The sequence below is a fragment of the Leptosomus discolor genome, chromosome 4 (assembly GCF_034619465.1).
Source record: "Leptosomus discolor isolate bLepDis1 chromosome 4, bLepDis1.hap2, whole genome shotgun sequence".
Taxonomy (NCBI): Eukaryota; Metazoa; Chordata; class Aves; order Leptosomiformes; family Leptosomidae; genus Leptosomus; species Leptosomus discolor.
In genome coordinates this window covers 25,811,541-25,883,629 of record NC_141394.1, presented here as the reverse complement: position 1 = coordinate 25,883,629, position 72,089 = coordinate 25,811,541, and the positions used below count along the sequence as shown (strand labels likewise).

General features: G+C 38.9%; 1 protein-coding gene across 1 annotated transcript; it reads right to left on the bottom strand.

Annotated features, from left to right (window-relative positions):
• Window positions 1–25,384: 25,384 nt before the first annotated feature.
• Window positions 25,385–71,300, bottom strand: PAPSS1 (3'-phosphoadenosine 5'-phosphosulfate synthase 1). The gene is made up of 12 exons (XM_086463973.1): window positions 71,241–71,300; window positions 64,180–64,294; window positions 60,385–60,620; window positions 58,940–59,078; window positions 56,698–56,816; window positions 48,491–48,604; window positions 46,416–46,527; window positions 43,229–43,434; window positions 40,822–40,957; window positions 38,863–39,131; window positions 34,902–35,131; window positions 25,385–25,570 (listed from the first exon to the last, which is right to left on the bottom strand). Exons 1-12 carry the CDS (start codon window positions 71,298–71,300, stop codon window positions 25,432–25,434), a joined length of 1,875 nt encoding a protein of 624 aa, XP_086320099.1. The 3' UTR covers window positions 25,385–25,431.
• Window positions 71,301–72,089: the final 789 nt, after the last annotated feature.

Genomic DNA, 72,089 nt, shown 5'->3' with positions numbered 1-72,089 from the left:
CTCTGACATTAAGTCTGGCACTGAAGTCTGCCTTTAGTCACAGAAATCCCAATCTCTGCACTGTGAGGTGAGTCCATGCTTTTCATAACAAAAACGGAGAATTTTGAAAAGGTACATACAACTGTATGTACCACTACTGCAATAAGTGTTACATCTGAATATCTACTGACATTTTCATTATATTCTTACCCCACGACTGAAGTGTTACTCAGCTGTGCTGTTCCTGTGCCAAGAAACACCTTCTTCAGCCAAATTCAATCTTCAATTATCCAGCTAAAAGAGAATTATACTCACCATGATCAAAATAGAATAAGGCAATCAAAAAGCATTACTGCTGCTCAACATTCTTGCTTGCCTAAAACGTGAGACAATTGGTGGGAGGTGCATTTTGATAAGGCAAACACAGCATATTTGAAGGTAAGAAAATTAACGGATGAGGAGCTAGAGCTGGAAGGAATACTTACAAAACTGTGTCAAAGAGAAAAAGGCAGATGAACAACATCTGAACAATGTCAAGACCTACAATGAAGAATTCTATACCTGTTTTAAGGTACAGAGGCTCTGCTTCTACAGTTTGAAATTTATCCGGATGCATTACTCATCCATTGCTGTTCAATCTTAGTTAAAGTAGTCAAAGTTTTTTGATTTCCTTTAGTTTTATCAATTCACCTATGTCAATATACATGAGGCAGGTATTGAGCCATAGATTGTTACAGAATAATTATTGTTACATAGTTTATTATACTATATAATCCTTACTGTAAGCAACGAGAATGGACAATATTTATAACACAGGATGAATTTCTTTATTCTGAAGCTGATTTTGTCCTTCTGAATTTAAGGAATTATGAAGTTTTTACTCTGAATCCATCTCCCTCTACCTACAAAAAAGAGCGAGTAGTACATTTTCTTTGTTAATTTTTTTTTTAAAAGTGTTTCTGAGTCTTTGAAATAAATATTTTTCAAATGAGTCAGATAAATTCACATTAAAAACCAAATTAATTTTGTTCATGGTATTTTCTTAATTGTTTTTCTATGTGAATACTTTCCAGGTTCCACCCAACATCAGGATCTGGCAAAGATATTGAAATAAAGCCAGGAAGGACACTTTCATGCTCTTTCCAGCTCCCATCAAGCTTCTGGCATGCAACTTGTTCAGCCATCTGTGGGACGAGAAGAAGAAAGTGGCAGTGAAAAGAGCATATCCATGACAGCAATTAGTCAACCAGCCCAATGAGGAGACCACTGACAGTCAAAGCAACAGAAATAAGTGGAAAAGAAAAACGCATCCTAACCCAGTGCAATCATCCTAGGATGTGATCTTTCTGATCTCGCCTATTGTTCTATAACATGAACAGGCACAAGACTTAAGCCTTTGGCTGTTTTGCGCAAAAATGTGTCCATAAATAACATTTTGAAGACACATTAGCAAAGATTTGTCTTGGATATCTTCATAAAGCTGATTCTGCATGATGTTGAGTGCTTTAGACAACCTTGAGTTCATCGGAAATCAAAAATACCCAGTGCTGCTTGGGATCAGATGCTCTTAAAGAATGCAACAAGAAGAGCCGAGAATTTGGTTGAAAACAGGTAGTAGCCTGACACTGCTGCTATGTAACAGCTCATTAGTGGCTTCTGACTGCTCCAAGGAAAGTTGGTAGATATTTATTTGGAATGGACACATCTGGAAACAATAGAATCATAAAAAAGACCAAGAGAAAAATTAAATAATAAAACTGTATACAGTTCTTCAAAACAGTTGTCTCTGGTACAAAGTACACTTGATGTTTGCTTTCCTGTAAAAATAAGAATATAGATGCAAGGACTTACTTCTGTTCTTTCCCTTCCTGAATACAATGAGTTTATAGTGGAAAACAAGTAGCAAAATATTCATTACTTCTTGACTTGCAGGTGCAGAAATCCAGTTGTCCAACAACCAAAGTAAATCCTCCTCAAATTCAGGCTCCTGCCCACAAAACAAGATGGTAGTTTAATGTCCATTTTCCCTCTTCAGGGGAACCATACAGTGCCCTCTTGCAAGCCCTTCTTTACAGAAAAATCTAATACCAAAAGAAATTGGATTTATACCTAAACCCTCTGTGACAGACAAGATGATATATATTTCATTGCTCCTGTAAGAAATTAGGTGGGCAACTTGGAGAGGGGTGTAAAAGCCTGTGCTTGGCAGACACAAGGCAAGATTAATGGACGAAGGCCAGAGGGATTACAAGATGCAGCAGACCAGAGTTGCAGCAGGAAGCTTCACATAGGGGACAGAGCCACTGAACTGACAATTGTAACGACAAGCCTGCAAAAATAGTGGCCAGGAGAATTGAGGGGGGAGTGGGAGCAGGGGAACTCTTTAAATCTGTCATGCCTCTCCCTATCAATCAGTTTTAATTTACTTTACTCAAAAAGTTAATTACTCTTTTTTATTGCAGTAAAACCTAGCCTTGAGCTTAAAAGCATTTCAGTCCATTTTATGGAAATCATAGGAGGTCTAAGGCATGCTAATACTGAGCAGTCTTCGGCCTCAAAGCCTTTTCTTACAGTTTGCAAGGATAACTTTCTTCCTTAAAGTAAGAGAAAGACCACAGCGAGAAAACAAATTGAGAAGACTGTATTTTTCCTTAGTTTTTCCTGAACTTCACCTTTCCTTTTCTTTTCTATTTTTTCACTTTTTTTTCCACCTGAAGGTACAGGTTAATGAAGAGATGGTAACACCCATGGAACAGATGTTCTACAACTGAGGAAGGTGATACAGTACAAAGATAAATAATTTTGTTGTCTTATAAGTTGAGGGGGGGGAAACATACATCTAGCTTCGTTCGAACAATAAAAGCAAGTCTTTTTATTCCCAAGCATAACCCTCAAAGTGACCAGATTTTCTTCCACGGGTCAGTTTTAACATCACAACAAGCAATTTTCATCAGAGCAGCAAGATTCTTTTTTTTTTTTCCCTAAATAAAAACTTCTATTCTTCCCTTTTCTCCCCCAGGGTTCATAGAATAATTTAGGTTAGAAGGGACCTCTGGAGTTCATCTGATTCAACCCTCTGTTCAAAGCAGGTTACTTAGGACCTTGTCCAGTTGACTTTTGAATAGCCCCAAGGATGGAGATTTTTCTAACATTTGACTATCCTTGCTGTGAATATCTTTTTTTTTCTAATAACTAAAAATTTCATTTGTTGCCCCTTGTGTCCATTGCCTTTTATTTTTTGCTATGTACCTCAAAGGAGTGTCTGTCTTAGTCTTCTCTAAACCCTCCCATTAGATAGCTGTAGACAGACACAAGATCTCCCTTCAGCCTTCTCAAAGGCTAAACAAAGCCAGCACTCTCAACCTCCTCTTGTGCTTCATGCACTCCAGTACTCTGATAATCCTGGTGACCCTCCCCTGGGCTTGCTCCAGTATGTCAAAGCATGGCCACACTTGTCTCCTGTCTTCCTTGTCTCCGAGGAATCCCAGGTCCTTTTTGGCATAGTTGTCACTTAACCATGAAGCAAAAAAAGGAGTTAACACTCATAACTTTAAGTAGGCACTCTGGTGAAAGATCCTAGTGTTTTACTTTACCATGGCCTTAGACCTCTACCAGTTCTTTTCCTGAAGAGCTTTGATTTGGTCTTAAATTGTGAAAAGATGATTGGGCAAAGATTCAGAGAGTCTTGCAAATGCCCTTAGAATATAAAAACTACAATTATAGCACTCTTGCATGTATTTGGGCTATTCTACCATAACCTCAATTGATGAATAATGAATCAGGTATCTGTACTTCTCAGTCTAATGTCACATCTTAATAATCTAATTTTTATGGAAAAAGTAATTGACTCAATGTGAGTAATAAATAACAGCAATAATTTCATTTGCTTCATTTACAAATAACTTTGGGCTGAAACCAAACTATTTAAACTGTTGTTTAAAAAAGGTTAGCTAACCAATATTTATTATAGCCAAGGGACTCTAAGCTTACATAATACCAAGACACAGGAGGAATCTATAAAGAAACTCTTTTGAAAGAAAGGCCTTCTGGGGAAAGGATTATGCTGTCCTCATCAAAAAAAAAAAAAAGAAAAAAAGAAAAAAGAGAAAGACGCTATCATTCGTTAAAAGATTTAAGCGGCCTTTACCACATATTTTTTAAACATTTTAATTGTATGAAATTCCTGTACCAATGAAGACTACATACTTCGTTTGCTTATTTAATTTTTCATGTCATAGAACAAATGAGTTCTTCCAGAGTTAATTAACAAAACTATGTTATTTGTAGTAAAACTAATGGATCCAGGTGGTGTTCATGTAAACCTCTGACCTCCTCCCACAACTATATCTAGCATTATTTTTCAAGATTAATCAAATCACCTCATCAGACCTTGTTCTCAGGGTAAATGACAGTACATTTTTCTTTTAATCATGGGAAGAGAGTAGAGGAATTCAAAAGTTTATAAATCTGAATACAGGACAACAAATGTGCTCAGCATTTGTTGTTCTTTACAGGATGCCTTATTACCATTATATTTTTTTATCTTGCAACGTTTTTTTATTCTATGATACTGAAAGGCTGGAAGGTCTTTAGCAGACTGCTTCCCAGTTAACTCTTAATATACAGTGCTCATTTCATGTGCAACGTATGCCAGCAATAAAACAGCCATTGAGATCTCTATCGTTCTTATCATTCTCAACAATTTGATGTAATAACAGCACACTTTGCACTGTAAGATTTCAACAGATTATCTTGAGGTGTCAATTTAAAACCATGAATAGGTATAATATCCCACAGACTCTGAATGGACCTTCCAGTATATCAAATACAGAGAAGAGGAATTCTAACTCCAGACTTTACATAGATTTTATTTTTTCAGATTTTTTAATGTAGAGATCTTTAGATGTATCCTAATACCCTGCTTTTCTAAGTACATTCTGTATTTCTAAGAATATTCTGTAGCAAAATAGGTTTGTTTTTCAGAATTAACAGCACATCTAAACAACTATAGTATTCTATACTGCACAGTTGATAACCATTTGTGTGCAAGACTACTATATAATAGGCAATGATGTGATACATACATCCTTTTGATGTGAATATCAATGTGATTTTATACACATTTCATATTTAGCCAGCTACTGACAACTGGTCAAATGGCAACCCTATGATTACGAGTGGGTGCGCTTGTATGCCTGAATGCAAATACGTACAAAAACCTTGAAACCATCTGAAAAATGGCCACCTTCAAACTTGGGTGTTTTTGGAGCATATTGCCCCTCATGTTTCCCCTTTGGGCCTATTAGTAGCACTAATAATGACATCTAAATTCATACTTCAGAAGTCTCAAGATTTTGATAAAGGGCTGTAACTGAGGATTTATTCCAAGTTCAGTGTTAGGTTAGCCATGGAAATACTTCAATTCCCTGTAAACAGTGCTTGCAGTGCCAAAAAACTTTTTGTTTCCATCAAACAGGAAAGGTATTCTGACCATGGCAGGGACAGGAGTTATTTTATTCCCCATCCCTGTCTACTTGCACCTACTTTATACTGTTACCACTCTGTGTAACAAACAATAACATCGTACTGGCATAATAGAGTACATAGGGCCCAGGATTTTTATATAAAAGTTGTTTACTTCCTACACATTCTCCTACCACCAGATAACAAAGTTACCTTGGTATGGGCTGGACACTGTGGTTACAGCAAGCCTACTACTCCAAAAGAACCACAGAAGTGCACACTCCCTTGGGTTACTCCTTTGGAAAGAGAAGTAACTTACCAATAGGCAGCAGAAGTAAGAACTTGCACACACAAGCAATGTCCAGGGGGCAGCTTGCTCTCTGGGTGTTAACACCAGTGCTTTCCACCACCAGTTTGTGAGTTTGCACCATTGACCTCTGTGAGTGAATCAGCACTTTCCTCTCAAAGACACTTTGTGTAACTACAAGTTGTCATGTGGCAGTTCCACTTAAAAGCATTAGTAAGAAGAATATGTTAAAAGGGAGAGTCGTGCTACTTGATATAAAACACTCAAGAATTTTTTTTTTTTTCAACCACAATGAATAATAATTTGCTGTTTATGAGCAACAATTTTCCAAAAATGAAGAGTTCCAACCCTCTCCCAGCAACAAAAACACAGAAATCAGTGCTGGCAGCTGGCATGCTAAATTTCAGCTGGGTAAAATTAGAAATGCCTCACATGTGGGAGCTTAGGAACTGAATTTGCCTAGCAAAAATGCAATAATTCTGTGTAGAAACACTTCTGTTCTAAGAGGTTTTAAAGTCCCTCACTACCACAGATGTTTATTTCCATCTTTATGAACTACAATGAACTATATTTTGTTCAAGGCTTGTATTACAAGAAAGATTAATTGTCCTAAAATATTATTTTTCTTTGTGATTACATCTTCTGTTAGGATTAGCTAAACATCTAAACTAAAAGTACCTTTCACTTTGCCGAAATCAAGGTATGCCTCTCATAGGTATTCTTGTTCATCTGACATTCACAGCCAATGGTTGCTGACACTGGTCACTGTAAATCACCAAAAAATGCAGGTGATCAGCTTTCAAACAAAGCCAAACGGTGTATTAGGACTATCCATACACACACATTCCATACTTGACACACAGAAATGCATAATGGGTAATACTGGTCAATAATATACATATTTTCAAACTTTTAATAAGCCACTACCAACAATGATGGGTAAACAAGATTTTAAACTTAACAATAGTGAGCAGTATTGTCTTTTGAAAGAAGTTAAAAGAGCTAAAAAACAGTTCAGCAGTTTTAATCATGAAACGAGTTCCTACTAGAATTGCCTGCCTGCCTGCTATTTATGATTTCCATATTCCAAGAGTTTTTCTGTAATAAAGCCACAAAACCACCAGGCATTTACCCCTATTGGCTTTTCTGGAGTTCATAGATCCACCAAGCAGCACAATCAGGAAATACGTTGTTCCTCTTTTGACAACATTAGCCTGCTTATGTTCATCTCAGCCTTAAAAGGAAGAAGAATTTGGTCACAGCTAAATGCTTCTGCAAGTCACATTCCTTTGTCACTGCAGTCAGAGTGACATATGCAATCTGGGAACTTCTCATTCAGGAGATATTATAGTACAGATTAATATATTCTGTAGAGGGACTTTCCTGTGTTTCAACTGTATACCTTTGTATAGGTCCTCCTCTTACCTACAGTATTTCACCTGGATACTCCTACATCATGCTCAGTTTTGTCTATAACATCTTCCAAAGGCACGTGGCCTCTTTATGAAACAAGAGAATAAGAAACCATCACATCTCTAGGTAACTTGTTCCAACTGGTAATCATGATTATGACAAACTACATCCTTATTTCTTGTTTGAATTTCCTTGACCAGTTTTGAGACACTGTTGCTGTGTCTCTCTCTAGATCAAGGATCTCTGTCCCTCCCCAACTTTAATCTAACTTTGGCATTTCTTAGCTTATTTTTGAATTAATTGAATGAATGATGGAGCATTTCAAATGTCTTCCTGTAAAATATCTTCCATTTACTTTTCTTTTTTTTTAATTTTACAGATTTACTTTTATCTTACTCTGATTTCTTGGTATTCTTCCCTCCTGTGCTAACCTAAGATAGGATCTGATGCCAATCTTCCCAGTTCTGTAGAACAACAGAATCACAGAATGGTAGGGGTTGGAAGGGACCTCTGGAGATCACCCAGTCCAACACCCCTGCTAAAGCAGGTTCACCTACAGTAGGTTACACAGGGTCGCATCCAGGTGGGTTTTAAGTATCTCCAGAGAAGGAGACTTTACAACCTCTCTGGGCAGCCTGTTCCAGTGCTCTGTCACCCTCAAAGCAAAGAAGTTTTTCCTCATGTTGAGGCGGAACTTCCTGTGCTCCACTTTGTGCCTGTTGCCCCTTGTGCTATCGCTGGGCACCACCGAAAAGAGCCTGGCCCCATCCTCTTGACACCCACCCTATAGATATTTATAAGTGTTGATAAGGTCCCCTTTCAGTCTTCTTGTCTCCAAGCTAAACAGACCCAGGTCTCTCAGCCTTTCCTTACAAGAGAGATGCTTTCCTTTTTTCCCTTAATCATCTTTGTGGCCCTCCGCTGGACTCTCTCCAGTAGTTCCCTGTCCCTCTTGAAGTGGAGGGCCCAGAACTGGACACAGTACTCCAGGTGTGGCCTCACCAGGGCAGAGTAGAGAGGGAGGAGAACCACCCTCATCCTGCTGGCCACACTCTTCTTAATGCACCCCAGGATACCATTGGCCTTCTTGGCCACAAGGGCACGTTGCTGGCTCATGGATAACTTGCTGTTCACCAGAACTCACAGGTCCTTCTCCACAGAGCTGCTCTCCAGTAGGTTGACCCCCAGCCTGTACTGGTGCATGGGGTTATTCCTCCCCAGGTGCAGGCCCCTACACTTGCCCTTGTTGCACCTCATTAGGTTCCTCCCCGCCCAGCTCTCCAGCCTGTCCAGATCTCGCTGAAGGGCAGCACAGTGTGTCAGCCACTCCTCCCAGGTTTGTGCCATCAGTAAACTTGCTGAGGGTGCACTCTCTCCCTTCATCCAGGTCATTGATGAATATGTTGAACAAGACCAGACCCAGTGCCAATCCCTGGGGAACATCACTAGCTACAGGCCTCCAACTGGACTCAGCACCACTGATCACAGCCCTCTCAGCCCTGCCCTTCAGCCAGTTCTCAACCCACCTCACTGTCCCCTCATCTATCCCACACTTCCTAAGCTTACCTACGAGGATGTGATGGGAAAGAAAGCCTTGCTGAAGTTGAGGTAGACAACACCCACTGCTCTCCCCTTATCTACCCAGCCAGTCATGCCATCATAGAAGGCTATCAGGTTGGTAAAAAGCATGATTTCTACTTGGTGAATCCATGCTGACTACTCCTGATAATCTTTTCCTCCACATGCTTAGAGATGCCATCCAGAATGAGCTGCTTTATCACCTTTCCAGGGATGGAGGTGAGGCTCGCCTGTAGTTTCCTGGGTCCTCCTTCTTGCCCATATCCCTTCCTACTCCTGCTCCTGTTCCCTGTTTATAAAAATTAAGAACAGCAGTAGCCATTATAGTTTTACTGCAAACAAAGTTTCAAATTTTTCTCACTACAATGCCATAACCCCTTTTAGTGTTTGACCCTATAGAATTTGCATGCTATATTGACCGACTATTTAAACCACTGCCCTTATGAGAAATAAATGATTCACTGATTCACATTTAAAAAAAAAAAAAAAACAACCAACCAAACAAAAAACACCACACAAAACAACAGAAAAAAACATAAGATGATCCTCAGTGAAGGTTTAAAGAAAGCTTGCTGCTCATTCACTGAGTTCGGTAATTCATAATTATGAAGCACCAAGGGCTCTTAAAGAGACATTTTTTGAAACACAAGAATCTTGCATTTTGTCATTGCTCTGTGTAGAAGGAAGGTCAGCTTCATTTTTTTAGAGGGCAAAAATCTAAAGCAGGTGTATGAAATAAATTACTAGAGCTCATAGTTTTGTATTGCAGTAAGACCACCTTCCAAGGTTCACCTTGTAAGTTATATTTCATTTATTCAGAGAGACAAAAATCAGATCACCTTTTCCAAAGCACTCCATGAAGCTACAAATATCTTGATACTATGATCAACTACAGCAATGGTGTTTAAAAAAGAAACCAAAACTGCCACTCCATCTCCAATTCCCTTCCCTGTAATTTTTAGCAATAGGAACAGAATTAGTATCTTCTAATCTGTTCCGTATTCCATTGCCTTGAGCAGTACAGGTGCCCAAAATGCAGATGAAACTTAGAGTTCATACATCCTTTCAGAGGTCATGTGTTTTGGGGTTGTTCCTTTTTTCTTCTTTCTAGTAATCTACAAGACTCCTGGCTATAAATTGTTCCTTCTAGTAACCACATGCCATGATTTTGCTGGCTATTTTTATTCATTAATACCAGCTGCTTCACAGTGCCTGAAGGTAACAGGAAAAATATGTATATGTGTTTTAACCATATGGTAAAAACTGATGAAGGTCTTTTATGTAGGATAATCCATACATCCAGGGTAAAATTCACTCTCCTGCGAAGACCAGGCTAAAAGGCCTGTTCTCCACTTGAACCTTCAAGGACCCACATCAAGTTTCTGAGCCAAATCCAAATGTGTACGTTTGCACTGCTCCCATGAAGTCAGCAGAGCAACATGCGTTTCCATTAGTGTGGATTTTTTGATCAAGTGGTAAGCAAGTCTTTATTAGCCTTCTGTACAGGGACAGATTTTACCATTGCACTTAAAGCTAGAAAAGCATAAGCTCCCTTCTAACAACCGTTAGTCATGCTACACTTTGGTTCCAAAAGTGTTCTGTTGTCATCATTGCTAAACAAATAAGGTTTTCTCTGAGGTTATCTAGCTCCAAAATTTAACATATAGAGAAAATTAAAATGGGGATGAGATAGCTGCAAAAATAATGTATACAAATGATGTGTTCTTATTGTCTAAAGTATCAAATGAAATCAAGGACATTAAGTACCAGCATGTAATCAAGTGCAGAAGGCTTTACTTTGGCAAATACTAAATTTGTGCACAATAACAAGTTTCATACCTCTTAGCCACAATAGTCCCAAACACAGGATCATAGGACACATCAGAACAAAATATAAGAAGATCAAAATAGAGAGGGAAATTAGGTTGACAGAAGAGTAACAACAAAAGAAGGTGGAAAAGAGTCACGGACGGATTTAGCCAGGGGTGCTATTAGGATCCCAAGCTAAACTAATTCCAGGAAACTATCTTGATATCTTTTTCCAGAGGTTACAGACTATTCTATGTGACCCTTTTCTTTCCAGTATGATCTGTCAGTTCAGTTAATTGATTATTTTTAATTCATGACATTTTTGTTACATAGCAATAGAACAGGCTTTTTTTTTTTTTGTATGCACAAATGCATAAAATTGTAAATTTTCTTTTGTATCAGTCTTGCATTTTCTCCTTTACTACTTCTTTCAGGTATGAAAAATTTTCTCATTAATACAGCCAGCATATTCTCTGGCATAAGAGAAAAGGACAATCAAGTCCTATGAAATCTTGAGTGCTCGTTTGTGCTGCAACTTTATTAAAAAAATGGACACGGAGAAAAATACCCTTGTATCATCAGGGACATAATGTCTTCAAGATTTGCCATTGGCTTAAACAGAAAAAAATTCCTAAGCGTGAGACTAAGTCATACTTACTTGGAAAGTTAATTCTCACAGAACTCCTCAGTGTTACAGAGTAGAATTAATCTCTTAAAATAACACCAAACTGAATTTTACCAAGTGATTAAACGAAAGCTAACAGTGCACTTTTTCTTTACTAAACTCTCCACGAATATCAAGCTAACTCAAACCATTATTTTTCTATTTTATGTATTACAAAAGAAAAAAAAAAAAAAAAAAGTAAGAGCTTTGCTTGAATCTGAAATGGCCTTTATGAAATCCTGGACAGTAAAAAAATCTAATAGCAGTGAAATTCTCTTTACCTTTGGTTTAACAGGAAAACTTTTCTCAGTGATATTAACTATTCTTTCTCTGCCATTCTACATTACCATTAAGTTAAAACAAAGTATTGCAAAACCACACTGAGTGTGCTTCTCTGAGCAGGGAGGACACCATCTTGAATTCTAAGAAGCTTCTCTTATGTGTTATATGTTGGCTTTGTTCCCTAATGACAATATTAGGAGGTCTAGGAGGTTTGTCTAGGTAACTTTGACAACTGAAGAAAGCAACTTGAAAGTGTTTAAAATAATATTCTGTATACTCCCTTAATCTCCAAGAAACATTCCACCACTGAAAAAAATACTGTTTGCTCTTCCTCACTGCTTTTCATACTACTGACTTTCAATACGCAATGCCTGTTTGTACAGCATATATCTTTTTCCCAACTGTCAACAGAGAAAGAATGACAGGATCTGAAAAATCATGCTGTATTATTTCTGCCAGAGGCCATGCATCTGTCCTCTGCACAAAATAACCAGACTAACCAGCCACTTGGCTGATTATGCAATATGGCATCCAGCTCATTCTTCCATATCTGTATTACCCAGCAATCCCAACAAGCATAATCATGTGGCTTTGTCACTGAAGAAAACAGATGAAACTCAATAGAAACATATGTTGTGGTTAAGATACTTTCTCTCTTTTCACATATCTCTATTATGTCTATACATGTATATACAAACACTTACAAATACCTTAGTATCTCTTGAATGTGAACAACATTGAAGAAAACCAGGTATGCCTACCAATTGTCTCTGCATTATCAAAAAAATCTTTATATTACAGGCAGAGTTTTTTTAAAAAAGCTCTCGTGTTTCTTATTATGTGATTCCTACTAAGCACAGCACTAGAACTCCACAGAACGAATTCTGCAAGCCAGAAAGGATCAGTAACAAACTCACCCCTTGATCATAAAAGTTCGGATAAAACTCATCTAGCAACACAATTTCACTGTACTGAGTACACCTTCCTCACCCATCAGGCAACTTGTCCCGTGGAAACAGGCTAGCATTTCTAGTGCACAATCCCAATAAATAAGAAAATCATCACAACATCAAAAATGAATGCAAATTTAGTTTGGGGAAAAAAAAAATTGCTTCTAAAGACGGCTGAAGATTTATGTCTGTTTGTAATGTTAATTAAACTGGTTCAGCCACAAGTAAAAGAGTTTGGTTTATGGATGATAAGGATAAGTATAATTTACTATCAGTCCAGAGAAACCAAAAACCCAAAAGTTATAGAAGTTAGATTTGGCAAGCTCTTCTGAAAAGCAATGAAAAGCCCTATCAAATAGCAGAAAGATTCATCTAGTCTAATTTTATGCCACTCACACTCTGATGAATAAGAATTCCTTAAGATTACACAGAATCCTGTAAAACTACATACCCCAGAGACAAAAATGCAAATATTTTTGGTTAGGACTCACAGTGAAGGAAAAAATAATTATTTAATTATTTTCTTTATGACATGGGTGTTATAAATCCTAAGTGCAGGATTCCATCAGATGGAAATTAAACAAAAAACAACAAACCACACATCAGCGGCCAGATATCTCTTTCTTAAGAAGAAATGGAGAGCAGAAAGGACCAGTTTCAAAAGTCTACTCAGATAAATATACAACCCACAACTGCCTGCATAAAAGAAAGTTTAAATAAGTCCGTAATTAAATCCTACTCAGTTCCTGCTTTTTTATTTGGGCAAAAGATCAGAGCAAATGCAAATAAGCGTGTCACATATGAACTGCAGGTCTGGCTGGTATTTAATTCTGAGGAACACCAATACGGTCCTGCTTGTTCAGCAGAACTTTGCAAAAAGACGACTTTTATTGTTCTACACCTATTTACAGTTATGTTCAATTTTACCAAATACGACAGAAAGGGAAAAAGAAATCCCTCAGCAACTGCTGAAGTTTGACAATATTCCAATCTTCCAATTAAGTCATTCTAATATACAAGACAGCAAGGCCTGTTTAGTGGTGTCAGGAAAAGATCAAATACTGACTTCTGCAGTGAAACCGCAATGCCCTTTTTGTGCACTTACAAAATTACTTTTCCAGGGACAAGATTCACCTCTGAACATAAGAAGGCATCTGCCAGCACTGGTTGCCACAGAAAGAAGGTCCAAGTGGCTTCAAAGTTTACCAAGGAAGAAGATGCTAAGCCAGCTGTTCCATAGCAGCCTGTTCTCACAGAAGTCTACATAGCATTTTGCACTGCACCCATTAAATTAATCCCAGAGCATGAGCAGCAAGGGCAGATCTGCTGTTGTCCCCCCAGGAATGACATCTTCTAACTAGTGCAAGGTCAACAGGCCCACAGAGAGGCTGTGACAGAGCTCACAGACATGCTCATATGTAGTAACCATCAACCGGCAGATTCAGCTTTATATTTTCAGGCTGGGTTGAAAACACTCATGGTACCAGAAACAAGGTAAAAATCTAAAACATCGAGAACCTTACCACCTTCCAAGTGCACTTTTCTATCCTGCTACAATTTTAAAATGCTATTGATTAAAACAAATTTAGCAGCTCTTGGATAATTGAAAGTCAGTTTAAAAACAAGAAACAGTGATACTCAGTTCTTTGAAGAAGCTTAACCTTGCAGCTTTTATGCAATCAGCTCTTTAGTAAAGAATGCTGCTCAAGACCAATATTAGTGAAAACACTAAATTCCTCTGGCATTTTGTCTGTGCTGATTTGAAGTTTTAATGTTACCCCAACCCCGCCCTTCCACTCATGGCAGGATTGGTATGTTTCTGCTTGGAGAACAGCAGGCTTCTCTTTTGCATTTTGTTTCAAATGAAGTCTGTAACAAATATACCTTTTTGATTATTTCCCCGTTAGTGCCTCAGTACCATGGATGGTGTTAGAACAGTTCTGTGAACATTTTGCAAGTGAAGCACTACCAGATGAGCTTAATTGTGTCATACTGCAAACAAGGAAGCTTTCCTCACTACCATGATTATTTATCATTTTACCTTGAAATACTGCAGAATCACAGCTTTTATATCAGATTAGTAGTAAACAAGGTTTAGTCTTTGATCCATATTGCTCATCACGGAAGTATTAGAGAAAACAAAATATAGAACAATGGAGAGACGAGGTCAAAAGATGAAGTATTTATTATTAAAGAGACATTAAGAAAAAAGGTAATTCAGAGCTCCACACTTTCTTAATTTCAGTTCAGAATTTCAGTTGCTTCCATGTTGCTTAAGCTTGTACTGTTTTTCCCCATTTTTGAGAAGAAACCATTCCAATTATTGTATTAACAAAGCGATATATCATGGCAAGAAAAAAAAAAAAACTCCTATAAATAATCGCAGTGCTCTGCTTCCAGATCCGGCACAAATTCTTTCAGCAGGCTTCACACTTACATTGCCACTTGGTGTTCCATAGATAGAAGAATATAGAAGTAGAGATAGAAGCATATGAAAGTAGAGCAGTCACAAGCAATTGCAACTATCTTTACCATCTCTCTGGCTACATCAGAAGAACAGTTCCTGCCCAACTGTCCTAGGTTACAGTGTAAGATGTGCCCCCAAAAAAGTATTCTATTACCATCTTCAGGAGCTGTTGAGACCAGGTGGGGCGGTGCTCCCTGCCTCCCCCCTCTGGACTATCTCCTGTTAATGGGCACAACAATGCCTTATCGCCTGACCCATAGACAACTCGCTCCTGGACTATCTCCTGTTAATGGCCCATCAAGGAACTGTCTCACGACTCCCCATCCCATTGTGAGATGCTCCGCCCGGGGGGAAGGAGCCAAGCAGTCCATGCCAAATAAAAACGGAGATTTTGAACACTCTAGCAGCCTTCTTCCACTGGATTCCCAGAGGAGTTTTTTCCCCGCACTGGAGTTCCAGAGGACAAGAGCTACCTACCTACCACTGGACCTTCGGAGGAAGACCAGACCCCTTTACCTGATCACTGCTTCAACAGCACTACATCCATCACTTCAGGAGGACTGCAGCCAGCATCTTATCGGACTGCTACTGCCACCCTAACAGGGTGTCAGGTTGTATTCCTGACTCTGTCAGTGTAAACCAGTGGGTTGTTTGTTTTTCCCTGCCTTGTGTTATATATATATATATATATATGTTAGTAAAGAACTGTTATTCCTATTCCCCATATCTTTGCCTGAAGGCCCGTTAATTTCAAAATTATAATAATATGGAGGGAAGGGGGTTGCATTTTCCATTTCAAGGGAGGCTCCTGCCTTCCTCAGCAGACACCTGTCTTTCAAACCAAGACACCAACATTGAAAAATCTCAGGATTTCTGGAGCTGCAGCTGTTCCAGCCTTCACAGCTCCAGTTTAAGAAGCAAAGGCTTACTGGGTTTGGTTGGGAGGGAGTTGACTTTCTTTACAGCAGCCCATATGGCACTGCATTTTGAATTTGTGATTATAACAGTATTGGTAACACACTGATGCTTTGGCTATTGCTGGACAATTGCACAATATTAAGGTTTTCTGTTTCTCAGCAAGTAGGTCATTGACTGTAAGCTTTGACATGAAAACCAGCAGCAGAAGCATAGAAAGATGGTGAACTAGGATGCTTTGGTTCATACTACAGTAACTGTTGCTTTCAGCTCCACAGATATGAGGGGGGAGCAAAAACCAAAAACACCCACACCCCCAAAACTACAACCACAAAAACATGCTCTAGAGATAATAAAAATAGCAAAGCTCACTGAAAATCACGCTCAGGAAACCCAAAAAAATGTGTCTGTGAAAGAGATCCAGCATCTGCCACAGTGAAATAGCAGCTGAGAACCAACTCCTGAAGTCCCACAAAGACAGCTAGAGTCCAGGCAAACCCAAATATGAAAGGTCGAGGCCATCAGGCCCAAGTCAAATCAATCCCAAAGCAGCCAAGGTGAAGACAGAAACCACATGGCAGACAACGCTTGCTTTTCTAATGAGAAAAGCATGTGGAAGAACATTATTACTCTACATGATTTCTTCTTACACCAACAAGGTTCCAGATTTTGTGTACGCAAGACTGTTCTAGATGAACATTCCACCAGATAAAGAAGTGGTATTTGCCTTGGCTCCAACTCCATATCTAATGTACAAGAGATCCAGTCCCAAAGTTCAGGGTCTCAGTCCCTCTTCTGTTCCACTTCTTCAACTGGAGGGCAAGAGTCCTCTTCTTTCCTTCAGATGTTTGCCTCCTAAACCTTCGTTGTTTTGGAGCTGTTGTCTTAGCTTTCACTGAGTTCTTACCTGCATTTGTGGTAATGTACAAACCCAGAGAGCCAATATATACCAGCAACTTTCTTGTATGTGGTGGATGTAAAATGCAGTTTGGCCTACATGCAAACACACTAACCCCTCAAATACCACCTCCTCCATTTAGAATCTGCTTACATCCTTTCCTTTTGTTCTTATTCTTGTTTCTTTGAATGCTTCTGTACTTTTTAATTTCATATAAGCAAAATTCATGAAAACTTATTAACTGTTATTCTAGAGCAATGGTTTTAAACTTGTGAGCTGCACTTCCTCAGTGTGTGGAAGTGTCTCAGAGCACAAGGTGCCTTTCCAGAGCCTCAGAAAAGCTCACAGACTACCATTAAACAAACCTCAGAAGATAACTGAACAATAGCAAGACTGCAGGCTGACTAATGCTTACTAAACCAACCAACAAACCCTACACACCTTTAGTAGTCTGCAAACCAAAAAAAGAGATTGTAGGTCCCTGTTATACTGGCCCTGACCAAAATCAGAAACTCCATTGTCACAGAACATTCTCCAGCCCCTTCTCTCATAGTTTTCACGGCTGACTGACGAAACCATAAACTGCATGAGTTCCCTTGTAAACTGCGATGCTTCCCTCAGCTCATCCAAGTCGAAAAAACTTTCAGCCTGAAACAATAACAGAGCATTTTATGAGGAAAGGAAGAAAAAGATACAAGAGTGGAATGTACTATGAGCACTTATTTTATTAAAATTGCACATGGAGATTGAGCAGACATTGAAAATCCCACAGAAACCATGAAATGCATAACAAATTCATACTGCATAAAAACCTCTTCAGTGCTGGAATTCTTCACATCAGTGGTAGTCTCCCTGGGGATATACACAGGCACAAATCTCTGGGTCTTAGTGAGCATGCCTTCTTTTATTTGCACTGATCATTTTGTAAGCCATTGGCTAAAAAAAGCTCCTAGTTTACATTTTTGTCTTTATTTGGCTAGTCAAGATAAGACTATTTCTTTGGAAACCCCCATTGTGTCACACTTAAAACAGTGACTTACCTCTTTTCTGTCAAAATAAAAGGCCATGTGTATTCCAACATACAGTCACAGACTTAAAGAGAGGAGAGTTAGCACACACTCTGCAGGCTCTCAATACAACCAGATTCAGCTCTCCACATGCAGCCAGATCTTTCTTCAGGTTCGTAATGATGAACATCAATGATATCCAGAGTCAAGGTCACAAAATCAATGTGGAAAGGCATCTACTTCCTTAGCATTAGTTTCAAGATGTACAGACATAGGTAGATAATAATCAAACCAAGAATGGGTAAAGAGGTTGAATTTACTTTCAATGGTTACACAGTTACACAGAAAAATCTGAAATGAGTTGTTGCGAGTTACATACAGGTGAAAAAAAGTCAATCAAGTATGTCTAAATTAAAAGATGAGTTTGTTTGTTTGAAACTGTCTAGTGTAGGATTGGTCTAGATTGACTGATTTTCAGTTCATTCCCAATATTCAGCAGATCCTCACATTGAAGATAATGCAACTGTTTGAATAAGAGAGAGAAAACATATTGGCCTGCCATCAAGACACATCTTTAAGTATGGAAATGGAAAGATCCGGACATTTATGTTTCATTTTTCAAGTACATTAAAAATGTGAAAACGAAGCGCTTTTTTTCCCCCCAGAAAACAGCCAACTGAAGAATGTTCATTTCTTTCTGCACATCTTTTAGAATACACTGCTTTGAATTTGCATTTATATCCCAACTATGATTATAGAAAAGGCTCAATATTCTTTTGAAAGAATTACATATTACAAGATGCGGTCTTTTATTGTTAGTGCTTGACTGAAGCTATCGTGGAACTCTCCACCATCAACTCACCAGCTTTAAATACACTTTTCTCCAGCACATGGAGTATTTGACAAGAAATCCTCACAACAGGAATGAAGAACATCCCTGAACCAAAAGCTTGTGAAGGACGGAAGGAAGGACGGACGGAAGGAAGGACGGACGGAAGGAAGGACGGACAGAAGGACGGACACCAGCTAGAGTTGTTTTAATAATTGATGAAAATACCGTACCCAATCTCTATGTAAGATTGACCTTTATAAAACTTTTTTCTTTATACAGAGTGAAAAATGACTAAACTACTATAAGTAAAAGAGCCAAGAATGTTTACAAAGTAAAACTTTAAAACTTTAATGTTCTTTGCAAAGCCATTTCATTGTGGAGCTCAGGAGTGTGCATGGATTTAAAAATACTCACAGCAGACCAGTAAAAACTATGAAGAATCACTGCCATTCTGAGTGTCTCTACCAAGTAAGGCAAACAGACTTTCAGTTTGCAGAAAGAAGCAGTATTTTTCCTTGAAGAAACAATGAACAAAGGAGTTATAAATAACTGCCTTTAATGAAGAAGTGTCAATAATACTTAGCATTTCACACTGTACTTCCGATGTTGACTCTGATGGTGTGTTTATTGCTCTGATGTCACATAGGATGATAGGAAATTTTTGCTCATACAATTATAACACCAGATCTTTCAGACCATATCCTAGTTTAAATATAAACTATAATAGGGCTAAACGTTTTCCTAGTGGAAATTTATGCTTAAACATGATCTCGTCTCATGATTTTCTTCATTCTCTGGAAACAATTGAATCAAATGATCAAAATATTGTTTTTCACAGGTGGTAGAGGAACTATAAACAAGGCAGAACTCAATGACACATGAGCAATCCTGCAAACAACTTTCTGTGGACTATTTGGCTGCAGTTTTCCATTCTACAGCAGGCAACACATTTGAACCTGATGTTTAAGGGTCAAGGAGTCTCTTCTGCTTCCACTTAAGCTTTTGAGAATGCTGTTGATGAAATCAAATTAATACAAAAGTCTACATGTTTTCTCTTTCTCTGAGGAGCACTCCTGAAATCAGAGCAGTGTTTGCATGTTAGATGAGTGGGTTTGTACTTCCTAAAAAATGTCATGCTTTGTAATAAATAAAATGCACCAACAATGATCAGAGAATATTAAGACATGGATACTGGTATCTCTTTATTTGTCTCACTACAAACTTTACTATCAACCGTTAAAGAAATAATTGATTTAGCCCACTAAAATTCAGATCATCTGACTGGAAAGCCTGGAGATCTGTAGGTGCTCAGCAAAAACTGAAAACTTACAGCTTAGTCTGCAAGTCTTTTACTTGCAATCATAACTGCTGTTATGAGATAAAAATAAGTAGATATGGCCAAAATGTTTGTATTCTTCTCATACAATGCAATTTAGAGTGGTGAGTGTAGGACATCATAGACAGAACAGACTTGCCTGCGGAGGATAAAAACAAGTTTTGGGCATTATTTCCACCCCACTGAAGTTTATACTGGAACCCGGATTTTTTTTTTTTTTTCTCTTTTTATACATAGACAGGTAGCATTGACTACAATCATACTTCAAAGCATTGTGTAGACGGATTTTAACATGAAGGTCGGGTGACACTCCTTATATTGAATCCAAGGCTCCTTGAGTTTTATGGCATATAAAATCTCTGTATTCTCTGTTTTAAGTTGAAGCCATTTACTGTCTAAGAATTCCAGATGTGGCTTTAAAGCAGTGTTTTCTAGCTTTCAGTGTAGTTGCCTCCCCCCCTCAACTTCAAAATGATATCAAGATGAGGTTTCTAGGGCAAACAGCTCTGGAAATGTTGAAGGCATGATTCTGGCTCATGCACATATATACCCTCCCATAAAGAAGGAAAAAGTGATTTTAATAAAGACTAAATAATGAAAAGGGATACAGGTAAAAAAAAAAATCCTAATACCACAAAAGCAGACACATAGCTTGCAGGAGACACAAAGAAAACCCTTGAATGGACACTTCAAAGGCCTAGTAAAAATACAGCTATATTCATAATCAAAATTTTTTTGTGGAATGAGAAAGCTAACTTAAAAGAGGCCCTGCTATACCAACCCCCAGGCTTTCTTCAAGGTAAAACAACACAACTGAGTAGAAATCTCAGCACAGTCTTCCTTTAAATCACATGTTTACCTGACACCTGTTTGGCTGCTGGCAAGGAACTCTCATATCCCACAAACTGGCCATTGAATGCTTTAAATTTACCCTTCGCAATCTAGCTTCTCTGCTCTATCCTGTAAAAAAACTCTAAACATGAATAAAATGGAACTAGTGTCACTCTCCTCTTTAACAGCATGTAAACCAGGAGTTTTGGTAAGCAAGTTTGAGATCAATTCAAAAAGCACAAGACACTAATTCTGAGCTATCAGTTGCTTTCATTCTAGCATTTAATTCAGCCAACACACTGCAGGCTGAAGTCCCTATTATTTTACAGGTGGTGGTGAAGGATTCTGTATCAGGCTTGAAGAGTAGAATACCATTCCTACATATTTCTTACCACTGTTCAAGCACCACAGTAAATCCTGTTCTTATAGATGGATACCCAGTCATGCATGCAAAGTTAAATGAAGATTCAGTTTCCATCTTATTTTTTTCCTGTGGATTCTCCTATACTAAATGAAGGAATAGTTTTCCTTTCCCTGTCTTTGGGGATGGCACCATAGATGAAGTAGACTCATCTTCTGACTCATGAGGAAGCAGAGATGAGAGCTTTTTTCTGTGTTCCTACAGTGCCTAGCACACAAGCTTAAAGGTTCATGACCAGAGATACAAGAGATGCGTATGTGTAAATACTGGAAGTGACACACACACACACACTTGGTTCTGAAGCTGTGTTTACAGGGAAAGGGAGTAATATGTTGATTAGTACCTTTAATCCATCAGGAAGGGAAAAGGATCTGTTAGCATTTGGTCAGGATGCTCAAAGTAACAAGTTACTTTTATTCTTTTTGTAGCATGGAAAGGCAGTAAGTTTAACCCTATGTGACCCACCTGTGGAATTTTTTGAAATTAAGGAAATATGAAACGCAAGGGAGGTCCAAACTCAAGCCAGTTACAGTACTGGCTACACAGCTCATGGTCCCTATTCTGTTTCTACCACCACAAGACATCCTCTCATTTCCTCCCTCTCCTGACTTCTACTGAATTATTCCAGTTGCAGAAGCTTGGTTAGCTCCAAACTGCATCTAAAAAAAAAACCAAAAAACAAAAAACAAAAACAAAACTTGTGACCTAGTCTACATTTTCCATTTCACATCTCTAATGTATTATTGTTAGTGCTCAGATCCCCTATTGAAAGAAAAAAAATCAGACAGAAGTCAGCATCCTCAGCATGCATCTACTATTTTTTCATCAGAATCTGTAGATCCTTAATTGAAAAGTTACCCTGAATATAAATGTTCATCAAAAACAGGCATACAGGAGCTCATACTGGAAAACAGAATTCTCACCCATGAGGTTCTTTATTAAAAAAACTTGCCTTTTTCTCAAGTTGCTTATAGGTACTGCAGGAACCAAAGTCAGCTGGAAATAATCATTTCACCTAGGAGAGGTAGTAATTTTGTACCTTTTTTTTAATCCCAAGGATTAGGGTTTGGTAATCTCCACATACCTTGTTAATCCTTGTATTTTAGAAAGCTGGGCCCAGATTGTCCTTGTATCAGCCATATGGATCAAGGGTGTTACTGCTTTCATTCATCATATACCAAATACATCAGAATGATCAGCTAAAGTGAATAATCATCCTGAGACTGTACAAAAAGCACAGGATAATAGCCATAAATTATCCTGTGCAAGAGTAGCAGGTAAAGAACCATTTATAAGATAGATCAACACAAAGGCAGAAGGTGGGAAGCAGGGTAAACACTTTTTGAACACTTTTGAGAGTGAACAGAGTAAAACTCCTCTTGATTGTTAAAGCAAAACAACCTTTAGGAAAAGGACATATTTGGAAGTTTGATTTTGCTGTTCTTCCTAAGAAAAGAACACACCTATGTAACTGCTTAGATTCATGATTCATATACATATCAGTATTTTTCCAGTAAAAAGAGAGTTGGTTTAGGAACTGAAGAAATTAGACAATGGAGCTTTTTATTTTCCCAGCTGGAAAGTTAGGTCCTGCTTATCCTCACATCCATCACATGGATTCAAGAATGTTATTACTTTTGTATGGCATGTTCCTGAGATCATTGCTCTGGTGTCTGAGCAGGTGTGGGAAGACAGGCATTAGGTGCAACAACCATTACCTCATTAGTCCTGTTACCTCCCCCTTGGAAGACACCCAACTGTTATCTCAGAAAAGCCTCAAATGCCATAGCCACCCTTAATGAAGTTGAACCTACTGTTAAAAACAGAATGTTAGGACTGGCCAACTGACAATGCTACCCACTGAGATAAGGCAGAGAAAAGCTAAAGAGATACACACACACTGCCAAAAGTATAATTTCTGGGGTAGCCCTCTCCTGTAAGTACTGTTTCCTTTAATAAGGCAGCTGCAGACAAGAGGGAAAAGTTGAACTGCACAGTGAAAACTTATATGATACAGCAAAATATCGTTGTACAGAGAAAGTCCTGCCCACAAATTGACCAGATGCTTCTATTCTTAATCAGCATTATACTGGGAATGCCGTGGCTGTTGCCTTAAAGTTAGAATAAACCTGAAAGCTTCTTTAATACAGAGCCTTGCAAGGAATGCTTTCCAGAAGCACTATAACAATAGGGCCTCAGCATCAAACCAGGCAAGTATGAAGAATAGATCTGCTTGTTATCACTGTATTAATTTGCTTGAAGGCATTCCGGCTTCTAAATTAACTTTACAGAATGATTCACATTCATGCTCATCACTCCCACTTATTTTCCAGACTTCCTATAGCACACAACATTTAAAAAATATTAACTTCTGTAGACTTTCACCTATGTTTGCTATTCTGCCAAAGTATTTTCATTATCTTTCATTATAGTTAGCAGAAGAATCAAACCTGACAGCAAAGAGTCCAAACTCCAGCTTCCACCAGCAAATCCCATTTTAGCAGCTGATAACTCTTATTTACCTTCATAGTGAAACTTGAAGTTTTGCATGAACAGCTGCACACAGATGAACTGACTTTCTTCTGGATTTCACACATCCTACATACTGATACAATCTAAAAAGAAATCCAAGTTTGAAGAAAATCCGTTCAGCAATTCTGAAGAAATAAGCTTTACACTATCAAAACACAGTCTCAGGTAATTCTTGTGGTTCCCCAATAACCATGCCTCTTGGCTTTTCCCAATTCTACCTTACTTTTCTATCAGATGTACGAATCCCATTAAAAGATACTTCCTACATCTCTTCAAAGAGACAGAAGAAGAAAAGAGAAGGAAGTAATTCTCAAAGTATGTGTCTTAAATACTACTGTGAATAAATAAAGATTGCAAGTAGCATTCATCCCGTTCATTACACAGGTTCCCTCATCACAACCTTCCCCCCCATCCAAAACAATCTAGATGAACATATGCTTCATCCAGGCTCAGTAGCAGTCCAGTATCAACATTCTAAAACCAATTTTGAGCTGGTTCCTCCTATACACACTGTTGAACAACAGAAAAGTAAGGTTCTGTGAGAAGGATATGAGATAGTTTCTAGATAAAAGGCTAAGAGAGGTTATGACTGTTTCACTGATTACCTGCAAATGCTTGAAAAGATCCAAATAGGTCAATGTTACTTTACACTTAAGTAAGTGTTTTACTTTTCATTCTTTATGTTCTCCTTCAGTAGTTAATGTTTTACATACTGAATTAACCAGCTTCTAGATTCTACAAAAATCCTGAAGAAGAACATATGCTTTGTCTTTCAAGCAAGCAAAGCTGAACCAAGAGAAGACTACTCTAGAAACCTTGAAAAACAGCCAGAAAATTAACCTCAGGACTAAGCATTTGTACCACAGGAAATGGCAAGATCTAAGGATTTCTTTTTGTTTTCTTGCAATAATTAAACATGAATTCAAGGTTGGTCTGCCATACTTTTTTTAAAGTTGTAGTAGGCTGAACAATTATATCTGGGACCAAAAACTGGCAAGTTATATCAAATGAAATGAAACATTCCCTATGACACCTATGGCAACAAGCACATATTAAAAAATAAAATGGACTAGTTACCAATTGAAAGCGAAAACTAGGTATTTTCTTTTATTCATTACTTGGCCATCTTTACAGGTCCACAGCAGAAGAGAATCACCAGACAACTCAATGAACTCCAAAACGAAACAAAGAAAGCAAAAAAGTTTAATTATGCTACATAAAAATCTCAGCTTTTTCATTACATATAGTGAGAAATTAATGTCAAGTGCTTCTGGAGATGAGATGAGAAAGACGAGGACACTTTTACGGATGTTTTAAAACTTCTTTACTTTTTTGATTTATAGATAATATAACCATAGTTAAGGGTCTAACTATTACATTTTCTCCTACAAATTACTAAAATCAGACACTACCCAGCAGTTTAAATAACATATGACAAAAAGCTGCATCTATTTAACAGCTGCAGAACTCATAGGACAGAGGCAGTAAAATATAAAAAAAGACAAGAGTTAAAAATCCTACTGCAAGAATATTAACTGTAAAAAAAGAGAAGACATTAAAACCAGCAGCTAGTTAGGTGCCAGAACATAATAGAACCCATAAGGACAGGCAAAGAATGATGCTAAGTTAGGGAAAAAGAGTCTCTTTTCAGAGAACTTCCTGACAGACACCACAACAAAGCAACTGTGTGGTCCCCTTCTCGTAAATAAATCAGGCGTCAAAGATTGATCTGCAGTTAATAAGAGGCCTAAGCCTTCTCCAAGGATTTGTAGTATTCTGTCAGCACAGTCCAAGCCTTAGGAGCCATGAAGCCTTCTGGCGGGTTTTGTCCTTCTCGAGCCAGCTTGCGCATGCGGGTCCCCGATATAAATTCAAAGTCTTCATGGCTGAGAGAGTAGGAGGCAAGGGGGCAAGGGAGAAGAGGAGCAAAGGGAGGGGAAAAAAAGAATAACATGTTTTAAAAGCAGGTAAAGTTGTTCATATCCCTTCTGCTTTCTTGATACTTTATAAATGTCTTCTTGGGAGTATAATGCTGTATAGCAACTCTCATTTCCAGACATTTGGCCAGCAATGCAAGTAAATCTCTAAAATACACACTCTCTAAAATATTCAGCTTAGGTAACTTCTGAGGTTTAGCAGCATGGTTCAACTGATCTCCTGTGGACTGAATCGAGTCTGTGCTTCCATCTAGCCTGGCTCGCTCTCTATGAGGAAACAGGGAACTGCTGTTGAGAGAGAACCATCTCTTCCACCTACTGTCTCAGCCCTCTGCCAAGCAACGGCACCCATACTATTTTCACCTCGCCTACAATGGCAGCAGACCAGCCCTATGCGCTGGTTGAAGCTTCCAGTGCTGGTTGGAGAAGGTCATTTCCATGCCACTAGAGAATGTGAAAACAACAACATTGCATGAAATCTTAGTGAAGGACAGTTTGCAGAATAGAGAAAGTAAAAGCCTCAGAGTCTAGATGCAAGCTCCACAGCTGGGCCTTGCAAGCCACTGAGCATGAATATACAAATATATGCATATCATTTATGTGGCACATACAGTTCAAAATAAAGAAAAAAGCAGGGGGGATAATAAAAATACCTTCCCCTAAGGATGTTTTTCCCTAAAAAACAGAATTCAGTTGGACAAATCCACAAATGAACCCGGATCAGGACTGTTTATCATTGTTAATATGACAATCTAAATTACCTTCTCAGGTATGTGGTCATAAGCAGCAAAAGCTCCGCAAGTTAAACACTTACTCCTCACAGGACTGAAACAGTAAAAGCAAGACAAGAATGCCAGAGTTCTACCAAACGCTCCAAAGGAAAAATTGTTTAGTCTTAAATTAATTATGCAATTTTACTTACACTATTTGCTCAATTTGCAACATGTATGCATTACTGATTCTTTACTTGTCTGTTTGAAAGAAAAGCCAAGTATTGATCTCAGATCACATGCCTTAGGAAACAAGGGCCAAGTGTGCACATCGGAGGGCAGAACTTGGCTCTAAGTGCTGAGCTATGCTCAGTAGGGTACGGAAGTTAGCAAGATGCAGAAAGCATTCCACAGTTCCCTTGCACAAAACCACTAGCCCCATAACTTTTTGATTTGGATTGTATACATTTACACAGCAGCACTGCCATACATGCTCTTTTCTTGTTGCTCTCAATTTGGGACTGTGGGTTCCTCAAGTGTCACAACAGGGAAAAAAAACCCTACTGTGCTTCAATTCTGAAAAACATAAATTACATAAAAATGAAAACTTAAAAGTTCATGTAAGCCCACGGGAGAAGAAGTTATGTCACTGCTATTTGTAATGCCTGAAAATGTTGTTCCTTGGCAAAGAGATGCCTACTGTTCACTAACACTGCTTGAAGGTAACATGCATTCTTGGCAAAGAACTATTTCTATAAAATGCATGTGGGGAAGTGATAAGCCTGGTTCTGACGGAAAAAATACTAAGTCTCCAGATGATCAGGAAAAGAAGAGTAAAGCAAGTGCTATAAAGTTTCTCCATGTGTGGTTTTCTCCACAGTGTGTTAGCAATACCAAAGTTTGAGAATTAAAAAAAAAAATCAAAGTAAAAAACTTAGTTGCTTATCCCCTCTTTGCCTGTTAAGTTTTCAGAAAAACACTCAACTTCTTCCTGTGCCCTTCAAGCAAAATAAAGGTACTAAGACAATAAATTTAGATGTACCATATAAGTTGCTTCAGTAAGACCCCCAATTCCTTTAGCTTCTTGTTATCCCTAGATGCATAAAAAGCAGCTCTAAGAAGTGCAGATATGAAGAAAAACACAAAAAGAAGCTAGGCCATCTATAGCAACTATAAGAAAAGGAAAGGAAAACATAAGTGAGGATCATTTAAGAGACATACTACAATCAGCACCTCATAACACTTCTAGAAATGTCTCAAAAATACTACTAAAAAGTACAAACTTATTAACAATGCCCTCTCATTTTCCCTTCTCTTTTAAACAGTTTTCTCAAAAAAAAACCACAACACAAAAAAAATACAAACCCAAAAATCCAAAAAACAAACAAAAAAAACCCCAAACCAAACCAAAAACCCAACCTTAATTAGTAATCACTAAAGTGACTCAAACGGCGCTTTGGCAATATATACTGTATGTTGAAATAACACAGGAACTTTTGCCTTTTTAAAGATTACTGCATTTGCAATTTTGTTTCCAGTTTAATCTCCACTTTCATACCTAAAACAGACTATTTGAATAACCACTCAAGACTCATTGTCTTTACTAACGGTAAAAATCAAATCTCTTGAATATCAGAAACATAGATTTCCACTAAGCAGAAACACGGTATCAGTACTGGCACTGTGGCGTGATGTGAACCACAAGCATTTTGAAACAAAACGTATCAGTATGAGTAATTCACTTTTGTGGAAAAAGAAACCAGAAAGGAGAGTCAAGTAATTTTGTTCATAGTGAATTTTGGGGATATTAGGAGTCACTCTACATAGAATGTATTTGAGTGGAACATGAGAGGGGAGGAAACATTTGACCACTAAAGCTGTTATGAAATATAAATGCCAAAGACATCCAAATTCCATTCTCAAGTGAGATTTGGAATGACTTTCAATGAGACTTAACCCAAGCCTCTTCTGAGCATGGGACTTAAGTGCCTTTGAAGTTTTTATTCACTGGCTGCTGGAATTAGCTTTCTTTGAGCCACGCTGTATGTTAGTAAATGCTTGTAACGTTGATTTGACCTTTTACTACCAATTGAATTTGACTAGTATTGATGTCATTCTTGGTGCCAATGCAACTGAAAGCATTCTCCAAAAGAAAAAGGAAGAAAGGCAGAAATTAATCCACAAAAAAACCTTGTCAACAGAAAAACAGTCTTGAAACATATTACATTGAGACTGGTATTTGCTGCATGGCATAGCCTGTGCAGCCTCAAGTCATGACCCACACCATTAACTCCTACAGTAACAGAATGTTGCCCCTTACAGTGTTAGGTCTGCCATGTCAGTCTATGTCATGCCTTGGGAATGTCCGATGATGCTGAATGAACAGCTATTATCAGCTAGGTTCAAAAATCCTAAATTGTGTACTAATGTTAATTGAGAAACTATATTTCACAGTTAACGAGGACAGGCAAGTGTGCTTATCTCAGCCTTGTACTATCACGTTAAAAATCAGGTAACACACCAAACAAACTTGGGAACAGTACGTACTTAGTTGGAAAAACTGTCCTATAAGTATGACTATAGTATTAAAACAGCCCTGACAACCACATTAAAGGTTATGGGAATAAACTATATAAAGTTAAAATCTTTCCTCTTCACAGATACCTGTGCTTCATTCACATTTTACAGAAAGCATGAACAGTCTGCTCCAGTAACCTTACTTATGGGTTTCTGTTAGTCAAAATGATTTCATCAGTTTCCTTTCAGGACAAAAAAAAAAAAAAAAAAAAAAAAAGAATTAAAAAAAAAAAATTCCATTTTTCCAGCCACTGTTGTGGCTTTTTTAATTGCCAGACTAATTTCCTTTCTTAATTGAGTTTTTTCTCAGCAGCAGTCTGCAGCTGCATTTTATAGGACTGATCTTCTGTAAAGAATTGGGAATCTCTGCTCACCCAAACAACTACTATTATTAAGCCACCAATCCCAAATTACACTTGTCTGTGGTAACTGTTTGAGAGGCCTTTTTGGCTGAAGAACACACTAACAGTTTTTCTGAAGGGATTTCAGCTTTGGGTAGGGATTTTTTGGGAGGTGGTCTGTGTTTTTTGTTGGTTGCTTAGTTCTCTGGCTGTTTTTGTCTTTATACTTCAGTCTAATACTGTTTCACAGATCAAACATTCATTTGGAACTTCTCCATTATAACTAGAATTTTACCAACTTTTCCAAAACATGTTTGGCCATGTTCAAATATTCATCTACAATTCTATGAAATCTAAAAGGGAAAAACTGTGATAAGCAAACCACTGTACCTTTATTCATGCTAGTTTCTACACGTATTATTTCTTCAGAATTTTATGCAAGTGGAAATGCTTAAGCTTCCCACAGAAACTTAGATTAGGCTTGCTATCTGACTTCAGCAACAATAAAAAGGGAATTCATTAATCTCATTTTGACCAAAGGGAAAAAAAAATTAAATTAGCTCTACTTATGCTGCTATACATTATTTCAACTGCATTCCTCAACCCCCTTTCCTAAATCTTACTTTTAGACACATCTTTTTCAAACATATGTTTCAAGACTGCAGTTCCATGGGATACTAAACCTAGTTCTAAGATGTCCTCATCATAGAATCACAGAATGGTTTAGGTTGGAAGGGACCTCAAAGATCACCCAGTTCCAACCCCCCTGCCATGGGCAGGGACATCTCCCACCAGACCAGGTTGCTCAAAGCCCCATCCAGCCTGGCCTTGAACACTGCCAGGGAGGGGGCAGGCACAGCTGGTCTCTGAGCAACCTGTTCCAGTGTCTCACCACCTCACAGGAAAGAGTTTCTTCCTAATAGCCAATCTAAACCTGCCCTCTTTCAGTTTGAAACCATTACCCCTCGTCCTGTCCCTCCCTGATAAAGAGTCCTTCCCCATCTTTCCTACAGGCTCCCTTTAAGTACTGGAAGGCCGCTATAAGGTCTCCCCGGAGCCTTCTCTTCTACAGGCTGAGCAACTCCAACTCTCTCAGCCTGTCCTCACAGGGGAGGTGCTCCAGCCCCCTCATCATCTCCGTGGCCCTCCTCTGGACCTGCTCCAGCAGCTCCATGTCCTTCTTACACTGGGGGCCCCAGAGCTGAACACAACACTGCAGGTGGGGTCTCACCAGAGTGAGGTGGAGGGGGAGAATCACCTCCCTCGTCACACTTCTCTTGATGCAGCCCAGGATACGGTTGGCTTTCTGGGCTGCATGTGCACACTACTGGCTCATATTCAGTTTTTCATCTACCAACATCCCCAAGTCCTTCTCCGCTGAGCTGCTTTCAATCCCTTCATCCCTCATCTTGTATTGATACTGGGAATTGCCACAACCCAGGTGCAACCCCCAACCTTGCACTTGACCTTGCTGAAATTCATGAAGTTTGCACCGGCCCACCTCTCCAGCCTGTCCAGATCCCTCTGGATGGCATCCCTTCCCTCCAGTGTGTTGACCACACCACACAGCTTGGTGTCATTGGCAAACTTGCTGAGGGTGCACCCAACCCCACTGTCCATATCGCCAAAGATGTTAGACAGCACTGGTCCCAGGGCCGACCCTTGAGGAACACCACTCATCACTGGTCTCCATTCAAACATCAAGCCGTTGACTCTGAATCTTTGAGTGCGACCATCCAGCCATTTCCTTACCCACTAAGTATTAGCCCTCAATGCAATCAGGATATCTCTGTGTTTCCTTGTAAACAGGTGTACATGTAGATACACCTGCTGCCAAGTGACTTCATCTCCAACACAGCACCACAGCAGCTCAACATTGTTAACCAGCAGTATGACACTCAAAGTTAACAGTCATGTTCTCCAGACTGTTCCCAAGCAGAGATACCAGGTCTACTAAAACTCCAAGGGCAGCATGCTTTCTGGAGGATACTAGTGGAAGTGAGAAACAAACTTAACTCTATATCAACTCCACAAAACTGCACCTGCGTGGACAACTTTGGGAGCTGAAGACCTTAAGAACAGTGACTTTTAGAATCACAGGCAGCACACCTGAGAAGTAAGGGCCTTTGTCACTAACTTGGAGGCAGGGCCAGTGGTAGGCTTTTTGATGCTTTCCAGGCTTGCCACCAGGTCATGAGCAGCTTAGCCACAGCAATCACATAGCTGCCCAGTGTCTTATGGGACACAGCTGGCCAGTACCAACCCAGCACATGAAAACCTACCTCTACAGGCATACAAGCAATGCTGTCAGCAAGCACTGCATCCTTCTCAGAAAAGGGGAGCATGAATGTTTAGAGATGCCACAAGCAAAACAACTCTCTGCCACTGATAATGCTGCTGCCCCAACTTGTCAGACATCGTTCTGGCAGTTGGATCAAGCTTTTGGTAACCTCTCACCAGCAGCCAAAGATTCATCCCACATCATCCCAACGGCTTCTATTTTTTTTTTAAGCAGAAAGATAATTCATTAACATCAGCAAAGAACCCAACTGCAATAACCTCTGCGTGCCTTTGCTGCCAAGCCAGGGTGGGTCCAACTCTGCCAAATTAGAGACACACAGATAGCAGATGGTGTCCATTATGGCTTCTCACAAGCACCCTCCCAGACAGACAAGTCTAGGAGACCTGAAAGAAGAGATGACCACTCAGGGAGAAAATAACTTCTTCTAGCATCTAAGATGCACAGCTCAGCTATAGCTCAGTCCAAGGGAAACCTACTTGCCATAACCTCCCAGGCATCCATTAGTGACATAAATTCTTGAATCACCTAGTCGGCTGTCAAGTGTCCAAGCCTCAAAGAACTGAGAAAGGTGCAATAGAAATCAAGTTACCCAATTCCAAAACAAGTCAGAACAATGCTTCTATGCATACAACCCTCTTCCCCACATTTTCATGCTATGTTTTTCACCAGATAAGCAGTCAGCTCAGGCAAGATTTCCACAAATATCACCATTTCGCACCCAAAGGTCTTCCACCAGTACTGATCCACTCATATTTCCAGACAGTCCTCTATTCTCTGCCATCCTCCTTACAAACACCACATGGTCCAGGAGTCTGTCACATTTTCAGCATTACAGAGACTATCATTACACAGCCGGCTGCACCCACCCAAGCTCTAACTCTGTCTGGAGCCTACCGCAATGATCTGTCTATGGCAAGCAGGAGCAATAATGGCGCTCTCTTCAGGGAGCCTGCGTATGTCCGCACTGCCATCTAGAGGATTGCTGCCACACTCCAGTCCACCCTGTAGTTTACAAACAGTGTCTATGGAAGGACAGCACAAATGGTCTTCCACTAAGACAGCAGCAGGGAAAAACGCAGACTAATAGCAGCATGGTCTTTTTTTCAGGACAGTGACAGAAACAGGAAAGAAAATGCCCACAGGCATGATGAAAGGATAATAGGGTGTGCACAATGCAGTCTGTGACAAAAGACAAAACCTGTTACCACAAAGATTTTTGTTATCATTTGCTCTGGCTAATAACAGGGGTACAACTTTACTCCTCTTGATCTAAATCAATTCTATCCTGCTAAGGGTACGGTATCAATGATCAGAGAATCAATATCCTTCTACAAAGATTTTCTGTTCCATGCAATGGGAATTCTGACCTCTCACATTGCTGCTCCCCTTCTATTCCAAATTACTAAGAAGTGACACACCAGTATAACTATTTCACTTTAATCTTTGTGTATTTATCTTCTAAAACTTGCTGAACTACTGGGACAACAAACAGGACAAATACTCATGGTATCTACTATGACAGCCTTTTGAGCATTATATACAACCTTATGTTATAATGCACACAGGTTTGAATAAAACTAGCAATATTTACATCACAATCTAGTTACTGTGCAGAGCAATGAGAACTTTTAAATGTATCTCAAATAATGAAAGGCACAAAGGTAGAGAAGTGTTCAACAGCTAGTTAAGAGGCAATAAGCTTAGTAGAAGACGTTCATGTCATATATGCTAGGAGTAGCGTTCCCTCAGATTTTATTCCTCCTGATGAAAATACCATATCTATCAGGGCACAGGTGTGATCTGATGTTACTGTTCATAGCTTCACTTGAGGGGAAAAAAAAAAAAAACCTGTTGCAATGCCATCCAAAGAAAAGCTTCACAGCACTAAGGAGAACCTTACGCTGGAATGCTGCCTATATGGGAGGGAAGATGAAGGAAGAACAATGTCAGCAAACTACAACTGCTAAATGAGCCTCCCTGATTAGTTTCAACTCTAAAACATCTGCAATGTAGCAAATCATCAAATTTCTAAACACATATGGACATCGTAGAGTAATACACAGTGAAACTATTTTAATTCTTGTCAGGTTTCAACAGATTTGCCTTTATCATGCTGCTTACGATTTCCAAACAGATGAACATACCATAAAGTTATATTTAGTTATGTAAGAGACAATAACACTTCGTGGCTTTTAAAAATAAAAGGAGATTAATTCAGGTGCTTGGAATTTACTGCTGAAATATGAAGCAGTTACACAACTTACAATCAAGGTCAGGCAAACTTCTACTAATAAAGATAATTCATGGTAAGAAAGACACAAGCTGCTGAATAAAACTCATTGGCTGATCGTCACAAGCCACAGTGACATCCTTGAAGGCTTTTATACTCAGTGTAACTGCAGCACAAGTAGCTGAAGAACAAGAGATAATACACGGGTTCATTTTTACAGATCAATCCATCCCATGCTGATTTCATGCTTTCAAATATGAACTGTATTGTACAGACATACTTCTTCAGTTGGAACCAGTAGAATATAAAAAAATACAAGGTTTTTTTCAGAAAAACATCTTGCTTGACAGTTTGTATTTCAGTACTAACTTCAACTGCAGTTTGATGTAAACAAAAAGTACAGTTCAATAATCTGAATAGAGAGGTTTAAAGTAAAACAGCAAGTCATCTTCCCAGTCCCGCTCATTGGCACCACAGCAACACACAGAGTGAGTTTTGGACTCCACTATGCCACACAATTGACAAATAATATTGGAACATGCAGAAGGTGAGATTACCTGTACTGTAACTGGATTAAAAAAACTCAACCAACAAAAACACAGTGAAAACCCTGGGACATACAGTGGACTTAGGGCATCATTTTACATCATTGTTAAACTGAGTAAATAGCTATTTGTCACTTCTCTTGCTCACTATCTTCTCCCTACGGCACTTTCTCATTGTTTTTCTTCCATCATATCTGATGCATACCTGACACCTGAGAAGAATATTTAGAAAGATAAACCAGCAGAAAGCTAAACTTACCATCATAGTAAATAATACTATTTTTCTGTGGGCTTAGCAATCTGTGCCAACATGTTCCAGAATTAGAGAAACTCCAGTACCTGGCAGGAAAAAGGGGGAACCTTCCACTGGCAGCTAAAGTTGGATCAGGTTAGTTGTGCTGTGAAACCGCACCCAAATCACATGGAAGTCAAGTGGTATTTATGATCTAAAACCACATCTAAATGCTGCCATCTTTGAGCAATATGAATTTAATTAAAAATATTTTTTTTTATGTAGGCGGGGGAGTAAAAGGCAGCTATTGCTCAAAAAGTCTTAAAACAAAAATACAACTTACTGATCAGAGTCATAATAATCCATGCACTTCTTTTTCTTATTATAAGCTGCAACTCTGAAGGGTACAATTTCCAGTGCTCGGAGGCCTGGAGCCATTGTCAACACTTTGGCACCATGGGTTGGTTCATAGAGATCCTTCCCAGTGTCAGGGTGTGGCATCCCTGCTGGATCTCGCCCTACAATGTAGAAGTTAGCTCCTGCAACCATTCGTGATCTGCAGTGCCACTGAACCTAGAACAGAGACAGGGAAAAATAGTTAACAGAGGAAAACGGTCAAAATATGACCCTTAAAATGTGCATGCATTGTATAATTACCACTTTTTCCCTAATCAGACATGATTTTTACTATGGAGCCACAACAAAGCAAAGAATCAATTATATGAATCGCTACCAAACTTACAGCTAAGGCATACTATTCCCCTGTTTCATGTGCACATTAGGATATTCTAAAAATTACTTAAGAACAGTGTTTAGAACAGTATAGTCAGGGCCAGAAAGATGGAGCTCATCCATTTCTTAGTGCAGTTCCTGATGTTGTCACCCTCCATCCCTTTCCTTTATATAAAAAGATTAACACAAAAGTAACAGCTTTGGGAAGCTTAGTGGGATCTAGCTGTATATTGCTCTATTTTAATCACAGTAATTTCTCCAAAAAGACACCCTGACCAACAGATAGCTGCCAAACATCTCATGGGAAGAAAGACAAGACAGGCCACTTAAACACAGTGTTCACGAGTGATCTAATCAACCTACCATTAAAAAAGAAAAATTACCCATGCTCAGCACTTCCACCTGGTGCATGTGGCAAGGATGTTGTTTAACACTTAGACTGCATCAATACTAAAACCCAAAGGACATATAAACTAGATACATACTGCACTTGAATGCTTGGAATACGCTTTGAGAGCACTAACACTGCCTATTTATATACCACAAGCTTCCAAGATGAAAACTGATAAAGCAACTCTAGCTTTGATAAATATTCAGTTACTTCCCCCTCCCCTTCCCCCCGCCCTGATCACTTTGAAATAATTTTATTCTAATACATCTACATGAACTGGGAAGGAATCAATGTCAAAATCAGAAACTAGCTTTACTGAATTTTTGTTTGGATGCACCAACTCCCTTCCACCTAATATTTGAAGTATTTTAAGTATTGACAAACAGCATTCCTACATTACTTAGCTGCAGGTTTCAGAATGAGTAGTTTCATAACTAACAACTTGATTTTTACTTTTTTCCTTATAGCTCAACTACTACTGAGGTTAAAAAAAGATACTTCAAAGGACATTCAGCAGGCAGACTATTCAATCATCTGCACCCTACAAAGAAATGCTTTCAAATTATTTAGAAATGCATCTCTTTTACTAAATATGGTGAAAAGATTTTTTTCTCCCAAAGACTGTTTGCAGTATTTACTAGATCCTAGACTGTTAGATATGTTACGCTCATGACAGTTTTTAGACTTATTATGTTAATTTTCTTAATTCATTTTTATCTGTAATATTTCCAATAGAAAATTTAAATGTGCCGTACAGGAAAAGTAAAATAACTATTACATTACTTTAGGTGACAAAGACACACCACTTCATAAAATGTCAGTATGTTCTCATACTGGGAAGTATTCCCCTAAAAATTTGCCATACCATTTATATAGCCTAGTATCTGCCACAGGATACCCAGGAAGAGTTTTTAAAAAGTGGCAAGTATGTAACAGTAGTTTCTCACATGGGCAGCCTTACCTTCACACAAAACTAAAGGGCCTACCCAGTAACTACATAGGGTAAAACAGATTCACCAGTTGAGCAGTAATACACATCTGTCAAAACATCTGTCAAGCACTAAAGGGAAAAAAAAGAAAGGGAGGCAGGAGGGAAAAAACCCACAAATCACAGGACAGAAGTTGCTGCCACTACCTTCTATTAAATGGACAATGTGATGGATAAATTTTCCTTCCATTACAGAAAAAAAATTGCATCTGCCTACTGCAATACATGTTTCATATTTTAGTCACTGTGCATGCTGTTCTATGTAAATAAGCTTTAGGCAAGAAGCTCAAAAGTGATTTCTCAAAGTAGTAACTAACTGTTACTTTTCTACATTACTTCCGTAACTAATCATTGTAGAATCCATTCAAGGAGGAAGTTCTGCAGTCAATAAGGACAGAGTTCTGTAATCAGAATTCAAATAATCAAATTAGGAGCCAGCCATGAGTTATGAGGGTACCATTGGTATCAGTTCTCATCTTGACTATAGCTAGACATCACACATGACCGATTCCACTGCTACTGAAACATATAGGGTGCTATGGAAGCATTTGGATGCTGATAGACATGCTAATACTTTTAATATTTATGTTACAAGCACATAGCAGGCCATACACATGAAATTCCAGCATACCACAGCAGCTATCAGCATATTTTCTGAAACTACTCTAGCATAGTTAAGAAATTTAAGTTTTGTATGTCATTTGGGTAACAGCAAGTAAGAACTCCATTTCAAATAAGTGAAGTTACTTGACTACGACAATTTAGAACAATGTAAACCACACGTTTGAGACATAAAATTAGCAGTTCTTGTCTCATTTCTATACATCCATTCTACTTCAGAACATATTTACTTCCCTAAGCAGGCCAGTTTATTGCATTTTGAGACAGAATTTTCCCTTGTAGAAGGGTTTCTTTTTTTCCCAAGGTAATTATCAGGAATGTTAAAAATAGAAAAATGCAAATTAATGCTTAGAAAACATGTCCATTAATTGTGGATGTTTCCATGCCACATTCATTCTGTAGATAACCATACTAACAGCTGCTTGTTCTTCTGTAAAGCACTTGTGCTACAGAAACAAATCTGGTACCAATGTCTTTTTAAAAGATGTATGGAAAATTATTAAAGTATGAGTCTCTTATTACTTGGCTACAAACACTGTCAGGCTGTACTCCGAGGTCACTGGAAATGCCATATTGGTTAGGAGAAAACTCTTACTCTGTTCAGAATAAGGACTGTGGATTTTGTTCTTCCTCATATACTCATGAATACAAGACTGAAGCAGAAAATTTCTGTCTATGGGGAACACTACAAGATTCCCTACAGTAACTCACTCACATGCCTCAACTAGATCTGGACTATAGTTTTTCCCTCTGGACTGAAAGGCAGCGCAAGGTTTGTTTGATCAGTCAACTGGCCAGCAGAAAGTGACACCTGTCTAATTTAATTCCACTGGTGAGATCCACCATCTATCAAAGAGCTCCCACAGAGCTCATCTCTTGAGCCTGGTCAGAATTTGAACCTCCTGTGACTCATGGGGGCGGGAAGGTAATGAGAAAGAGAACCAATATCCTCTAAGGAATTGCCCTCAAATGAGAGCATTTATTCTCTCTGCTGCTTCCCACAAACCTCGAGGGAACCCAACCCAAGAACTAGCTTCTAAATGTCAAAAAGTGTTGCCAAAGAATTATTTCATACAAAAGCCTTGAAACAATTCTCTCCGAATTATGTTTGTCAAAAAATAAACAAAGACTTTTTTTTTTTTTCTTCTAATTTGGGTATAGACCTCCAATATACAAACTTTTTGCTTAACATTCATAAAACTGAAGTATCTTAACATTCAGGACAACTATTCAGTATGTTAACAGAGCTTATCATTCCTTCTGAAAAAGAATGTAAAAAAAAGGAGGAAAGATTAACTCATTATCATACCCTTATAACTGTAAAGAAAGGAGCCCATAAACCCAATATAGTCTCCCACCATTTCCAGCTAAATCCTCCAATATAGAAGTTTCTTCATAGAAGAATGTTTTGGTTGATGACAGATGGAGCCTTTACAGTCTGGTTTCCCAAAGAAAATCAGTGTCCTTTCTCCATTAAAAAAACCACAATGCACAAACATCAGGCATAGCATGAAATACTTCAGTGCACTATCAAAGGGGTTTTGTTTTGTTTTAAACTCTTGATGGATTTACCTCAGTTGGTCCAGCATACATCATGGGGGAAGGGAATATAGCCACCACTGTTGTTTCTGGATTCAAGATTCCCTCCTCCAGTACTGCAGCATGTTGCTTCATGCGCCACATCAGAGGAACGTCATCCTCCTTTGTCCAGCCTCCAAGTGGATGCAAGAGTAAAACTGGGCGCCGGTAGCCACGTTCCAAAAGCTGCTTATGAGTATCCTGCATTAAAAGAGCATGCCCGTTGTGCACTGGGTTGCGTAACTGGAATGCAAAGACAGCATCTATAGAGGAAAAACCAGACAAAAGATAGAAGGAAAGCAAGTTATTCTTTCAGGAGTTGTACAACCACAGGAAAAAAATCTTCAAACAATACAATCTCTATTCTGAACTCTATTAAACAAGTATAATAGCAGTAGTCACAGGTCATTAAAGGATTATGAATTATTACAAAATCATTATATTCAATAAGCAAAACTAATAAAAACCAACCATACTAAAAAAGCCATAAATCAGCTTCCTTCATTTTTGAGAAGGGTTACTCTAGTTTCTCCAATAGCTATAATCTTCTCTTTGGATTTTTTCACTTGCATGAGCATATAATATAAAGTTAAATTCTAAGAGGAAATCAAAACTATGCTACCTATTTTAAAGGCTCAATGCATCATTAGGAGAACAAATGGACACGTTTGCAACCAAATGAATAAAAGCAGATTTAATGTGTCTTAATAAGTTTCCTTCATCTAAACACCTTAGCAAAGTTTACGCACAGTAAGAACAAAGGAAGGCTAACTGCTATTCCGAAGTACAAGCCCTTCGATGAAACCTGGAGTGTAGGAGGTTCCACATTAACATAAGGAAAAACTTTTTCACTGTGAGGGTGACAGAGCACTGGAACAGGCTGCCCAGAGTGGTTGTGGAGTCTCCATCTCTGGAGACATTCAAAACCCACCTGGACACATTCCTGTGTGACCTGCTCTAGGTGGTCCTGCTCTGGCAGGGGAGTTGGACTAGATGATCTTTTGAGGTCCCTTCCAGTCCCTACCATTCTGTGATTCTGTGAAAAGCCCTTTGACACAACCAGAATTTCTCCCTTCTGCAAATTAAGATGTAGGTACCCCACAAGACAGCAAAATCACCTTAACCACGAGGCTTCCCAATAAGGAACTGATGAAATCTAGAGAACAGGGTTTTTTCAGGTATCAAATACACTTATTTAGGGGCTAGCTAAAACAAAGACTGGTATCTCAAACCTGAAGATCCTGGATATACAGACCACACTGAAAAAAAAGACACGACCTCAGGACCAATCTCTGTTTGCATTCTTGTTGTTAATCTCTTCCCTCACACTCAGAAGTGCTTGGCACCTGCCTGCCAACCACTGCTAGAATGAAGACAGTATATGCTTGACGGTTCTCTGCTTTATGACATTACTTAGCCTCTTATTTATCTGCCTAACATAACTCCTTTAGTAAGAAAAACTCTTTTGTTTCACCTGCAATATAAAGCTGGCAGTCAACTCATAATTTTTAAGTGTGGAACATTCCACTTTACACCAGTCTACTTGCATTACCGTCATAAGCTTTGCTCCCCAGAAGCAGCATGGAACTGACTTAAAAATAGAAGAGCATGAAAGCTCAGCACTCAACCACACCTCTACTGTTTTAGCCAGACCTGATAATTTTTAAATCACGTTCAACCACATTTCAACATTATCTCTTCTCGCATTATTAACATGTCTCATGTGCATGGAAAGATAAAATTCAGACACTACCAGCTTCTCTTGTGTGTTTAGGCAATGCAATGCCTCAGATCCTAAAAATTAATACCAGTAAAAGGCAAAGAATGCCACCCAAGAGAGCATTCAAAAATCTTCATCGTTGAAACAATACCAGCCCCTGTAGTAGCACTTGAAGCAGTAAGCATTTGGATAAACCTTTGCAGGAAGAAACAGAACAAGAAAAATTTACTCACCGGCATTCATTTCCTTGAATTTCTGCCTTAGTTCAGCTGGAGTGAGACGGTATTGATCAAGTCCATCATTCCAATAAATACGATCAAGGACCTGTAGATCTCCACCTACAAGCCAATTCCCTTGCTCCATAACCATCTAAGAAAAGAAAGCAAAATCCTTGTTAAGATTGGTTGTCAGCTTCTCCTGAGCATCTAAAGCATGAAATGCGGACACATCTTTACCAAGTGAAGAGTTCCAAGTTAATTTTATTTGACAGTCTCAAGTCAAGCATCAATATTTAAATAAATAAATAAATAACTCATCACTAGAACATAGTCCAGTCATGTTATACCATGGCACAGGAGCGATGCACAAACCTTCAGTAGGTATATGCCTTTATTCCAAATTAAAGAATTTTTTTAGTATATAGAAATGCAAGCAGCCAGTATTCTTAACCAAATTATTACATGACAAAAAGAGAGTGTGGCTGGAAAGCCTAATGTATGAAACACAATGAACAGTTAATGACAATTGCACACTTCACAGTTGCTGGTCAAACAAATGCAGTTCCAGTATCACCCTGCAGTTCACAAGATTCTGGTCAGTAATAAAGTAACAAATAAAACAGTTCTGATTAACTACTCACCCACTTCAATTTACAAATAAAATCGGGATCTTTGAAGTAGGACAGCTTTTGGGTTTGTTTCATGGTAGCATTTTACCAAGGCAACGTATATTGTACACTCATTAGAATTCTTTTGGTATCTTCAAGTATCACCTCACTCTTCATCAAAACATAATTATGGTAAGTTGCTTAACATACTCTAGCAATGGCCATAGAAATCACTCAAACTGTTAATTTCTGAGAATGCATTTGCTTTTGAAGATGGAACCACAAAGAACTTCCAAGTCTCATACACATTTCTGATAATTTAGAAAAGAAGCCTTATGTAAAGATGACAACAAATGTGGCTATAACGTAACACATTACACGCTAAACGCACAAGCTAAGATGTTAAAATTAAGTGTAGGTTTTTCAATTTATTTTTGCTCTGAGATAGAGGACCTGCTGGAATTAAATGATATGACAGTCACCACCTCCTTCCCAAAGAAAATGCCAGACTTTCATATCTTACCAAGGCAGGGGGAAAGTGGGATACAGATATGAAGATGAGAAAACTCTGCACGATAGGAACTCTCAGGCACCCAAAGATTTCTGATTAATTTAGAAGGGCCACCAGATTCACGTGCTGTCATAACACTACCATGCACACATTCACATGCTGTCATGATACTACTATACACCCCAGCACAGACATAAGAACGTCGTTGCTCATCTTCAGCATCAGTTTCAGCCATGTCATTCTGTAATTACTAATGTGTTATAACAAGTCATTCAAATTTTGTCTGCATAAGATTTCCTTAGAATTTCTCAAATGTGTTAAGTTTTCAGCACGAAACATACCAAGGGCTTTGAAAATCTTCCAGAATACTCTTACTTGTATCTAGCAGGTGACATCCTTTTTCAGATATACTCCTGAATACAACTTCAGTCAGTAAAAGCACGCCATTACACATTAATTAAAAAAAATTACACATTAATAAAGAATTAAAAAAATCCATGGTTTTCACATATGTATTAGTCATACAGATACTTTCAGAACACATCAAAGGCTTTCCCTTTTTAAAAGCAAGCTCATGGTTTGAGGTTTGTTTGATTTCTTTTTATGTGATTTTAAGTCACAGTTGTAAACAAAATTATACTACAGAGACAAATGGGAAAAGAAACATATTTGGGCCCTGCAGAGTTAAGATGCAACATTTACACCAGCTTGCAAAACCAAACACAGCATTGCGATGAGTGTGTTACAATTGGAGTATTTCAGTATGACACTCACATAAGGTCAAGATAATAAAACAACTGAACACAACAAATGGGAAATAACTCCCTGGAGAGTTAAATGATGAACTCTCCAGGAACACGGTCTATTTCAAAAGCATCTAAACCAGGCAGTTCTCACATGCTCCACATGCAAGCAGAACAGAAGTCTTCTTGCCCTCACAATGCATATATCCGCTGATTAAGGAGCTTTGATGCTCCATCTGGCTACACAGAGGGATATGTTTCCTAGGCACACTAGAGGGCAAAGTTCCCTCTTCTGTAGCACAGATTCTACGGTAGATTCTAAATTCATTTCATGTGTACAAATTGACATTGGATTGTCCCACTAAGTGCAGACTATTCAACAGCAGCATAAAACAAACAAATAGAAAAAGTCACCTTTGTTTCTGCTCAAACGTTTTAGCTAGTTCTCACAGCAGTTTTGCTGTCGAGACACACCAGTCGCAGACTTCATCTTCACTTAATTTGCAGCTCCACAAACAGTACAGCTAATAGGACTAGATTTGCGACTTTTAAACACACACCTTGATATAGGGATGTTCCTTGCATGTTGTTCCCCATTGCCTAGCACAGCGTTCCTCTTTCCTGTGTTCATAGAATTCGGGATTACGGAGAATGGCCACACGGCGACCCTCATACACCAGTGCAATTGCTGTACATCCATCCAGTCTTTCTTTGTCTTCTTGAGTAGCTGTCAGTACTATAGGCACCGAGAGATTAATAACGCCCCCTGCAGAGTGAAGAAAAAACCAAAAGCCCTTATCCTTAGTAATGGTCATCAATGATATCATGAAAATCTACCCTCATAACAAGTTACAGTCCAAGCTGTGAGTGTATGACAACAGCTAGTTCAATTACCCATTTTAACAGGGGTTAAAAGCAACTTTTAGAATGAACTCTTGCATAAGGTACGTGTGCTATAAAAGTGTGCAAGCACCGAGGTTTGAGAAAGAGCAGACATTACTGAAAATAGCAAGTACTTATAGCTGCATACAAGTATTCAGACTTTTTTGGAATCTCAAATTAGTATGTTGTTCAAGAAGCTATATAGTAAGCAGAAACACACACTTAACATTGTTAAATACATCATCAAAAATATTAGGCAAGACTGCTACTTCAGTGGATAATAAGTAAAAAAGAAACAGCATTCTCGGTAGCCATACGCTCCGTCCATAAAAGTTCAATGCGATAGAAGCAGCCAAATGTGCCCAAGTAATTAGCATATGTAATTCAACTATTTCAAAAAGTGACTTTTGCTGTTTACTCATAACTGTATTTGGATCCAAGCACATACATTTCAGAAAAAACTATTGAGTCGGGCAGACATTTTGCACAGTTTGTTCAGCTGAAAGCTTACCAGATACTTTACTTCACAAACTAAACCAATGTATCTGAATTTTAAAGTTATGTGTGGTCCTCATTTTTAAGCATTTACTTCCTTGCTAGATGCTGGAAGCCTTGTTTTTCTTGACTACAAGAGTGAGATTTGAGAAACTCAGTGGAGTAAACACTCCAAGTCTCATAGAAAGGCTTGAATTCTAATGAGCATACATTTGCTGAAGAGTGCAATACTTTTGGGTGGTCTCCAGGAGAAAAGTCATGGGCCCCTTGAAGTTAATGGGGGGTTTGCTACTGGGGCCAAGACTCAATAAGGCTGATTTCCCTGTCATTTGAGCAATACATTTTTTATAACCTTCCCTCAATTTCACCTTATGTGTGGTAGGAAGTTAAAAATTATGAAGCTGGATAAAAGCTTAAGAGAAAAATAAGTCCCCCCTTCCTTCATAATGCAAAATCAAAGACATGCTGCACGTCATCTCCTAAGTTCAGTGCTCAGAGTTATTTTCAAAGCAACTAGGACACAAAATTAAGCTTGGAAACAGCCATGGAGAAGGTGATTTGCCACCCCTAACTCGATAATGTAAAAAATCCTTTTGCTTTGTGAACAAGTAAATAAACATTCCAAACTGGGAAGAGACCTCAAACCTGTTGATTATTAAAGTTTTGTGAGCAACCAATAACAAGCATATAATATCTTTGACATCTGTCTTCAGCCACTGTGCAAATGAGAAACTGAGGCAAAGTAGTGGAGTGAGTTTGTTAACTCACAGATAGTCTCAAGCTGACACTGTGCTTATTTCAGATAACTTAAGCTTTAAAGTGAGAATATCAACACACCTGCACTGATCTCCGTGGTGTAGAAGTCATTCAGTATGAACATTGCATTTAGAGCCCAAAGGATGAGATACATTGTAGGTGTTCAACAACTTCCCTCTCTTCAAAACCAAAACCCTGGAAAATGACTGCTGCTATGAGACTCCAGAACTAACATATTAAGAAGGGAATAAACTTTGAGGACGTTTTGACTTAACCATTGCCACTGCTTCCAGTAGCAATGCAGCAATCGCATTTTTCTAAAAAGGTTCTCGTACATAAATGTTGCAGCAGATATCTACTAAGAGGAAATATGGTAGCATCTAGAGGAATTTGACTGTTCTACTCAAGCTTAGGACTGAAAATTGTTTCCATCAATAAGTTCTTCATTATTTTTCATTACTCTTTTTTTTGCAGCACACAAGGTACTAAAAACAATTGCAAAAGAAGTTTGAAAACTTGCAATATTGCCATATCTGAAACGTTCACCTATACAAAGTCTTAAAAACCTTATAAAAATCCTGATTTACAGAAGATTACAGGGCAGAATAAGGCACTACAAGCTATTTTAGCAGTTGAACGCATAGCATGCCATCTGCAGAGTACGTTTCACCTGGATGGACACACAGAAGGCAAACAGAACGAAAACAAAACTAGCAGTCCAAAATGATACTGCAAACTTTAGATACTCCAAAATAACACGATGGCATTATGTGGCCAAGGATAGTATCAGAGAGACTTATTGAAAAAGGGAACTAGAAAATGTAAGAGGAACAACAGATGTCTTTCAGTTCTGTGATCCAGACAAGTGACATGTTTTTTTCTGCTATTTGGTCTCCAGCAAGAGAAGAGTAATGCAGAAGGAAGTGGGGAGAAGTATTTTTTACTATCCCTCTTTGATACAGAGTGCAAAAAAAACCTAAAAGACTGAAGTAAATCAGAGTCTTCAAAAAGGAATAAATGAAAAAATGACAGAGGATCAAATTCCAAAACCTGAGGATGTTATCACTTGTTGACTTACACAACTGGAAATGCAAAATAAAAAATATATTCGTTTAAATCATCACAGGATAATTACTAAGTCATAGTAATCAAATTAGATGTGACAACACTATATTCAAGCCACATCCTCAAATTCTGATTTAATACTTGCTCCAGCACTCAAGTCAATTTGTTGTTCTTTTTCATTACTATTGCAGAACAAATCTTTTAGCACACAGAGCTAAACCACAATTAAATTGCAATTCTGAAATCTAATACCAATTTCTTCTACACAAATTAGAAACTTGGATTTTTTAGGTTTAAATGTGTTTCAAAATTAAAAACATTTGCAAAGGCAAAAAGACAAGACATTCAAACTCTAACATGATGGTAGGTATAAAAAGAACAAAACCATCAAGTTTAAAACTGATGATTGTAATATCCTATTCTCTTACCCCAGGTTGCGCACAAGCTTCATAATGCGTTAGCACACCACCACTAAGCAGCAAAGCATCAACAACAGTTTAGAAGCAGGATTAGTTTGGTCAGTTTTACAGATGGTAAGTTTTACCTTACCATCAAGGAGACAGTCAAAGTGAAGGCACTGCAGGTATTCTCTCTCTCTCATAAAGCCGTTCAGGGGTGTTGCCCAACCTTCTGCTAGCACTTGCACCCATTGCATATCCACCTTGTAAAGAAATGGAGAAATAGAGCAGATAAAAGTTGCTTTCTTGCTTAAAGATTGACATCAGGTAGTAATCATAATAGATCATCATTTACCCACAAAATGCAGCACAGCACAAATAGAAGATTTCTCAGTATTACAGTTTTTAATCACAAAGAAGTTTCTACAAGTAAGCAAAAAAGAACAACTTCTTCCTCACTCTTCATATCTTTGGCTATTTTCCAGTCCTTATACTAGATCAAATTTCCATGTGTTAAAAAACAAAACAACAAACAAAACCCACAACAACAAGCTTTATTTGTAAATGTTTGATAAAGTTCATCTTAACAGAAATAGACTGTCTCACTTGCATTTATTTTTTTAACATAGCAAGATAACCAAGAGGTTAAAAAAAAAAACCCACACCACATACAATTACCAGAAAAATATAAGAATTATGGGGATGAATATTAAGAGGTCAAATCTTAAAACAGATTAGAAAGAAAATTTTTATTGCAGAAACTGGTGAGACAATCCAGAAGTAAAATTATCTTGGGACTAGTACTTACTTATTTTAGTTTAAGAGGTATCAGTTTATGGGGAATTTCCTTCCTTAGCACTGAAACAGTCACATTATGACTTAGTGTGTGGCCTCTATTATTTCTGCATATGCATTACTAAGACTTGGTCGTCTTTGACAAGGGCAGGTTTTGCTTGTCCAAGTCTCTTTAGCAAAGACCATGACTAATTTTATTACACTGTTTATGCTGAGGCAAGTACAACACACATTTTCTTCCCAAGCTTACGTTATACACTTATACACTTGCTTGATATTTAACAAACCACTGGTTGCAGGTGTAGTGGGAAAGGATTTGTTTTTCTAGATAGGGAGCAATTTAGAATAGGACACTACAGAAAATTAATAACCATGACCTTAAATATTTATTCCTTATCAAAGCAATAAATAGTTTTACAGAGACATATATGAAAGGAATCAAGTAAGACGCAGTGAAAGGCAGTATTAAAATTTATTACTAGTAGAAGGCTAGGCAAATTTTAAAACTATTGAATTCAGTGCTTAGTCTGTCATCTCAATCATTCAAAGTCGAGTTAATCACTAAGATGCTCAACCCCGAGCTTAGTCAGCTCCTAGATCAAATGCTTAGCTTTGAGTTCTAGTAATACTATTAAAAAGCCAGTGAAAAAACTCATGCATTGTAGCTGTGTTTAGGCCTAGTTCTTCAGAAAAAGAAGATAAGGTAGAACAGAAACACAGCCAGAAGCAGCTTTGTCTAATTTATCTGAGTTGGAAAATAATGCATTTAATCAGAATAAGAACAGAGTTGATCAAGTTGATCCATTTTCTCTGCTAGAAGCCAGAAAAGTAGCATGAATATGTTCTAACTAGGAAAAAAAAAAACAAACCAAACAAAACAAACAATAAAGTAGATCTGATCATCTCTCTGTAGACTTAAGATTGCAGCTGTTTGAGCCTGGTTACTATTGTTCAGCTGAAGGTTACCAACGAGACGAATCAAGAACAGTAACTTATTTCCTTCATATTTCTAGGTCATTGAAATTCAAAATAAAATGGTTTGTATAAGTAAACCAAAAAAAAAAGTTAGTAATTCTTCTAGAAACAACTACTCATACAAGACACGCCAGGCATAGTTTAGTCCATGGATGGCAGGGAGGGGCTGTGGAGGGATGGGAGGAAGTCACTGAGTCACTGTAAATTTAATCTCCAGGCTTGGGATAAACTAAGTAACACTATATCAGACATCATTTATGAAATGACAAAGATTCAATTGCTATGTCTAGTTAAGTGATCAAAGAAAACACAGATGCTGGGATTTCTCTCAAGAGAGAAAAAGTATATCGAGATACATTCTGTAACCAGTACAGGTATTTCAACTGTATCTACTTCCACTGAGCAAGATTAGACTGTCTTTCAGCTTCAGCAATGAGACAACTGAACGCACAATACCTTATTTATTTCCAAGGTTAACAGAGACTCAGCATCAGTTTTGGCCAACTGTAGCTTGTTTTCTGGCACATAAAGCTCTTTCACCTCATAAGAGGCATCCACCGGTACGATGTCCTGTATAAAAGGAACAAACAGAACAACGTTTGCTCACAATGCTTCTTGGACACTGAAGTCATGGTCAAGAAGTAAAATTCTAACGTCACACTACTCTGTAGCAAGAGCTTATTCATTCATTACTCATTTAAAAACCATCACTGTTCTGAGATTATGATATATTGCTAGCCAAGCTTCCGGCTTGAGTAACTGAAGTGAAACATTCTGACAAGAGATATTTTTCTAAACCTTAAGTGCCTGAATAACATTTACCTAGTAAATATTTAACTATTGGATTAAGTGCAGTTTTTATGACTTCTCTACAGGAGGAAGGAAGACTCTATGCTTTTACACTTTCTAAAGAAGTAAAAATCAGTTTTGGAGACTGAGAATTTATAAATTTAAGTCATTCACTATAAAACATATATTAGAAGTGTTAACATAGAGGCAAAAAAAAAAATCTCTTTGCCAACTGAAAGTGATTAATCAGAAATACAAATTAAAAGTGTTACCTAGAGCTAATGATATAACATCAGTGTCGTAATCTATATACTAACAGTTGGAATATTTAAATGAGACCATCTGTGCATATATACATGGAATGAACTGAAATCTAGTTTTATAACCAGAATACCACACAGTATCAATTTGAAAAAAATTCAGTTTTCCTCTTGTTTTAAATAAGACATTCTCACTCCACAATGCTCAAGACTCAAGACCTTAGACTTCTCATATAAGGATAAAAATATAATTTTTAAAAAAGAGGCAGAAGGGAGAAGGCCATCATGATAAAACTTTAAAGTCTCCTCTGACAAAGGTGTCAAATTTCAAAGCCCAGTTCCAGTGATATTCAGTAGCAAAAAAATCAGTGAAAAGCAGCTGAGAGTTCTTTTTAAAATACTTTTTCAGAGTTTTAGAAACTTTTGTAAAGTAATGCTTTACTTTTTGACAAGCAAAGCTCACCCTTACAGCAAAGTAAATACAGAACTATAATAAGAATAAAGAAATTATCTTTATTTTTCCAGTATATGCAGACCAGAGTAAAGATAAATGCCTGCAGGAAACACAAAGTTTGCCCAAGCATTGTAAAGCATTTATCCAAGCATTTATCAGACATTAGGCACTACCTCCAGGGAAAGTAAAACAAAAGGAGTGTGATGATGAAAGCAAGTGGGAGATAAAAGTACTGCAGGAGCAAAAAGACACGGTGAGCCTCACCAGCTGTTACATAATTCATATCTCCAAAGACAAATAAAAGGAAAACAAAATAGCACTTAGAAATTGTGTTTTACTAGGAAAAGCTCAGTCCATTACACAGCAGACATAATTTGGGAAGTTGATTTTATTAGTAAGATAGGCAAAAACCCGCCTTCTATTTTCTCTGCCTGAACAGCAACATTACAGGCCAGGAGAGCTGCAGCGGGGTCTGGCCACAGCAATAAGCCTGGAATCAAATGAAGGTCTTGCCTGCTGTAAAGAACCGCAGACCTTACAAGCAAAGCATGATGACTGAGTACACATTATGCTGCTTCACAGAAGATTCCCCTCTGGACCCCAGTTCATTACCATGCTAGAACGTCCTAGTTTTACAAAATATCAAAAGCTTAAAATAAATGTGCCTATTAAAAAGGGCTTTTTTCAAATATTACCCTGGTTTTAGTGTCCCACTAATGGGCAGAACAATCGAGAAAAAGGTTCCACAATGCAGTTTCTGTCAACAACCTACCTCATTACAAGGATGTACACAGCTTGAAGACAATGAGTCAAACATTTAGAGAATTTGTAGGATTAGTAAACCTACACTTCCTTGCAGACATAAAAATGGTATCTAAACTAACATCTTAGGTTTTTAAAAAAAAAAAAAGCCAGCAAGAGGAATCCACAGGTCTTTAAACTGTACGAATTTTAGGAAAATGCTAGGCTAGCAAGCCATCTAGTGACCACTTTAAGGTAGTAATTTTACTCAAAGGACAATTCTATCAATGGGCAGTTACACAGTACACCTCAAGAGTTATTATTTCTCAATGCATTCATATAAACAATGACAAAATAATTAAAAAAATAAACTAGATGCTTTATGGGAATGTTCCTGCTCTAACTGCACTGGTAGGTTCTTTGCTGATGCTGTCTAACATCCTCAACTGTCTGTAAAGAAAGGGCCTTCAGGCAAGTTTCTGGTAGATGGGCATTCACCAGTGACATAAAATTTACATTACTGAACGACTAGTCTTGTAAGTTCATACTAATTGAGGTGTGAGGCCACTGAATTATTTATATATGGAAAAGACACACAGAAGTGATTGCTCTGACTATAATAATCACTGAAGTTTTGGTACCTACAGCTTGCAGGGAAGTTTGTCAGTACTCCCAAGTATGGGAAAACTGAAAAAAGCAATGACAGCCATGATCTTAACAGAGAGATACAATTTTCTGGACTGAGGGCCTCTTCTCTGCCCGTCAGTTGTGTTCTATCATGTTTTACACTCACGTGAGCCACAGAAACACTCTCCTCTTGTGCCAACAAGAGAAATTTCTGATCCCAGCTATTCACTGCTGTTTCTCTCAAATGTGTAAAGACATCCTTTACAAGTTTGTTTTGGTCAAAGTCAGTCATGTTTAGCTTACATAGTACATCTATATCAACCTAAATCATTTTGACCAAAAACATCTAGGAAATACTCACAACAAACGTGGCAGCCAGCTGCCAAACTGGAGTCTCTGCAACTAACACAGAATGGCTCTGAACCAAATCCCTGTCTGTGCCTTTTCCAAGAATACACAAGTTAACAACAAGAGAAGAAAGCAGAAGAAATAAGTAACAAAAATGACACCATCACAGTACTTAATGATTACACAATTCAGTGTAACTGAAGCTCATTCATTAATAACACCTTCAAAATTATACAAGCTTTTTTACAAATTTGAACTACTGAAATCTACTTCTATAACATTTAGCAGAGTATTTTCAGAAGAAAACAACAACAACCAAAGCATGTATACCTCAAAAATAGGAAATCCTTAACTTAAAATTACAGGAAATTCTGCTTACTTTCCTAAGCATGAGAAGAAAATAATGTTTTATTGATGTGGGAATTACAGAAGTTGAATACTGAGGTGGTTCTTTTTAAGTTGTGCTTAAAAGCTTATACTGGTTTCTGCTCACTCTGGCTTACATCTTTACTGTTGTGCGTTTAAATCTTCGCTGTAACAATATAAAACTAATAATATAATAATATAATATAATAATATAAAACTATAATCTTGCATATCCTTTACAAGGAACATGTGATTTTTCCCCAGCTTCTCACACAAAATAACTATTAGCATTATCACAGAATCACACAGGGGCCTCTGAAGGTCATCTAGTCCAGTCTCCTGCTCAAAACTGGTCCCTGTAGAGCAGGCTGCTCAGGAACTTGTCCAATAAAGTTGAGTATCTTCAAGGATGGAGCATCCACAAACTCTCGGGGCAACTTGTTCTAATATTTGATCACCTTCATAGCGAGAGAATTTTTTCCCGCCTTATGTCTAGTTTGAATTTCCCCCGTTTCATCTTATGTCTGTTGCCCCTCACCTACACTTCTGCACCTCTGAGAAAAATCTTCACCAGTCTTCTCTGTACCCTCCCATTGGTGTGCTAGAAACAGCAACAATATCTCCTTTAGCCTTCTCTTCTCCAGGCTGAACAAGTCCAGGTCCCCTCAGCCTCTCCTTGTACAGCAACGTGCTCCAGCCCCGATCATCTTAGCAGCCTTCAGCTCAACTCACTCCAGTACATCAATGCCTGTCTTCTACTGGGTGAGGGTGAAGGGCACGAACCCGGACATAATATCCAGATAAGGTCTCACAGGTGCCACATAAAACAGCAGAATTGCTTCTCTTGACATGCTGGCTATGCTCTTGCTATTACAGTACAGTATGCAGTTGGCTTTCTTTGCTGCATGGGCACATGTTTTCATAATCCTGACAAACGTTTTTACAATGCTGAACTTACTTCAGTTCTCTTGTATCCTCCTCATGCCTTAGGAAAAGAGATATTTTGTTTAGTTATCAAAAAGGTGAGTTATTCCACATAATGTCAGCACAGATCAAAGTTAAAATGTAGGTATGCTGTAAGTTAAGGTCATTGTAATGTATTTCATGCAAATGCTTACTTCCAGCATTATAAACCATCTATAAAATCCCGATGATCTGCACTTTGTCTTATGAATCCCAGTTAGTCTTAACCAATCACCTTTTGCTGCAGGTATTTGCTTTGAACACTGCTTCCAAACAAGTAACAGTCGTATTCATACAAACTTTCTGCTGAAATGATTTTGAAAGTAGGAGACATGAAACAAAGTTTCATGTAAAATAAAGATTCAGTACCCAGCTAGCAGCTGGGTATAACAAATTGTGTCAAATATACTCTACTGAGTGCCTAATTTACAGTCAAATAATGAAAAAGTGGGCTGAAGACCTGTATTCCCCGCTCTACACAAATGTTACAGATATTAAAAATAGTAACGTTTGCAATACTAATGTTAAAAACTTTTTCAAGTTTCTCAATTAAAAAAAATACTGTAATTCATGTCGACGACCAAGGTGATCACATATTCTTTATTATCAAATTTTTGATAAGTGAATGAGGAACTAGACAAGACTGAGAACTTTGCTCCAGAGAGAATCATTGTGTTGTTGCAATAATAGCTTCAGTATAATTTGAGGTTAAAAAAAAAAACCCACCCCCAAAAAACAACCAAGACCACAAAACCAAAACAAAACAGATGTACAGAACAGCAGAATCCATTTCTACATATTTTCCAGGAACCACCAGCCTCAAGTTTCATATCTTAAAAAAAACCCAAAACACACCCCTGACCTTATAAACCATAACAACAAAGAACAACCCCTAACTGCTAGTCTGCTCCAAATTTGAATACAACTGCAGGGAATTGTGTGAATATAGCTAGGAAATCAGTACTAGAAGATACCATGAGGACCACCTTCCCAAATACAAGCATAACACCAAGCTTAGATAAGAACTTGGCTGTAACTGTTGGGGGATGGGTGGGAGATGGAAGAAGGGACAGAAAGTTCACACACTCACTGCGGATTGATCTAAACAGTAGTAGAAGTGTGTAATCACCTTCCAGTTTGGGGGGTGGTATTCGCAGAGCTGCAGTAAGTTGATGTCCCTAAGAATGGGACTTTTATACAGATGTAGTTAAAAGTTTAAAGTTACCTACTGGAAAAGCAACTCTTCCCTTGTACACTTTTGCACTTCCTTAACATTTAAGGTGGCATTCCTGAGCTATGACTTCAGAAGATATTTTCTGGGCCAAATATTGAACTTATTCCATAGGAATAAGAAATATGAACTTTGTGCAAGGGGCTAGATCAGCTCTATTTGTTGACAGAAAAAACAAGACTGAAAACAACAAAGTATTTACAGCCAAACACCTGCACTAGGCTTGTCTGACTCCACTAGAAAATATCAGTAGATTGAAAGCCAAAGTTATCAAGCTCAAAAGCCACATAAGCCTTTCTGACTGGAAAGGAAAAAAAAAAAAAAAAGTGTGCAAGCACTGATTCGTATTGTACTGAAAGCAGCTGGGAAAAAGAAAAGAAAGAAAAAAATATAAAGGAACTTTTCAATGACACTGACTCAGTAGCTTTCCTCCAGAGATACTCATTAGTACCCTGTAGTTTACATCCCTAAAAGGACCTTTGAAATACCTATTGCATTTGCATGCAAAGAAACCAAACAGGTGACTCTCAAAACCAAGTTATATCACACAAGAACTTCCTGGATTCAATAGCTGCTTATTACTTCTATTTCTGTGTGGTTACCTCCCTTTTTCTTCCATAAAAGATTGAACATGTTTTTGGGAAAGATCTGATAAATTTGCTTCAGAGTTCTTTCCAAATATTGTGAAAAATTCTAAGAACCAAATAATTCCACTACCTGTAAAAGAATAATGTTTTAAATTCTTGTTTAATAAATACCTATGTGTGTGTGTTTGTCTACCTCTGTCTCAACACACATTTATACAGTTCCAGCTGTCTTCTCTGTACTGACATTATGGTCTGAACTACTATAAAACCAGTGCTTGAAATTCAAGGATTACAAATACTTTGAGCAGACAACTTTGCAAAGTTTTTCACAGCTATTGAAACAAAACAAACATCCGAAATTATTATTAATGCTGCTGGCCTCTGGTCTTTTTCTTTACTAATCACAATGGATTATTAAGGAAGAATACGGACACAGCTTGTTCCAACTAAAGGAAATCTACAGAAACTATATTCTCAAGATAACACTGTATTAATATGGCCTGAGAACAAGACACACCTGTTCCGCCATGCCTTGGTTTCATGGTCTTTCATTAAAGTAGGCAATCACTAAGACATCTTGGCATTTATGATACTGTTGTCTACAAAGAAAGAAAAGGCGCTAAAATGTGCCACGAGCAAAGCTGACTGGGCCAGGAGCCAGCATTCAGCACTGTGCACCAAGTGTACTAATGCAAGACTCTGGGGATCGCTATCTTGGCACACATAACCTTGGTTTCTACAATTATGAAAGATTACTGAATTGTTCTTCTGAGCAGGAGGCACAGGGCCTCCCACAGTTGGGAACTGCTACCTGTAGGTAGGACTCCTACACAGCTCTCGTCTTTTCATTTCCAAAAAATTACTCAGATGAGCATTAGGGTATAAATCTAAAATTCTGCTGTGGTTTTCTGCCCTGTGTCATCTCCGAGAACCTTGAGCAAGCAGCAATCTATTAACAGAGTTTTCTAGAAAATTTAGATACAAGAGACTGAATCCCTCCAAAGCTGCACTGGCACAAAAGGTTAAACTGGCTACATGATGAGGTCTTTTGCTTGTACCAACTTCAACACTTGTCAGAGCTTTACTCAAGCTACTGCCTACACCCTACATTTCCAGAACAGCCACCTTACAAAAACACCATGAACAAGTGTCTGCTAGAGTATCTAAATCAAAATAATTGTCTGAAATGTCATCCCACTACCAATGGACTATAGATGAGAATGTAAGGTGACACATTTCTTTACATGAAGACTAGCAAATTCTGGGGGTATGGTTTCAAGAGGATAAAGCCATCTCATGGCTGCCTTCACTTGTAGTGAGTTTTGGGTTTGGGTTTTTTGGTCTGTTTGTTTTGTTTTCTGTGGGTGGGTTGTTGGGGATTTTTTGTTTGTTCCCTCATGGGTTTTTTTGTTTGGGGTTGGTTTTTTTTTTAGGTTAGGCAATGCGCTGAATCCACTTATCAGACAACAGGGGGAGGCCCGAAGGGTTCAAGAGAGATGGTGTGGATTGCAGGCATGAACAAGGAAAGAGACCTACCTTGTCAGAAGTTAAGAACCATTAACTCAACTCAGCCATGTCAAGACGATCAGCTTCCTGAACTGGTCATTACTTAATTGAAGAACCACTTTTACTAGTTCAAGAAAAACCACGGAAACAAAGGAAACCAGACACAACTACAGCAGCCCCTATTGAAGCCAGATCAAATTACTGTTTAAGTGTATCCCTGTCTCTTCATGTCTGTAGTATACATTAATTTGCACGCTATAGAGACAAAGTGAAAAATTTCATGTAATTTTAATGTAAGGTAGATGTGTGTGTTTATTATAGTTATAATATTGTCACAGACTGTACAAGCTACTAGTGACACTTGTTCTGGCCTACTTAGCTAGCAATCTGCTTTGAAACAGAGGAGATTCTGACTAACAATGCATAAACAAGAAGGAAAACTCGAGCCCAAAGGCAAATAATACTAGCAACCAATTTTAAAGCTGCCATTCATCATTGGTTCTCTAACAACTGAGACAGCCTTCTCTTCCTTCCAGTTATCAGTTATGATAATTAACATAAATTCATTTTCCACTTGTCCAAATCGTATTTCACTTAGAGATCAATGTTGTTGCAACATTAAGGTTTAAAAAGGAAACACATAACAGGACAAGTTTAAAAGCTAGAATTGAAAAATGTATAAGCCTTTAACTGTTAAAAACTGTCTTTGCTTTTCCCAGCACATAAATTCAGATTGCAGGCACAAATGCTATGAAAACAAGTTACTGAGATACATCCACATTTCTGCTCACCCTCTCTTGAAGAAGTTCCACAACTTGTTGTATACAATCATTCACATCACAGGAATCGGTTTTCAGCACAAGCTCTGGGGCTTCTGGTTTTTCATACTCAGAGTCAATTCCAGTAAAACCTACAGAACATAAGACAAAAATCTAAGTGACTTCTTCCAAAAGATTACTCCATTTTAACATTGTTTACAGACAGTTTTCTAGATATAAACCAACACAACAGGCAAGAGCACAGAGTTTTAGCTTCCTTAATACAGAATTTCTTCAGGAAATCAACAGGTTTTTTCTTTATCAGACCATCTGCTAATCCTACCACGTGACTTCATCGAACTTCAGCATTCTGCAGTACATACATAACACATTTTTGTTGGTAAAGTTACCTGATTTATACTGTGCATAAAGAAAGGAGCACCGGCAGAGGAACTGTGCACATCAACCCAGAGTTAGTCTATCCATCAGTTGTCCTTCATTATTAGCTGTGATTGTTGGGGGTTTTTTTGAACACAAAGCCTGATGTTAAACCACCAGTACATATGTAAATTTACACTCATGCCACCAAGCAGTACTCTGAAGAGTAAGGAGTTCCAACACCTATTACATTAGTTTAACTAATATATCCATCTTAAGATAGCTGTTAATGTAAGGTAGACATGTGTGTTTATTATAGTTATAATATTGTCACAGACTGTACAAGCTACCAGTGACACTTGTTCCGGCCTACTTAGCTAGCAATCTGCTTTGAAACAGAGGAGATTCTGACTAACAATGCATGAACAAGAAGGAAAACTCGAGCCCAAAGGCAAAGCATGTAAGCACTACAAGTCAGATCTGCAGCAGAAATATCAGCTGGGCTACTGCAACTGAACATCTGCATCCTCTACAATTGCAAATGCAAACACTAAGACTCGAGTTTTTCACTTTGGACTTAAATACTCTCAAAAATCAGTAGCTTAACTCCCCATCTAAGAAAAAGATCAATTGCTGCAGTGGTGTGATAAAAAAAGGCTGGTATCTGTTTCAAAAGCTGTATAGAATCTGAATCACAATTACAGAATGGTAGGGGTTGGAAGGGACCTCAAAAGATCATCCAGTCCAACCCCCCTGCCAGATCAGGACCACGTACAGCAGGTCACATAGGACTGTGTCCAGGCAGGTTCTGAATGTCCCTGGAAAAGGAGACTCCACAACCTCCCTGGGCAGCCTGTTCCAGTGCTCTGTCACCCTTAATGTAAGTTTTTCCTCATATCCAGCTGCAACTTCTGGTGCTCCAGTTCATGCCCATTGCCCCTTGTCCTGTAGCTGAGCACCACTGAAAAGAGCCTGGCCCCATCCTCTTGACACCCACCCTATAGATATAAGTGTTGATAAGGTCCCCTCTCAGTCTTCTCTTGTCCAGGCTAAAGAGTCCCAGGTCTCTCAGCCTTTCCTCATAAGAGAGATACTCCAGTCCCCTAATCATGTCCTAATTTATTTGGTAGTACTAGAAGTATCAAGCAACCACTCATGTGGAATCTTAGAATTCTTGAATTTTATATCACTTTTGATTAACAGTGAATTCATCATTACAACAAACTCAGCCCCTGAAAGTGATTACTTTAAAAACTTCTTTAATACAGATAAAAAGCGCTATTGTCAGCCTCTGCAAACTATAACATAACACAGAGTAAAGAAGCACTTGAAACAATGAGCGATTACACATTTAAGATTTTTGTATTGCAGGCTGTACTTAAATCTTGATCTGAGGCTGGGGATAGGAAATAATTTTCATGGGCACTGTCACAGAAATCTAATTTCAAAATAAAAGTTAGACTCTTCAGAAGTGTTCTTAATGGTTTTTACAGAAAGATGATGATCATGCTTTATTTTTTGGAAGAAGTTAGTTAATTTTTATTAATCAGTTTTTTTATGGACCTTACAGAGACTCAGGCTCTTTTTTAACTAGCCAATGAACACACAAAGGAGATAGACTAATCCACAATCATAAGAGCTTGCAATAGAAACCATGTAATCTGCTCAATGTTTTTCGATGTGAGGATAGTCACGTCTGCCCTTTTACTGTCCTATGCATTTAACTAGTCAGTTGCATGAGCTAGAAGTTGATCCCAATTTTCTGCTCAGTCCTGTCCCGTCCATGCTGCTTTTAAGGGTGATACACTCACAGACTTGAGCACATTCACTTCCATGCAGTCAAATTACATCAACATTTCACTTATGTAGAAAGGATGTAACATCTAGGTTCATTCACCTTTAATTTCTCCAGCCCTGGCTTTCTTATAGAGTCCTTTAACGTCTCTTTGCTCACAGACATGCAATGGAGCATCCACAAATACTTCAAAAAAAGGCAAACTTGCCCCTTCATGAATTCGTCTGGCATTATTACGATCCTGAAAGAAAACAGAAAAAAGCCCTAAAAGATTGTATCGACATATTGTTATTGTATTTCTGCTCTTTAAGTTCATTTTAAAGAAGCTGATAGTGAAATGTGGACAAGTTTTCAAAGTTTGAAAAAATAAATATGATTTGATCAACTGGTGCCCTGCAAGCTACATCGGTTTGGCTACAGTTCATCGCATGGGAAAAAGTGGAAAAAAATCAACCAAAACCAACAGCAAAGCCCAGGCATAGTGCAGAACGTTCTATACCTGCCTCTATTTTAAGAGTTACATCCCCTACAGTTACATCTGCCTAGCTCACTAAAGTCAGAGGAGGTATTACCTGCTGCTCCTGATAGGACCACCCTTCTCTCCAGAGTGCCAGATCTCCCTACCTTCATTAACCTGACAAGACTTGTATACTCCAAAAATTATTTTATTTGTATGACTTGCCAAGCATTGAAACAACTGGCAAATTTCATTTAGAGAACAGAACATTTTCAAAAAATCCACTAAAACCATCTCTTACTAAATATTTTACTTCATATCTAAAGACTTCTGTTTTACTGCAAGATCTTGACTTCCTGAAATTATTATCAGAAGAATTCTTTGTACCACTATAACGAAAGAAATAAGACCTTCTCACGCTGTGAAACATCTAAGCTAGAGCCCCTGCGTCATTCTTCAAGATACCTGGTGTTCACACATCCTTTTTTTCTCTCCCATTCAAGTTCTCATACACAGACAAAAATAAGTCTTCACAAAACAACATGAACATGGACTTAGGTTCATTTTCAGTATTATCTAATGTCATGTTGTATACACAGCATGAAATAAAGTAAATGGAACTACTGGCAATTAAACATTTTTCCCTTAGGCCACCTGGTAAAATACAGCTCACATCATTCATTCACTGAAGGAAAAGCTGCTTTTAAAAACAATGTAAATGAGTCTTCAGGTTAAGTGTATACTTAGTCTTCATATTTATAAAGTACTGGAATCTACACGGGCCAATCAAGACATTGTAATTTTAAGACTCTTTCTTGGAGCATCATTTGGGTTTGTTCCCAATACTAGATTAATAATTCTGCCTAATAGACTGAAGGACAAGTCCAGTTATAGGACTAATGTAAACTTTTTTATATTTAATATTAATATTTCTGAAATTTGAGCAATCATCTCTAGAAAGCATAAATGTCATGAAAAAACAAGAAAGCATTTGATTCTGGCTAAGTTCAGCATGGGATTCCTCTAACTAAAATTCTGAGTGACATTTTCTATTTTCCCTACACTTTATGTAGAGATTGTTCACATTTACCTGAGCATAAGGAGAGATGAAACTAGCAATGCACACCAAACCAGCATCTGCAAACAGTTTAGCAACCTCAGCAATACGACGGACATTTTCTTCTCTATCTTCTGGTGTGAAACCCAGATTCTTATTAAGGCCTTGGCGAATATTGTCACCATCCAACGTGTAGCACGGAATGCCATGGCATACTAAATACTCCTCCAGTGCCATGCTCACTGTAGTCTTCCCAGCACCAGATAGACCTAAAATATTCAACAATATAAATACTTATTATAAGCACAGAAACAAGTTAGGGCAAATTGTACCACTGCTAGAATGAAAACCCCAAAGTGTCAGGCATCAGCAGCAAGGCCTTTTGGAGGTGCTTCCCTGCAATATAAGCCAAGCACCTTTTACACAGACAATAGGTACAGGGAGAGTAAGGCACACAGTTAAGTGTGCAATTAGCAGGCAAAAGGGTTTGGCCTTGAGAGCTGCTGCCACTTATAGAGGTAGTGCACATTCCCTGGCAGTTGTTACTACCTGAGCAAACTAAATTCAGAAACTGGAGTTAAGATGCAATGTTTACATCAGAAGAGGAACATATCACACTAAAGTGAATTTCAGTCAACAAAAGAAACGGAATCAGACCAAACCATGCTCTGTTCTTACTCCTTGCAGAATAACAGCACTGAATTACACACCGCAGACACAACAAAACTCACTCAAAACTCACACAGAGTCATGCCCCACTAACCAGAGTGTGCTAGCAACGAGCAAAGACATTTTTAACCTTAAACTTTGGGCCAATTCAGAATCTTCAGCAACAAACATTTAAACAATTGAGAAGCCTGGCTGGCACTAGAAACTCTACTGTTTCCTTTAAGTTGAAAATGTATTTAAATAATTTTCTAGACTAGATTTCAGGAGTCGATCTGGAGCACATGCTTCAGCTTATACAGAGCAATCAATCCATAAATGGGACACAAACTCAAATCTTCATAAGATGACATTAATCCTTTGAGTAAGAAACAAAATATGGACAATGGTAGTCTAAAAAAATAGCACTAGTGGATGAAGAAAAATGTTTTGATCTTTTTTAGTGGAGGTCAATATTTATTCTAGCTTTCAGAAAAAGCAGAAAAAAAAAAAAAAATCACACAAAACAGCAGTTTGGTATTACTTCTAAGACCTCTACAGCAAAGGATGACAGTCATGCTAACAAGTGCGTTCTAAGAAAACACAAAGTGGAAAGGAAACCTTGACACCTGCAATAGTTTAGGGTAATTTAAAGAAGAGGAGTCATTGCATTGGTTCCTCCTTCACCCAATTTAAATATCTAGAAGATACAGAGCAGCCTACTGAAAAAATACACATATCCCAGAACAAGTCCTACATAAGAACTTAAGCCAACACACCTCTCTCAAGAAAAGCCCCTGTATCCCTCTCACAGACTTCATTATGGTTTGGCTTATACTCAAAACTCTGAAAAAATTGCAGAATTGTGAATAATGACCTATTGCCATCTATAACAATTATCTACATTTCTTGGACAACTCAAGTTTCTCGTGTCAATGCTTATCTGTCTACTTTGAAGAGAGCAACAGCTATACATGATGAAGCTGAATGTTATGACTTAGGCCAGAACCGGCTTCCAAAAGTGGAGGTCCTGCTCTCTTCCCCTACCCTCTCTCCACTCACACCACCCTACCTCTATTATTCCACCACCTCTGGTGCCCATTAGCCAACTCAGTTTGCTAATCTTTCTCATTTTTTTTTTCCCCCCTCTTTTTTTTTTTTTTTTTTCTCTTTTGTGTGTGCGTGGTGAGGCTGTGTTGAGTTCACTGATGATTTTACAAGCTGAATCAGCTCAAGGTTGGGCTATGCAGGGCAAGGACTACAGCTTATGTGAGCCAAGAGAAGGAAAGCGAGGCTGCAAACAGAACAGTTTTGTTTTGGCAGCAAAGTAAACCCCAATCCTAGAAAATAAGCATGGCAATCCAAATTAAGATTTCAGCAACTTCATTTATTTTTCTTTGATGCAGCCTTTGACTTGCAATTTTTTCCTCACATCTAGCTTGCCATTCACTCAAATGCTCTAGCTTTTCACACATCATTTGGTCTCCAACACGTAATGAAATGCAAAAGTTAAGGTTATATGATAATGAATTCTAAAAACAGCTTTTGAGCTGACAAATCTTTAAAATAACTTACGCTCTCAAAATTGCGTATTATTTTACTTAAGTAATGCCTTTCCATATTTTTGATACACTCAGGATTTTTTTTACTAGGACCCACTGTCTTGACAGCACAAGACATTCATTAGAATTTAGCTTTTGAATAAATCTTAGCTTAAAAATGAAAAGTGATCTCTGAAATAGCTTTTTGTACACTCCCACCTCACGAGTGCTGATGAGGTGAGAGAAATCTTGAAAGGAGTGTACCACCGTTTCAGCTTTTATTATAAAATGTAGCAGAATTTTGAAGACTCGTGTTGGCACCGTTCTAGAATGGGTAGTAGTGCTTACTTCAGTACCTACAGTCCATCCCACTCCCTAACATTAGTGCTCAAATATCTTCGATAACCTAGCTTCCCCCACACACCCTTCTCAATACCTTACAGCCCTCTTACTTTTCTGTGTTCTACCACCACCCTTCTTCCTCCTGAAGAAAAGGAAATTGAACATTGAGATTACATTTGTTTAAAAAGAATGACAACTGGAAAATGTTGCCATGTAGATAACCGAGAAAACATTTTTATCGTGACCTTTTCCAAAAGAACATTAATGAATCACCAGGAGAAACAGAAAGGCAGCCTACCAGATCATCTGAGCGCTGAGAGAGAGGCTGGAGCTACATGACAGAAACAGGGAAAGAAAGGGCTCCATTTTTTAACCAAAGAAACACATGACAGCAAGCTACTGCATCAAGTCTGTTCAGAATGGCTCTCAGCAATTTGTTATCAACTACTCTTTACCTTTCACACTCGTTCATTAACAGTAGTGGAAATACATTTCATTTAGTGTAGTAAGTTCTCTAATACTCTGTAAAGATCTTCTGTATCACAGTACGACAGTGCTCTAAATGGTTTACAAACTAATTAAATGACACATTTTGTTATATTTTTTTAATTTTCAGTTTTAACTGAAAAAAACTCCAAAGGAAATATGTCAAAGTTTCCAGGAACTTTAAAAGACAGAACAAAAAAAAATCTCCTCAGTTATGAAACAAAGCAGTCTTCCAGAATTTACTTACCCTGTCTTTTTACAATCAAAATAATTCAGTGGAAAAAAAACATGGTACCAATTAAAAAAAATAACTCCCAGTGTGCATTGCCTCAGCATGCAATTGCTGTCCAAAGGCATAGCTTTATGTTGAACAGTGATTTCAACCCAAGGAGACAAGATTCCAAAGAGAAGAGCCCTTTACAGAAAAGATTCAGAAACACAGACTCTCAAAAAAAAAAAAAAAAAAGGCAGCTAGGTTTCATTTGTTAACAGGCAGAATGGACAGTAAGAAGAGCCAGAATTGATTAAACCACTAAAAAAACCCACACACACTCCAAAACTCAACCAGAATTAAGCAGTGGACAGCGCCAAATAAACAGTGCTCCTAAAGCACTGAACAAAACACATTCTGAAGCTACTGTCTGTCCCAGAGCAATTTCTTGCTAGTCTACCTAAAAATAGTAAAAAAAAAAATTGCATCAAGGTCTTAGATTCCACAAACATTCAACTTCGCATGAAAGAAAGGAGCTACAGCTAAGTAGCTTTTCAGAAGAGTAACTAAAACAAAAGGAACCTCAGAGATCTGCGACTGTACCTGTTAACCAGACCGTGCATCCACGAAAACCACTTCTTGTTCCCACCACTTGGCCTCTCTTATTCCTGCTGACATGATGAGCTTGGTAGGTAACATTAGTTGCCCTCTGCATTCCCTGTAAAAGAAGTTGATTAGATCTTTAACTCCTGAAAGGGTGAGCTGGCAAAGCATACTAAAACTTATTCACAGGCACAAAGAAAGACTTGTGAGACAGACCAATGGAAGTAAAAACAATACCCAATCCATCAGCTGCAGCACAGATCAAAGGACACAAAGGAAATCAGAAAAGCCAGCCACAGAAAACCACATCCCTTGTGCTTCCTCTGTGAAACTTGGGATTGCCAGGCTAGTCGACCGCTAATTTCAAATACAGCTCACTTAAAAATCAACTATAGAGATTAACTGCTAGAGCTGCTAGACTTTACTTCTATTTAAGTCATTTAAATCTAAGATCAAATAGATTCTCTCTCTCTCCGAGCTAAACGTTTCTGTCATAAAACAGCCAAACATTGGCTAAATTTTAACTCCTCTTAAGAGGCCTTTTCATTGCAAACTATGCATGTCTGGTCCAACCTTCAGTTCAGCAGACACACCTCTAAACCATTCTGCCTTTACCTATCATATCTCCAGTCTCCAGAATTGAAACAATTATTATATATTTCAAGTGTTTAACGAAAGCACTATTTCTAAGCGACTTATTAAAGAATTTACCTTAAAATACGGGATTTTTGTAATATAATTTTAATTAAAACAAAGCTCGTTACAGACTCTCTTAAAATTATTTATTCATCATAATAAGCTGCTGTATGAATATCTTCAATAAGATTATACTGCTGTCAAACACATTTTGCAATCTAAGGTGAGGAAACCCACAGGAAGATAGCTTCAGCATTCCCTTAAGCTTTAATGGTATCTAGTTATATGAACTTTGTTCATAAAAGATCAAGACCTTAGATAACCAGACAGAGCATGAACAATCAAACAGAAGAGAAGGCTTAAAACAAAAAGAGGGGTGGGAGGGATTAGTGGTATATATAATGCTGCTTTGACTTCTCTTGCTTACAAACATGTTGCAAGGTATTTGCAATCTTTTCTTTCATCTTTGTAGCTGGAAAGGAAAGCACTTATGACATCTAATAAAAAAAAAAGAAGCAAGGATACTCATCAACGGAGTACTACCAGAGAGCTGTTCATAGTTTGAGAGAGACACCACCAAGTAGAAAACCTTCAAGAACAGCTGCTACATCATTCTCCTGCAGAAAAACACTTCAAAAGTTTATCTATAACACAATTGGAAGTTACGAATTTGTGTGATTGTATGTCCCCACAGCTATACACAGCTGTGCTCATAGTTAATACAAACAGAAACTCATGGTAGGAACAGATGTTTAAATACAACAGCTCTGTAATTCAGTGGTGACAGGCCAGCATCTAAAACTAGATGAAGCCTGAATACCAAGCCATAAGAAACCACCACCTGCAAACAGGTTATGAGCATACCAAATGAAGTTACATTTGCTGATCATGTTATCTTCAAATAAATTATCTCCTAAAACAAAGCTGGTTTGCAGACGAAGTCAGTGCAATACAGCTAACTAAAACCAGAAGTCAAAGAGTCAAAAAATCAAAACCTCTTTCTTCTTGCAGTAGAAACAATTCTGCCCTACATAACATTGGAGATCCCAGCAAGCAAATGCATAAATTACAGAATTAAAAACAACAAAGAGCATTTAAGTACTTAGCCTTCAATTAAAAGAAAAATATACTGTGCATAATGAATGTACACAGCAATTCAAACAAATACATTAATAGCAACACACTCTCTCACTAATTCCAGCTGTACTGTACTGTACCAGACACTGGATAAACAGTCTCAAAGCACAGCTCCCATGCCACTGTCCCAGTGAGCTCTTTTACATTAAAACATAAAAACACACATGCTTTGCTTTTGACTTGTGGCAATATCAGACTCAAATACTTTGGAGGTCAAATGTCTCATTCAAGGAGACTTCTTCCAGTCAGTATTCAGTAAGTTACATCAGTTTTCTTTGTTTTCCAGATCTAGCAAAGCGGCAATGGAACCGATCAGGGTATTGCACCAGGCTTACAAAACACATGAAACCCTGAGGAACCAGGCAAGAGGGATTCTTAAAATGATGAAAAAGACACAACTTTGAAAAAGAAAAAAAACCAAATCAAGTAGCAAATTAGCAGAGATGACAAATCACAGCAATGAGAAGATCAACAGATTGCTAGAGTACAAGGCACACAAGCTTAACAGAGCAGCCAGCAAGCTCTGTGGGGACAAGAATCCATCTGTACCTCAGAGGCAGGCTCCCAAGACTAAAGGTTAAAGTGCCCAAACAGTCTGCATACATTCAAAAACTAACCCATCCCCAGCAGCCCCACCCTTTGTTTATGTACGCGTGCACATAAACAAGACAGCTCTGTACTACTCCTGGGCAAAGCAGTACCAAAATCCTCCTTATCTTCCAACAGAAACCAGCTTTTTATAGAAGTGCTCTAAAGAGTCAATAATTGAGGAAGTCATTCTCTCTTGCTGAAAAACAAAAGTAATGTTTCCTAATCACATCTGCTTTGCTGCTAGATGATTCACGACCATCACTGAGCAACATAAGCTGAACATTGGATCCTCAAGATAAGTTTTTAATTACTATCCCGGATACATACACTTACTACAAATATTGATGTGGCACAGGAAAAATACTCAGGAGCAGAACTCAGTGGCTCACACTGGTTGTGCTCTTAAATTATTTAGCCAGTCTTCAAGCTCCTGTACATAAAATTTTATCAATATCAATCAATGAAATTAAATGGCCATCCAAAATGACAGCAAAAATAAAGAGCAGACATTTCCTTTTAAACTGAATCAAAGCATCATTCACCTTGCAGATCCACATTATCAATGTTATAAGAAACAAAACATAAGAAAATGAATAACAGAAAAACTCAATGTGATGAGCAAATACTCTTTAAAGAGGCTATTTTAAACTTCTTAGCCTAATTCCATTCACTATAATAGTCGCTACTGGAAGGACGCACTAGATTTTTGTTAGGGGCTAATGAAAAAAAAGGGCATTAATCTCAAAGGTCTATTTATCTGCTTTTTTACAAACATCAAAAATTTCCTCTGACTTGCCTACAAAAATATTTCCTCCACCCCATGTTACACATTAAGTGCTTCTGCAGTACTTATGCAAACATTGCATTTTAATATTTTTCCCTCCTACTCACCAAGTTAAACAGAAATAATGCTTCAGTTCACTGTGTTTCATTATAACAGTACTGTCAGCTAGGAAGGCCGACATATTCTTCCCTTCCTCTCCCCCACTATGCTAGTTTGTGTCTCACACGAAATCTGAAATGCCACAATAGGCTAATGTCTTTTTACCGAAGATGAAACAATACCAAGTATTAAAGTAACAAGCCTTTCACAGATGTGCACTGAAGAGCCGCAACAATCAGAGAGTAAGGAAGGATGACTCCATAGGTTACTTTTGGCATAAGGTAACCTTTTAGCTTTGCAGTTAGTTGCCCAGGGAAATGAACACAGACATCTAAGAACTACAGGAACAGAAGGAAGAAAGAAGATGTTGACCAAGAGGAAACACCAACTCTGTCAATTTCTCTATGTAAAGATTTGACGACATAAACGTGACCCAGATTTTTTTTTCTTATTCTATTCTTGATGTTTTGCCCAGTTGCAACTATGAAATTTTTTTTGCCAAAGCCCAATCTGACTATCAGTGCCAAACACCTCTGACATAAGAACTCAGGTCAGACATCCACATGAAGAAAAGCAAACCCAAGTTGCAACACCAATATCAAAAGATGGAAGAAAAAAAAAGATTATTGCTTAATTGTTTCATACTTGAGAGATCACTACACTGGCATAAACTGAATTTATTCTTCATTACTTCAGAGCAACAATGAAACATTGTGCTTCTACAGTCAGTTCACAACAAATTTTAACTTTTCACAAAGCAAGACCTCTGAAATAGGAAGTAAAGCTTTCAATGGCAAGCAGAGACTCCCCAGTTGACAGCACCAACTTAAGACAGCTTTGAGGCTGGAAGCACCAGGAAAGAACTGTGTGAAGAACAGGCATGGTTTCAATATGAGCCATATATACTCCAGAAGCTGTGACCAATTCCATATTCTTCTGCTCTAAGACGATGGTGTTGATTTGCCAAGCTAACAACTCCTGTAAGCTAACATCCAGCATCACCTCTGAAATGTATTTATCTTTAATGCCTTTCCCATTTCCTAATCACCTCAGATATTTTCTAGGCCATTTGCTAAGTTGCTCACCATGCGCCTCTTATAAGCCAGGGGTATCCCGATAATAACACGTTTTTATTGCATTTACTCTTCAGCACCAATAAGTCCGGCAAATGACAGGTTTTTCCCCTCCAAACTGCTCTCCTCAATAGCCAAACAGCAACTCAGACTGAACATTGCCCCATTTCTTTGTCCACATACAAACACAAGCAAGGAGAACAGACGTAGTTACAACATAAAAATTCAGCTACCGTGGATGCTAAAGCATTTCACTTGAGAGTCCATTTGTTCATGCATTTAGATGAGGTTTCAAGGCCTTTTCACCAACAGATCTGCCAGGAATGCCTTCCAATAGCTACCTTCTCAAATTCTGGTTTGAAAATTTGCATTCTGATTTGGACAACTGTGCTTGGGAAAGAAGGGCAAGCCCAGAAATTATATCAGAAATGATATCTGAACAAGAAGACTTTTATAGTTATCAAAAAACTAAATTCACCAGTCCATATTCTGCCATAGCCTACAGCATTACATTTTCTCCCACTTACAACAAAATTTCTTACCTTTTTTCTCACAACGGCCCTCCAGAATGCAGCTTGCCACAGTGATACTGATACAATAAGGCATTTAAACACCTGCGCATGTGGCGCCATCCAATCTGCCGAATGCATGCCCTTCTGCCACTAACATGGACTAGCTCATCTTTCCCAGGTGTTCTAATGCTGGGAGAGTTTCAAAAATCACAGCAGCAGAAAGCAGCCAGAATCTTCCACAGTACTGTGGATACAAGGAACTTGGTGACACTTGTAATCTAGGGTGTGTATCTTCACTCGCCACCTGCTGCAGTAACAGCATGACCAACAGCAGTCAGCTTATTCACCCGTGCTGGAGCAGAGTTACTGGCTGGCATCAGAGGGAATGGACAAAAACGAGGCCAGAAATGCCTCTGCTGAATGTGCTCTCAGAAACAAGGATTGGAGCAAGTTCTCATTAGGCGTTACCTGCAAAATGATGCAACACCCCAGCCATGTCAGGAATTTGAGCTACACTAAAGAAAGTGTTCCACAAGTCCTCATATCGAACAGCAGTATTTGTGGCTATGTTGCATGCTGCTCTGCACCTTGGAGTTTGCCGTGCTCAGACGGGTGCTTGGCGAGGGGATTTCTACAGACAGAGGTGTGCTCTGAATAGTGCTGGGCAGCCAGAGAAAGTCTGGAAGACAAGGCTCTGCCCACTCTCCTCAGGGCTGCCAATTCTATCAGGGTAGAATGGGTCTCTCTGACTGCTCTCAGCTGAACAGACGCAGAGTCAGAAGTGCCAGAACATTTGTCTGTGAAGCATGTGAATCAGCAGCATTTTTTTTTCTTGGTGAAGCTTATTGGGCTATGAAGAGCATTTCAGCTGAGATCTTCTGAAGAAAAAGGGAGAAGCGGAAGACTTCCTCCGCTTGCCACGTAACATAGAGGGAGTTGCTAACCTCAACTGAACCCCACAAACTGTTAATGACAGTTAACTTTTTTTTAACCTGTAATTGTCCTGGTTTGGACAAACCCACGTCAGCTTTGCATCTGACAAATAAATGATACCGATTAACTTTTGAATACACTTTGTTACCCCCACCCAGACGTGATCTGTTTCACTGTCTTTGTAACATCCGATTTTGCCTTTTCCTCAAGGAAATTGAAAGAACATAACTTACCAATGACAGTTACATAAACAAGTTTGAACTTGTACATAGTGGAAGAGGCTTGGACAGGCCCAAGACCTACTGAACGTCTTTTAGTAGAATACCAACTTCCCTGTTTTTCAGGCAACCGTGAGACTCTTTTCTCCTTTAATAGATTCGTCATTTTGATAAGAAAGTTGTGGCCTGTACTAACAGCAAGACTTCGAAGACTGTTTTATATTGTTACTTTCATATCAAATGTTTTCTCGATCTTATCTCTCATCTGCTTCAGCTCAGCACTGTTTGAAAGAAATCATACTTTTTTTTTTTTTTCCCCCCACTCATCTTGCATCACCAAAAGTATCAAATGTTCTCAAAGGCCTGCAATGTGTCTTCTAAATAGCTGCATTTTGGTCTTCGCTGTAAGCCGACCTTCCCCCATCTTTATAAACAAGAATGAAGGCTTTGGTTAGATTTTTTCAAATCCTGTCTCGACAGTTTGCCACAGAACACCCAGCACACAAAGAACCTCAGTCTTTGGCCAGCCCAGGTTTATGAATGGCCACATTGTACAACACATTCTTCAGCCTTCCTTCTTCCAAAACGCTGGAAGCTGAGGGCTCTCGAAGGAAGAGACAGGGATGAAACCTCCAAACTCCCGGTCCCCTCCGGAGGGTCTTCCTGCCCTCCCCACTCCCCCCCCGACAGCCCCCGCCTGCCCGACAGAGCAGCAACACGCCGGGCCGGGGCACAGCCGCCCCCCCCCCCCCCCCCCCCCCCCCCCGCCCCGGGCCGCCCCCGCCAGGCTCCACGGCGACGCTCCGCTCAGGGAGCCCGCGCGGCCGCTCGTTAACGGGCTCAGCTCGCGGCGCCCCGCGAGCAGCAACCCCGCCCCGCATCCCTCCCCGCCCCGGTCGGCAGCGAGCGGAGCAGGGAGCCCCCGGTCCTCGCTGCCGCCCACTGCCACATCACCACGGAGCTCGGCCGCTTTTCTTTCTTCCTTCCTTCCTTCCTTCCTTCCATCCCTCCCTCCCCGCTCCGCTCCCCCGCACGCCCACCTGCCCACAGGCGCACCGCTACCCGCCCGCCCGCTCACCCAGCTCGGCACCCTGTTGCTCAGCTTGACTTTCTTGCACTGGCTCTCGGGCAGCTCCATGGCCGCAGGGGCAGCGGGAGGAGAAAGGGAAGGAAGAGGAGAAGGCGCCTTCCCCGGTGATGCTGGATGCGGACGAAGCCGCCGGGGAGCTGTGCCGTGTGCGCGTCCCCGCCCGCGGCGCGGCCAAAGGTGGTGCAGGGAGGAGCCGCGGCCCGGCGGGGGGGGGGGGGGGGGTGTAGGAGGCCGGCCACGCGCGTGCGCCGCGTCGTGACGCGCGCCAGGGAGGGCGGTGGCGGCGGGAGGCAGCTGCTTCCGCCGTTGCCGCTGGGGCCCGCCCGCGGCTGCCCCTAGCGGGCGGCGGGGCTGCCCGGCCGCGGGACCCGCGGGACCCGGCGCTGCAGCGTGGCGCTGGGGCGGCGTCATCTCTTGCGTGAAAGGCCATGAGTGGCTCGGTCAGCCCTCCTCGTTCGGCAGTGAGGGCGGCTGCAGCAAGAACGGCTGCCGGGATCCCTCCGCTGGCACCAGCATCCCAGAAGCCCCCCACCTCCTCCAGCTACCCCAGAGAGGTGGGGGAGAGGCTGTTCTGCCCCTCAGGACAAGTTGAGGTGAAGTGGCTGCCTCATTTTTCTGTGACAAGGGCAAGACGCAGCCAAAGCAGAGCGCTCTTTCCCCTGCCTTTGAAGAAAGAGAGGGCTTTGCGGCAGAGCTTCAGCTTGGAGGTGATGAAACTGCGCGAAGCTGCAGAGTGGGTGCCAGCGGGAATGTGGGCACGAGTGACTTGGAGGGCAGGGATTGTTTCAATTAAATCTCCCGCTCACAAGGATTTATCCACCAAACAGGGCTACGTTC

Excerpts from the sequence above, each read along its gene's own strand:
- PAPSS1 (XM_086463973.1), bottom strand. The coding sequence starts at position 71,300 with ATGGAGCTGCCCGAGAGCCAGTGCAAGAAAGTCAAGCTGAGCAACAGG. Across the intron at positions 56,817-58,939 it reads CAGGGCTGGAGAAATTAAAG|GTTTTACTGGAATTGACTCT; the intron begins GTGAATGAACCT and ends TATGTTCTGTAG. Across the intron at positions 25,571-34,901 it reads GATTATTATGACTCTGATCA|CCATGAAGACTTTGAATTTA; the intron begins GTAAGTTGTATT and ends CTACTCTCTCAG.